This window comes from Ursus maritimus, unplaced genomic scaffold (assembly GCF_017311325.1).
Source record: "Ursus maritimus isolate PB19 unplaced genomic scaffold, ASM1731132v1 scaffold_21, whole genome shotgun sequence".
NCBI lineage: Eukaryota > Metazoa > Chordata > Mammalia > Carnivora > Ursidae > Ursus > Ursus maritimus.
The window spans coordinates 7,070,425-7,142,513 of NW_024424564.1; the positions used below are offsets into that span (position 1 = coordinate 7,070,425).

The following is a 72,089-nucleotide window of genomic DNA, read 5'->3' on the forward strand; positions in this document are numbered from 1 at the left end:
GTAGTTCTCAACTGGGAAGAACTCTTCCTCTTCCTGCTCTAAGTTTAGCCCTGAATCAGCCAGAGTCTTTGGGACCTCTCCATGTTTTGAGAAAGGCTGCACTGCAGTCAGTGGGGCAGAAGCGATCACTCTAGGGAACAGCTGCTGGAGATCTTGGCGGCACGAATATTTCAGGACCTGATTTCAGTCAAGTTCTCCAATATTGCCATTTTCCAAAATACCGTGTAAAGAGGGAATTAAGACAACTTTAATTCCTGACTTCCTCGCTCCACAACGCCAAAAAAAAAAAAAAAAGTAAATAAAAAGGAATTAAATGAGCTTATTTACATTAAGAATTTCACGTCTGGATTATTCTGAGGCGATCACGGGACTCCACTGTAGCCAACATAGCCTTTAAAACAATTACAGATCCCTCCAGACTAGGATTTTCCCCAGTGACAGCCTCGCACGTGTCCAGCATTCTGCGCACCTGTGACTATTACAATGTTTGCAATCAGGAGTTCGATGTCTGTCTTTCCCATTACCGTCGCACGCCGCACTCTGCCATTGGCTCTCGAGGACTGGGCGGGATTTGCAGTTCTGGGAATTCGAAACTGCTCACTGCGCAGGGCTCCCTAGCTTCACCCTTACAGTGAGAGAGGGACAGGCAGAGGGTGTGGACCACGTCGAATTCCAGACAGCTCCCAGCCTCGCCGCCCTCTCGCTAGAGACGACCGGGAAACCAGCCGCCGCACGAACCCTGGCGGTAGGGTAGGCAGCGGAGGCCGAGGCTGGTCAGGCGGGCGTGCGCACGCGCGCCGGCGCGCGCCGGCCGTCGGTCACGTGGCCCCCGGCCAGGGCTTGCGAAGCCGGAAGTGTCCCGAGCCTTAAGGAGGCCGCGGGACCCTGCTGGAGGTGGTGCGACGGAGACTGGGCACGGTAAGTGGGGCGGCGCGGGCGGAGGGGCCGAGCCGCGCGGGGCACGGGCAGCGAAGCCGACAGGGGCCGGCGCGGAGCGCTCCCGCCCTCTGTGGGAAATTGGGATGCTGAGTCAGAGCGGGGGCGGGGCGGGAGACCCGAGAAGCCCAGCACGATCCGAGGCCGAGCCCTGCCGGGACCTTGGCTGTGTGGACGCCGCCCCGCAGGGGTCTGGGGCGTCCGAAACCCGGTGGGAATGGTCGCGCGGGCCCTGTGCCTTCGATCTCCACTCCTCGCCCCCTAGGCGGCCCTCTGACCGGGGCCCTCCCGGGTCAGCGTATAGCGACGTTGGGCACGAAGAAAGAGGACGTGCCCGTTACCGGGTATGGGCCCTGGCTGCCCCGGAGAGACGGATTCCCCCTTTTCCTTAGAGTTTGACCGCTTTCTACCCCTCTTTATGAGCGTTGACACGATCGGCAGTGTTTAAATGGCTTGATTTTTCAGATAATTCAAGAGACGTTTCGTTAGGGTTTAGTGATGATAAACGGCGGGGATTGACTAACCGGAAGCTGGAAGCAGAAGATGTCTATTAGTATACACACATACAATGTGAATTCCCAAACATTTCCTTTGGGAAATGGCTTACGGGTTTACCTTTCATTCCGCTTCCCAGGTGTTTTCAGTAGGTGGCCTCAAAACAAGGTCTACCGAATTGTCCAGTGCATAACCAAAGACCCACTTTTCTCACTCTAGAACGCTGAATTATTAGCATAATGGTAGAGTTTAGAAACCCTTGAACTTCGTCCATATGCCTGTCATCAGCCTGCTTTCATCCATGGACAAATAGTAACTTTCGTTTTGGACAGTATGAGGAAGTAGGCTTAAGGCAGTCACTAGTAACATACTTGTTGAGTGCCTGCCTGTAGTGTATAGTGTATCAAAATTTGGGGAAGATTTATAAAGCAAACACTCTGTGGATGTGCTGAGTCATGTTTTAGCATGCTGTTATTGTTGGGTTTATTGGAAGATAGTTTCAAAAGACATTTCCCCTCATCATTGTGAAACTAGTCTTATCTTCATATAGAGAGCATATATCTTAGCTGATAAATGTGTTTATGTATTAGTCACTAGGTTCGTGTAGGTACCTAATGACACTTTTTACATTTACAGTTATCTCAGCCTACTTACAGTAATTAGGGAAGGTTTTTCATTATTGAAAAGTATTTGAAAATATTGAAAAGACAGTTGAGAATTTTATTATTATTAACCTTAGCTGTCAGATGTGTATTCCTTACTTGTGGAAAAGTGGATCTTATTTTTATTGCTTATTTCCAATAAATTGCTTATATAACATTCTTTATCTAAGTTAGATATGTGGTAAAATTATATATCTTAGTATATATGATTGTTGAAAATTGACCATTCTTTATGTACCTAATCCTTATTGGAATATAATAGTCATTAATTTGTCACTGAATACCTCATCTGTTCTAATGTACTACAAAGGGATATCAAGTATGTTTTGATCTGGTATCACAGCAGGTTTAAGGTGGCATGGTGAGACTACCATTTAATGCTACTGATTTTTATTCCAATGTGGAGCTCAAGTATTTTTAATATCCTTATAGTGATACAACTTTTCAGTATTGAAGGAGAAGGCTAGATAGGGGTGATGCTTTTTTCTTAAATCAACTTTATTTTTCAGAACAGTTTTAGGTTTGCAGCAAAATTGAGCAGAAGGCACAGGGATTTTACTTATTACATCATAGCCTCCACTTGCTTGTTTTTTAAGACTTGGTAATATACACTTAATATGTGTATATTTATATACTTGGAGATTGGACAAATTATCCTTAATTTTGGAAGAGTTATTTACCTTTCAGGAATAAAAAATTGTGCACCTTTCCATTATGATTGTCAGGCACTGTGCAGATGAAATTTTACCTTATGGAAATGCTATGCCACGGCAACAGTTGTTTTCATTAGGGTAGCCCTGCCCTTAAAGAAACAAAGCAATTCTTTTCTATATTTGTTATATTTTACATTACTACTTTAAAACACTTTATAATTCATCATTGACTAATCTTTCAAAACATTTGAAGAAGTGGCCAGTATCACTCTCACTAAGAAAGATAAAATTAGAAGGGAAATAAATATTTCTGTAGCCCTGTGATAAGTGAAAGTGAATATATAAGATGTCATTGGTTAATATTTTTTCAGAGCCCACATGGCATTTTAGTCTTTAATATTGTTGGAAACTTAGATTTTTACATTAGATTGTACACTTCAGTTTAGCAATAACTAAGTGGTGATCTTACTAGGGACTAAATATAGCTAACATTTGTTCCTTAAATGTATTGTTCCCTGAAAACAAACATGCAAATGTTTTCTTCTTTCTTAGTTGAACAGAAAGATCTGACCAAGCCGAGATGCAGAGCACGTCTAATCATCTGTGGCTTTTATCGGATATTTTAGGCCAAGGAGCTACTGCAAATGTCTTTCGTGGAAGGCACAAGGTTGGTTCAGAGAAAACTGTGAAGGCTTTTTTTCACTGTATATGTTCTCTTTTGAGAAGCACACTTGGACTAAAACGTGTGACTTGATGTTTTTGCTTATACTGTCTAAAGAGAGTTCCTGTTTTTGTGGTTCAAGTCTAACTTGTGTCAGAGTTAGTGGTATCTACCCAGTGGTGGCAGAGGTTATGTGTTGGGAGTGGAGGAAAAAAAGGAGATTGGCTTAAAAAAGGGACTAGGAAGGTAAGTGTTGTGACTTTTGATTCTTTCCCCAAGCTTACTCCTCCTATGGTAGCCAGTGATGTCACCAGTAGAGAAGTTCCGTGTGGCAGTGCATTGGGGTGGCCTACAGACGAGGGAGGAGTGTGGGAAGGCAGAGGTATAGTTTGAGGGGAATCCACAGATGATTCTGATATGCTATACTACAGCTTCATGTCCCAGTAAACCGCATCCTGCAAGGTAGATTGGAATAAAATGAGATTATCAGCAAGGAGCCCGCACTTAAAAGGTATGAGGTAAACAGAACTTGTTAGTGGACGTGAGAATAGAATAAAAGGGCTAATCTTGGAGGCACGTCAAGAACCAAAAAGATTTTCTGTCAGATTCTATATTGGAGGATGAAATTAAAGATAATTAAAATAATTTAAAATGAAGAAATTTAAGATCATTTAAGTTTCTATTCTGGGAAGGAAGCTGGAAAAATAGAGAAAAAATTCTTTTATAATGCAAATAATCCACTAATTTTTCAGCCCTGTAAATTTTTTTTTTGAGCGAAATGGTATTCAGAGCCTTTTAAATTCTGATTTTCAGAAACAAGAGCTTTAAATATTTTAGTAAGAAGGCGTTTCATGTTTTCCTTCATGTTTTCCTGTAGCCTTGTGATTGCCAATCAGTTCTGTCAGAAACAATAAGATAAGCATTCAGAGGGGAGGGGCTGTTTCCTCTGGGGAGAGATGATGACTGTAAACAGCCTCTGGTTCCTAGAAAATGAATCAGAAGTGTCATGGAGCTTTTAGCCTTTTTCCCCTCTGATTCCAGAATTGTCCACAGGTTCTGAGCCCTTGATTCAATTTGTTATGGTCTTTGGGTCCTTTATCAAGTCCCTTTGGTCAACTTTGGATATTCCTGTCCTAGAAATTGTTTTTGTTTTGTGCCCTGTGCCAAGAAAGAGAAAATGGTGGTGACACAAGATTTAGCATTGAGACCACATCTGACTCTTCCTGTGACCCAAATTAACAGACGTTAATAATCACTTGGTATGTGACAGGCACAGTGATAGATCTAGTAAACATAATTGCCAATAGTGTGCAGTTCCTTCCCACAAAGAGTGTTGGGTTTAGTCGGTGTTGGAAGGGACGTAAATTGGAAACTGATGGAGTGATAGGTAGTCAGTAGTGACAGAAATTAGGTGAGCCATATTTCATATATTCTGGTCCTCTTTCCTTACTTAGATGCTCGGTGTCCTTCATTTAAGTTCCTACATATAGTAGGCATTCTGCAAATGTTTGTGGAATAAAAGAATGAATGAGGACAGATTAGACCACGCTAAGATAACCTGAAGTTCTTCTTCAAAGGAAACGGAAATGTATTTTATCCAATATAATCAGAAAGCCTAAAATAAGGATTTGAGAGTCATGGGAATTTACTTAAAGGATGATGAAGAGTCAGTTTAGTATTCAGTCCCTAATATTCTTCCCAGGGATATATTTTGAGAAACCATGTTTGTTCTCAGTGATCAATTTCAGAGGTTTAAGACTATATCCAAAAAATCCTGCTTGCCCTTAATAACTGTTTAACGATTTTTTTTTCAAAGATTTTATTTATTTATTTGACAGAGATAGAGACAGCCAGCGAGAGAGGGAACACAAGCAGGGGGAGTGGGAGAGGAAGAAGCAGGCTCATAGCGGAGGAGCCTGATGTGGGGCTCGATCCCAGAACGCCGGGATCACGCCCTGAGCCGAAGGCAGACGCTCAACCGCTGTGCCACCCAGGCGCCCCTGTTTAACGATTTTTAACCATGATATTAGTTAAACCTTTTTCTGTTACTCCCTAGAATGACCAAGTTTCCAAATTTACAATTTGTTATTCAAAGTTTATTACTTTCTTAATCTGTCTCTTTCTCATTGAGTTGTTTTAGTTACTAGTGTATGTGATGAGTGGTATGTGTGTGATAATCATGGTGAAGTTAAAGGGAAGAGAGCTGTAGGAAGGATGTGTTGCTTTGCCTATTTGTATACATTTAACCCTTGAACAACATGGGTTTGAAGTGTGTGGGTCCACTTATATGTGAATTTTGTCTTCAATAAATACAGGATAGTACTGTAAATATATTTTGTCTTCCTTATGGTTTCTTAATAACATTTTCTTTTCTGGCTTACTTTATTGTAAGAATACACATAACATACAAAATATATGTTAATCAATTGTTTATGTTCTCGGTAAGGCTGACAATCAACAATAGGCTATTAGTAGTTAAATTTTTGGAGAGTCAAAGTTAAATGTAGATTTTTGACTTCGCAGAGGGGCGGCACCCCTAACCCTCACATTGTTCAAGGGTCAACTATATATATATACATGTAAATATTACTCATCTATGCTTTGACTTAGGGACAGTGAATGACAGGTGACTGTGCAGTTGAACAAAAGGAAAACAGTATATTCCCACAGATATGCCAGTAATCTCACAGGTATGATGTAGACTACAAAAATTTGGAAAATGCTAGCCTTGATCACGGGCATTTTGCAACATTGTATTATTTTCCCCGGTTATTCCTCTGTTAGAATTCTCCTAATTTTAGATTAAGTTGGAATTACAAGTATTCTCAAGAAAAATCTTGGTGGTATATGTTGGGTGGTATAGATTTAAACAGTGTTCTTACTCTGGTTGAACAAATGGAAAAATGGTGTAATTAAACTGTGGTTTGGTTGTTATTTTATTTTCATATTATCTGAAAATGGGTGGTAGGCAAGAGTGAGGGAGGTGTGATCACGTCACATAGATGGTGGTCTTCAAATGGTGATCTTGAAGAGACGTTGTGAAGCAGTTAAATGGTTTTAAAAAAGATCATGAGATTCAGAAGTGAGAAAAAGATCATGAGATTCTGACTAAGAAAAAAGATCACTGAGGTGATCATGGCTGTATGGAAAGCTACAGAGAGGGCATCAAAGCAGGCACAGCACAGAGATCCTGACAGACAGGCAGCCATGAAATATCTTTAGGCAGGTGGTGCTTGAACCCCAAATGATCTTTCCACTTGCTCCAAGGAAGTTCAACCTTGGGTTGTGGGAAAAGTAAGATTAAACTCAAAGAATCCGGACTGACCACCATGGAGAGGCTTGCCAACTAGAATGACTGGAAGGAGGGGGGAGGGTCTGGAAGCAAGGCTTAAAATAAAGTTAATATGAAGAACATAAGAAGGTAACGTTTACCTGAAATTAAACATATATTTGTAACTCTAAGAGTCCCTCCCAGCTACAGCCGTGCACTGTAATTTTCTGTGCAATCTACTTCAGAATGCCATGAGAGAGTGAGAGTGGGGTGCTGCAGGTACATCCCGAGAGAAAAGGAAGTGTCTTTGATCCTCTAAGAGAAGGCTCTATAAAGAAACAGTCTGGGGCGCCTGGGTGGCGTTAAACATCTGCCTTCGGCTCAGGGCGTGATCCTGGCGTTCCGGGATCGAGCCCCACATCAGGCTCCTCCGCCAGGAGTCTGCTTCTTCCTCTCCCACTCCCCCTGCTTGTGTTCCCTCTCTTGCTGGCTGTCTCTCTCTAATAAATAAATCTTTAAAAATAAATAAATAAATAAAAATTAAAAAATAAAAAAAAAAAGAAACAGTCTGCCCTAGTCATCTAGGTGAAGTCGCAGACAGGTGTCCAAGGCAGCAGTGATGCCGTCCAATGAGGACAGGCTACTTGAACCCAACCGACTTGAGCTCCCACTTCCATATGCACATCTACACACAGTATTGCAGCTTGGGAACGTTTCTTTTTTCTTTCTTTCTTTCTTTTAAGATTTTATTTATTTATTTGACAGAGAGAGTGAGACAGAGTGCACGCACAAGCAGGCAGAAAGGCCAAGGGAGAAGGAGAAGTAAGCTCCCCGCTGAGCACGGAGCCCAACATGGGTCTTGATCCCAGGACCCCGGGATCATGACCCGAGTCAAAGGCAGACACTTAACTGAATGAGCCACCCAGGTGCCCCTTTTCTTTTTTCTTTTTTTTTTTTTTTAAGATTTTATTAATTTGTTTTGAGAGAGAGAGTGTGCACGCACATGTGCAACTGAGGGGAGAGTCAGAGGGAGAGAATCTCTAAGCAGACTCCCCACAGAGCATGGAGCCTGATGTGGGGCTTGATTCCATGACCCATGAGATTGTGACCTGGGCTGAAACCAAGAGTTGGACACTTAACTGACTTCAGCCACCCAGGTGCTCTGGAATGTTTAACAGTTAATTTCATTACTTTGAGCAGCTTTTTTTTAGGATTTTATTTATTTATTTGTCAGAGAGAGAGAGAGCACACAAGTAGGGAGAGATTATAGGCAGAGCAGGCAGAGGGAGAAGCAGGCTCCCTGCAGAGCAAGGAAGCCAAGGCGGGACTCGATCCCAGGACCGCAGGATCATGACCGAGCTGAAGGCAGACGCTTCACCGACTAAGCCACCCAGGTGTCCCTATTTTGAGCTTCTTAATGAAATTTCATACGTGGAGTATAGTTTTCAGTCTCTCTTTTCCTGTTTTGTTTAGTTTTTAAATTATCAGGCCTTGGAGAAACCCTTCTGAATTCCACTTTGTTATCTAAAATATGCTTTTCACATTTGGTATTATTAGAGCTCTTCTTTTTTTTTTCTTTTTTAAGATTTTATTTATTTATTTGACAGAGATAGAGACAGCCAGCAAGAGAGGGAACACAAGCAGGGGGAGTGGGAGAGGAAGAAGCAGGCTCCCAGCGGAGGAGCCCCATGCAGGACTGAGCCACCCAGGCGCCCCTAGAGCTCTTTATATATGTAAATGACTGTCTTTGCCTCATGTATCATAATGGAAGCTTTTTTTTTTTTTTTACCTTTATGTATTTATTTTTAAGTAGGCCATAAGCCCAGTGTGGGGCTTGAATCACGACCCTGAGATCAAGAGTCCCATGCTTTACCGACTAAGCCAGCCAGGCACCCCTGGAAGCTTTTTAATATGAAAGAAAATAGCCTTTTCTTCATTCTGAAGCATGTAACCTGAGAGAAATTTGGAGCAGCTGACTGATTGATTTTAGCTTTAAAAAGAATTCAAGAGTTCTAGTACAGTTACCTATGCTTAAAAATATTTGGGTGTTCTGTAAGAAAGATAAATTGCGGGGCGCCTGGGTGGCTCAGCGGTTAAGCGTTTGCCTTCGGCTCAGGGCGTGATCCCGGCGTTATGGGATCGAGCCCCACATCAGGCTCCTCCCGCTATGAGCCTGCTTCTTCCTCTCCCACTCCCCCTGCTTGTGTTCCCTCTCTAGCTGGCTGTCTCTATCCTGTCGAATAAATAAATAAAATCTTTAGAAAAAAAAAAAAAAAAAAAAGAAAGATAAATTGCTATAGCTTGTTCTAACAGTACCTTTTAATCTTCTTAATAGTATTATAAATGAATAAAACCTTTCTCTCTCTTTTTTTTAGAAAACCGGTGACTTATTTGCTATCAAAGTATTTAATAACATAAGCTTCCTTCGTCCAGTGGATGTTCAAATGAGAGAATTCGAAGTGTTGAAGAAACTCAATCACAAAAATATTGTCAAATTATTTGCTATTGAAGAGGAGGTAAGTAGTCAAGCTTCAGTTGATCTTGTCATGTTTATTGTAATTATTGCAATCCAAGAGAAATGACCTAATACAAAAAATTATTTTATAAACGATGAGGTTTTTTAAATGGTGAAAATTAGAGCTCATATAACCAAATATTCTGTCCTCAAAGATTCTTTCTTTTGTTTTTTGTTTTGTTTTGGTTTTTGTCCTCAAAGATTCTTGAAGAGATAAAACAGTGGAAATAAAGTATTATGGAGTCAGGAGAAGTAGTTTAAGAAATAAGAGTAAAGAATATGATTACCAGTATTTTTACTACAAATAAAAACTAGGTGAAGTTAAATTGACATAATTATTAAAGGAGCAAGTCAAATAATACAAAAAAGACTTTGTAAAAGAATAAAAATTCTCGGAACCCAGAAATTAGTGCAGTATATGAAGCATACCTATGCTTCATACATACATGGTATGTTAATATGGTATGTAGAAGGTATAGTTGACTTTAGGGAGAAACAGTGAAAAGAAGAATGTCATTTGGAAAATTATCTAGAAATAATGGAAGTAGAAATTTAGTTTAAACCCTTTAGACATGAATAACCAAATCACACCTTTTTCTTTTTTTTAAAGATTTTATTTATTTATTTGACAGAGAGAGAGACAGCCAGTGAGAGAGGGAACACAAGCAGGGGGAGTGGGAGAGGAAGAAGCAGGCTCCCAGCGGAGGAGCCTAGGACTCTGGGATCACGCCCTGAGCCGAAGGCAGATGCTTAATGACTGAGCCACCCAGGCCCCTCCAAATCACACCTTTTGAGTAATAATTTGGCAGTTTATATTCCTTATAATAGTGATTTTATTTTTAGTGAGTACTTCTTAGGAACTAATCAGAAATGTAAATTACAGTTCTACGCACAAAGATGTTCATTGCTGCCCTGTTTATAATAAAGAATGGTTAAATAAGTTAGAATATGTGATGGATATACAGTTTGTTACGCTCGAGGTTAAGAGTAGCCCTCCAGACTGCCAACTTTGTTCAAGACTTCTGATGCCTGCTGCAGAAGAGTTTGGCATACAGCACAAAGAGAACAGTCCCCACAAGACTTATTCAGACACTACTGCAAGTTCAGAAGTCCCCTAGGGCTACCATCACATCAGACCAGCTGGCTACAAATTTGGGGCTCCCCATGACTGTCCCCAGATTTAATTTGCTAGAATGTTGAATGACTTGGGACACCTGGGTGGCTCAGTTAAGTGTCCAGCTCTTGATTTCAGCTCAGGTCATGATCTTAGGATCCTGGGACTGAGTCCCACGTTGGCCTTCGCGCTCTGCTTGGGATTCTTTCCCTTTTCCTCTGCCCCTCCCCCCTGCTCACGTGCTCACGCGCTCACTCTCTAAATAAATAAGATCTCAAAAAAAAAAAAAATAGAATGTTGAATGACTTACAGTACTCAGGTAAGCACTATACTTAACAGTTTTATTATAGCAAAAGAATACAGATTAGAACTGGTCAGAGGAAGAAATTCTTGGACAGAATATAGGAGGATTCCAAACATGGATCTTCCTTGTCCTCATAGGTATGTTCCCCTCCTGGCACTGATGTATGACAGTAGCACAGAATATTGCCAGCCTCAGAAACTCACCTGAGCCTTGGTGTCTAGAGTTTGTGTTGGGACTCAATCACATACTGCCTGCATGGTCTTTAGCCCTTTCCAGAGGTTCAGACTAATACCTTTGGTCTTCATTTGCTTTGGGAATTGAGGTGGACATGCACGTCCTAAAACCTCCATCATAAATCACATTATTTGACTGTTACGTGGTCAAAGCTCCCATTCAAAGAAAGACGCTTCTAGCAGACAAGATACTCCGGATGCCTAGTAATCACCCCTTAGTAGCCAAGGGCAGACAAAGGCCTGACCTCTCTTGGGGTAAAATTTATTCTTCACTACACAGTAGTTAAGCAGTCATGAAAAGAGATTTTACCAAAATTTTAATCACCTGAGAACATGCTTATGTATAATGTTATTTGAGAAAAACAGGATTAAAAATATATATGCAGTGTGATCTTAAATATACGGTATTATTATGTGCAAATAATGTTGTGTATCTCTTATGTGATTTGATATATAGGAAAAAAACTGAAAGGAAATGCACCAAAATATTAGCATAATTATCTCTGGGTGATGGAATTATGAGTATTTCCCAAATTTTCAACAATGAACATATGATTTCGTTATTTAAAAACAACAGTCTTTTCTTTTAAAGTTATTTCTCTCTTTTTATAACTACACAATAGCAGAGAAATTTAAAATAGTTTATAAAAGGGGACACCTGGGTGACTCAGTTGGTTAAGTGGCTGCCTTCAACTCGGGTCATAATCTCGGGGGCCTGGGATTGAGCCCTGTGTCGGGCTCCCTGCTCAGTGAGGAGTCTGCTTCTCCCTCTGCCCCTCCCCCCAATTTGTGCTCTTTCCCTCTCTCCCCTCCCCTGTCAAATAAATAAATAAAATCTTTTAAAAAGTAAATAAATAGTTTATAAAAGTGTTTTAGGAGTCACCTGGGTGGCTCAGTTGGTTAAGCTACTGCCTTCGGCTTAGGTCATGATCCCGGAGTCCCAGGCTCAAGTCCCACATTGGGCTCCCTGCTTAGTAGGGAGTCTGCTTCTCCCTCTGACCCTCCCCCCTCTCGTGCTCTCTCTCTCTGCTTCTCCCTCTGACCTTCCCCCCCTCATGCTCTCTGTTTCTCTCTCAAATAAAATCTTTAAAATAAAATAAAAGTGTTTTGGGGATATGCAGAAAAAATTATAAAGGGAAGATGACTACAAAAAAATTGCAGATGAATACTGGATTTTAAGACTCATAATCACATTTTCAAGTTCCTGAAATGGGCTTATATCTTATAATCAGTGTGTATATGTAATTTGGTAGTATTTCTTTTTCCCTATAAAGCTGTTATTAAATTGATGGTGTAGCTTATAATCAATGATATATTAAAAGGTTTAAAACAAATCAGCAGCTCAAATGCAAATCAGCAGACTAGAACTTTGCTATGTGAGGGACCACTCAGCTGTTCTGCCGTCTATTTGTGTTTAAGGCTAGCACTCCATTCCTTGAAGTAAAAGTACTTGTCATGAGAATTTCAAGTGTTTTAAAAGATCCGTTAAAAGATTAATGTCCTAAATGTACTAAAGTAATTTTTAAAGAACCATTATAACAATGTAGCAGTGATTTTCTATTTCAGATTTAGCCAGCTTTCATTGTGGTTTGATCATCTTCAAAAACAAATCCAGTAGGAATTTAGAAGATGTTAATCATTATATAAGTATAGTCAATATATATTTAACAAATCCCAGATAAAGCAATTCACAGTGCGTTCATAATTGTAGTATATTCTACATTTTAAGTGAAATCAGATAAGTACTAGCGTATAATAAAAACTTATTTTTTATATTGAGTCCCAATCAGTGATTTTTTTTTTTTCCAGACAACAACAAGACATAAAGTACTTATTATGGAATTTTGTCCATGTGGAAGTTTATACACTGTTTTAGAAGAGCCATCTAATGCCTATGGACTACCAGAGTCTGAATTTTTAATTGTTTTACGAGATGTGGGTATGTTTGTTTATATGATTTTACAGATTTTATAGATAGTGTATACAGATAGATGTGTGATTTTATAGATATATGTGTATATAATTTAATGACATAAGAATTTTTTTTAAGATTTTATTTTTATTTTTATATTATTTTATTTATTTGAGAGACTGAGTGAGAGCAAGCATGAGTGGAGGAGCAGAGGGAGAGGGGGGAAGCAGACTCCCTGCTGAGCAAGGAGCCCAATGCAGGGCTTGATCCTGGGACCCCGGAATCAAAACCTGATCCAAAGGCAGATGCTTAACTGAGCCACCCAGGTGCCCCAGAAATTTTTCTTTTACACTGGGTGTGGAGCCCAACATGGAGCTCAAACTCACAACCCCAAGATCAAGACCCAAGCCGTGATCAAGAGTCCAACCCTTAACCGACTGAGCTACCCAGGTGCCCTTAATGACATAAGACTTTTAAAAATAATATATTATTTTTATATTCAAAACCAAAGACCTTTATGCAGTACTTTCTTAGATATGACACCAAGAGAATACGTACAAAAAGAAAAAATAGATAAATTGGACTTCATCAACATTAAAAACCATTGTATCCCAGAGGACAGTATCAAGTAAGTGAAAAGACAGCCTATAGCATGAGAGAAGATATTTGATAAGGAATTTTTATCCTGACAACTTAATCAAAAGACAACCCAATTTAAAAGTGGGCAAAAGGAGATAAATAAATAAAAATAGGCAAATGATTTGATAAACATTTCTTCAAAGAAGATGTACATATATGGCCAACAAGTAGCATAAAAAGATAACTCGAGATTACTAGTCTTTAGGGAAATGGAAATCAAAACCACAAAGTGATGCCACTTCCTACCCACTAGCATGGGCAAATCAAAAAGATAAAACAGGGGTGCCTGGGTGGCTCAGTCGGTTGAGTGTCCAACTCTTGGTTTCAGCTCAGGTCACAATCTCAGGGTCATGAGATCCAGCCGGCCTTGGGCTCCTTGCTCAGCAGGGAGTCTGCTTGAGATCCTCTTCCTCTGCCCCCCCTACTTGTACATGTGCTGTCTCTCTCTCTCTCTTTAATTAATTAATTAAAAGACAAAACAGGGGCGCCAGGGTGGCTCAGTCATTAAGCGTCTGCCTTCAACTCAGGGCATGATCCCAGGGTCCTGGGATCAAGCCCCGCATCAGGCTCCCTACTCTGCTGGGAGCCTGATTCTTCCTCTCCCACTCCCCCTGCTTGTGTTCCCTCTCTCACTGGCTATCTCTATCTCTGTTAAATAAATAAATTAAATCTTAAAAAAAATTAAAAAAGACAAAAACAGGTGTAGGCAAGGATGTGAAGAAGTTGGATCCTCATATACAGCTGGTGGGATCATAAAAAGGTACAGCCACTTTCGAAAACAGTCTAGCAGTTCCTCAAAAGATTAAACATAGAATTACCATGTGACTTAGCAATTCCATTGCTAGGTATTTACCTAAAAGAATTAAAAATATATCCACACAAAAACTTCTACACCAGTATTCATATAGCCAAAAATGGAAGTAACCCAAGTGTCTGTCAGCTGATGTATAAGTAAAATGTCCATTATCTGTGCAATGACGTATTACTTGTTCATGAAAAAGAAAGTGGGGCACTTGTCTCACTCAATGGCAGAGCATATGACTCTTGATCCTGGGGTCATGAGTTGGGTCTATAACTTACTTTAAAAAGAGAAGGTAGAGTTACATGCTGTAACATGGATGCACCTTGAAAAATTATGCTAAGTGAAGGAAACCAGACATAAAGGTCAAATATTTATTATTTCATTTACATGAAATGTCCAGAATAGGCAGATCCGTAGAGACAGAAAGCAGATTAGTCATTGCCAATGGTTTGAGGGTTGGCAGAGTTGAGGAATAACTGCTAATGGGTATGGGGTTTCTTTTTGGCATAATGAAAATGTTCTGAAAATAGTGGTGATGGTTGTACACTTTGACTCTTCTAAAAACTACTCAATTGTATACTTTAAAAGGCTGAATCTTATGATACATGAATTTTATCTCAAAGCTATTTAAAAAAAAAGAATATGGCAACCAAAGGGAATAATATCTTCTTGACAAGAAATGAATCAGTATTTGAGGAATGGGAAAAGTCCAGTGATAAAGAAGGCATAAGGTTAGTGGGAATTCTTGAACTTGACACTGGAAGCAGTGTGGAGACCCTTTAACCGAGGATAAGATGAGAGAGAAACAATATATGCTACAGCCTGTTTAACCAAGTAGAAGTTATAATCAGTGACTTCCTAAGTATACCAGTAGCCCTGAATTTTCGTAATTGAATGTGATACCCGTAAGCTTATTTTCATATATTATATTTGGACATTCATCTCTCAACTGTCAAATGTTCCAAACTAGCATTCGGTGGCACTGCTTGTCAATTAGCCAAAACAGTTTAATTTCAGCAGTGTAGCCACCTTTACCCTTAAAAAAAAAAAAAAAAAAAAAAAAGGAAACTGACCTTTGAAGAATAACTTTAAGTACGTAAGAAATATATTCTTATGGAAGCCAATCTGACACTTTGCCTTTATGACTTTTTTACTATTTTATGTGTTGAGTCCAGTTTACTTTTTTATGAAATTTTTTCCCAAGCTAAAGAAATATGAAACTGTGGTGAAAGATTGGTAATTTCTCAGGAATCATAATTCTTAAGTTTAGGCAGATTACCAACATATATATAACCAAAAGTAATTCAGGAAGTCATATGCTTAAGACCATTTTGTTCCATTTCCTAATAGGATTTAATTAAGAGAGATTGGACTCTTCTCCAGACCATGTTGATCCTTATTCTTAAACTCCATTACTCAGACATGAGATATAAAATGTAAATGCCATCTATTACGTCTTTGGTAAAAATGATCTTAGACCAACTTATGGAAAAACATTGAGTGAATACACATGCGCATAGATGCCTACATTATGATTTCCTTTGTTTTATTTTATTAAGTCGGTGGAATGAATCATCTCCGAGAGAATGGCATTGTGCACCGTGATATCAAGCCAGGAAATATCATGCGTGTTATAGGGGAGGATGGACAGTCTGTGTACAAACTCACAGATTTTGGCGCAGCTAGAGAATTAGAAGATGATGAGCAGTTTGTTTCTCTGTATGGCACAGAAGAATATTTGGTAAGTCATGTATCACTAATTTATTTAAAGCTGAATATATTGTAAATATGGGTAACTGGTCAACTAGTTCACTATAAAATGTCTTAGTAACATTTATGACAAAAATTAAACTTTTATTCTCATGTATATGGTGTGTAATGAGGGAATTAGATGTTGGTATCTAAGGATGCTGTTATTTTTCTGTTAAAAATTCTTATAAATGTTATAACACTAAAGTTCTTTAATTTTACTAATGCTATGGATCTATTTTAAAAGGAAAAGCTATATATATGTTTCAGAAGCATGTAGCTAGTAAATGGTCCCATTTTTGGATCAGAGCCGTTAATATATTACGAGCTTGTTGTAGTGATAGCCCCTGTAGAGCAAAATTCATTATAATTCTGAAACAGAAGATTCTATTCAAGGAGATTGGTTACTGAAAGACAGAAAGGAACATTATTAGAAACACAAAAAATGAAATGCTTTTGAAAAGATCTAATTTGAAATGCTAGAAAGCTAGAAAAGCTCTGTGTTTGAAACTGTGTTGGTGTGTTTGTGTGAAGTTAGTAAGCATTTGAAGCACTTAAGAAAATAAAATAAGTGTATTTAATTTTTCAAGGAACCACCATACTATTTTCCACAATGGGTACACCAGTTTACATTCCTACCAACAGTGCCTGCCAGCCAGCCAAGCGCCTCCTTAGAATTATTGAATCACTATGTTGTACACTTGAAACTAATATAACATTGTATGTCAACTATATTTCATTAATAAAAATTTAAAATAAGAAGTAGGTACATTTAACATGTTATCAGGAAGTTTATAATATAAAGGTATCACTAATTGCTCGTGGCTCTGGACTTTAGTCTTTGATTCTGAGGGCACCTCACTGGCTGAGTCGGTACAGCATCTGACTCTTGATCTTGGGGTCATGAGTTTGAGCCCCATGTTCGGTGCAGAGACTACTTAAAAAAAAAAGTGTTAGATTCTGTGACTTTTTCCAATTGGATTTTCTGCCATTATAATCTTATAAAGAATAAAGTCTAGCTGTCCTTGTAGCTTTATTCAGATTATTCTGAGTCTAGCATGAATGAAGGTGTCTTAAATTGTTCTGTTAACAGTATATAACCCGAAATTAGTCTGTACTTATATTTTGATGATCTTTTAATAAGAATACCCAAAAATGGATTAGATTCATCTGACAAATATGTATGGGGTGCCTACTATGTGCCAGGCACTGTTGGAGGCCCTGGAACTTCTGTGGTGAACCAGATGCACACGATTCCTGCTCTTATGGAACCCACATTCTAGTGGGGAAAATAGTTAATAAATAAATAAGATAAATTCAGATCATTGAAGTGTTGGGAAGACAATAAGGTAATAAGATAAAGAATGACTAGCAGGAGAAAGATAGCTAGGGAAAGCCTCCTTTCAATCCTCAGTGACACTTAAATGTTTAAAAAGAAGCAAGCCGTACAAAGATTTGGGGGAGGAGCATTACAAACAGAGGGAACCAAGAACTGCAAAGGCCTTAAAACGAGAATGACCTTGGAAGTTTGAGAAACAGAAAGGATGGCAGTTTGGTAGAATTTAGCGAGTGAAGGGTCAGGTGCTAGGGGTCGGAGATGGAGATATAAGCAGAGGCTAGCCAGAACATACAGCCTAGTGCTTTCAACTCTGTATGATCACTCCCTTTTTATAATAAATGTTTTGCAGTGTTCCCTTCAGTATCTTGAAATGAAATTCTGAGGTATAATCAACGTGTATGCCTAATTAAGAGAATAGCATAATATCTTAATAATATTATAAAAGAAAATATAATAAAATAATAGACATTTAATATGTAAAAGTTTAGCAACAGATTCACCGGCAAACAGATTAAAGAATCTGATGCTTGCACCTATATGCATTAGCACTTCCAGTGCAAGTACAGCTGTGTTCTATTTTTGAGTCACACATCACAAGTGGTGGTGCTGTCACTGGCATGATTTTCCAAAGCAGTGAGTAACTCATAGTAGTTTCTAACTGAATAAAGTAGATTCTCATAGAGCTGCGTTCCTGTAGCTACCAAAATACTCTGTGTACAAAAATATTTTATGTTTATATATTAAATGGAGTGGTAGACTTCTCACCTGCACAAATGCCTGGCAGGATATGAGGAAGTCATGCTAGAGGGACACCTGGCTAGCTCAGTCAGTGGAACACGTGACTCTTCTTGATCTCGGAGTTGTGAGTTTGAGCCCCACGTTGGGCATAGAGATTACAAAAGTAGTGCTGGGTATCACAAACTTATTTTTCAGAACTGTTCCCTATTCAACAGGATGTCTTTCATCTCTGACCTCTGCCCACTAAATACCAGTAGCACTTCCCAGTTACTGTGTTGAGCAGAACAAACGGCCATTCTGTACTAGCCTTTATGAGGTTGATCTCCCATTACCAACTTCTAATCTTTCACGTATCCTTCTAGGACCAGAGTTTAGCTTTCACTTCTTAACAAATTTTTTAAATGGAAAGAACAAAACATTAAATCAACTGCAAGAGTTCATGTTGTACTCCAAGCTGAAATTTTACTCTGATCTATTTCCTATTTCAGATTATGCCCAGCCCAGTTTTCAAATACAGTATACCAGAAGTTATAAAAAGAGTTAAATAATAGCCTGAAGCTCAGCAATCTAGAAGTATTTATATTTAAATGAAAATTTTTCTCATTTTGAAATTCCCAGGTCAGATGTTTAATCTCCCCCCCCCATTTGTGAAAGTCCAAAGAAAACTTCAACATTCTTTCTTCTGCCATTTTTAATATTATGGGTATCTTAATAATATAAACTGAGAGCTTTACAGTAGCTTTATCCTTATTTTCCAAGTATGGAAACCCAGGCCCAGTAATACCAAACCCTACAGAAAAACAAGTAGCACGTTCAGGAGAGAGCCAAAGAACACAGATGTGTCTAACCAGCATGTGTTAAGCCAGTATCAGTCACTCTGTGGGGAATTACACTGGTCAGGCAGTGTATTATTGTACCTTTTGAGGAGACTCCCCCTTTGTCTCCTTCTAGAATCCCTGTATCTTCTCATGTGCTAGAGGATATCAGGCATATCCAGGTACTCTGTTCACAGCACTGTTCATTACACTAAGTACCATCTACTGAGTCAAAGATCTGGCTAGTGCTTCTAAGGACAATAGTTTATGTGCTATGCCATAAAACCAGCAAAACCACTTAGACCCCATATGTCTGGTAGGCATATGTTTGGACACTCACTTCAAACCCCTCATGCTTATCATCTCTTTTGATTTTTCTTAAAAACGTATTTCCCGGGTGCCTGGGTGGCTCAGTGGGTTAAACGTCTGCCAGGTCATGGCTCAGGCTGTTGGTTAAGCATCTCGCTCAGGTCACGATCTTGGGATCTTTAGATTGAGGCTTGTGTTGGGCTCCCTGCTTGGCGGGGAGTCTGCTGCTCCCTCTGATCCTCCCCCCTCTCGTGCTTTCTCTCTCTCTCTCTCTCATTCTCTCTCAAATAAATAAAATCTTTAAAACATAAAATAATTTCCCAAAAGAGCATCCCCCATCCCTACCTCTGACACCCCCCCACACACACACACACAAAATCCAGGGATTGTGACCCTTTGAGAGTCAGATTCATAGATTGCATCATTTAGAAATACCCGCCCAGTAGTGTTATCTGCATTGGCTCTCGGGCCCTTGGGCCACGGGCACGTGGCCACGTATCACAATGTCATAAGATATTTGTTTTGACTTGGATGATCAAATCTTTGGTTATCTTTACTCTGCTTTGGTCTGTAGTACACTCCTGTAGCTTTATCTTGCAAGAACCTTAAAGTTCTAATGCATAGCTTCTATAAAGGCAAATATCAGGAGGCTAAGTATATATGACTGACTCCTGGTTGTACTCTGCAGAGCTAAATGTCCAGCAGAATGTCCGTCTGGACCTGTAAGCTCCTAAGCCATGTCCTGTAAGATTTATCTCTGCTCCACAACTCTAGTATAGTGTCTCGTGGGCTTAAAGTCATGTGTTTAACATCAGACCAGCTACTTGTCTAGGTTTCTACATCCCCAGTCAACCCAGTCAGTCTAGTCCTCTGAAATCATTTTAGAAAATTTGATTTTTATCTCAGAGTCCATCTGACTTGCTCTGATGGATTGCATGTCAGGATTGAGGAAAAGGGGTCAAGGCTGCCCGAAAGGTTTGGGGTATAAGCAACTGGACAGATGGTGGCACTGCTTTCTTAGGGGATAAAGATTAGAAGGAAACCAATTTGAGAGTGAAGACCAAGAGTCTATTTTAGGTGTGAAGTTTGAGCTACTTTTTAGATATTAAAGAAAATAGTAGGGGCACCTGGGTGGCTTAGTCAGTTGGGCGTCTGCCTTTGGCTCAGGTCATGATCCCAGCGCCCTGGGATCGAGCCCCACATCGGGCTCTCTGCTCGGTGGGGAGCCTGCTTCTCCCTCTGTCTACTACTCTGCCTACTTGTGCTCTCTCTCTGTCAAATAAACATATAAAATATTTTTTAAAAATAGTAGAATGTATGAATCTGGAGCTCAGGGCAGGAGATAGTTTTGGGAGTTAAAGCATATAGATAAGGGGCACCTGGGTGGCTCAGTCGGTTAAGTGTCTGCGTTTGGCTCAGGTCATGATTCCTGGGTCCTGGGATCGAGTCCCCATATTGGGCTCCCTGCTCAGCACAGAGTCTGCTTCTCCCTCTGCCCCTCCCTGTGCCTGCCACTCTGCCTGCTTGTGTTCTCTCTGTCTGTCAAATAAATAGATAAAATCTTCAAAATAAATAAAGTATATGGATAATATTTAATGCCATAGGCCTAAAAAGGAGATGAGGAAATAAGGCAGTTATAAGTGTGAACAGTTATTTTGGGAAGTTTTTTGCTATGGTGGGAAGCAGAGAATTGGGTCATAGCTAGAAAAGGGTGGTGGGGTCAATTTAGGGTTTTTTTTAAAAAATGGGAGATCTTAGAGGCACGTGGGTGGCTCATTCAGATAAGTGTCCGACTCTTGATTTCACCTCAGGTTGTGATCTCAGGATCGCAAGATCGAGCCTTGCATGGGGCTCTGCACTGGGTGTGGAGCCTGCTTAAGATTCTCTCCCACTCCCTCTCCCTGTCCCGCCCCCTCCCAAAAAAGAGAAAGAAAATGGGAGATCTTTTTAATGATTTTTTATTATATTATGTTAGTCACCATACAGTACATCCCTGGTTTCCGATGTAAGGCTCGATGATTCATTAGTTGTGTATAACACCCAGTGCACCACGCAATACGTGCCCTCCTTACTACCCATCACCGGTCTATCCCATTCCCCCACCCCCCTCCCCTCTGAAGTCCTCAGTTTGTTTCTCATAGTCCATAGTCTCTCATGTTTCATTCCCCCTTCTGATTACCCCCCCTTTTTTTATCCCTTTCTTCCCCTACCGATCATCCTAGTTCTTATGTTCCATAGATGAGAGGAATCATATGATAGTTGTCTTTCTCTGCTTGACTTATTTCACTTAGCATTATCTCCTCCAGTGCTGTCCATGTTGTAGCAAATGTTGAGAACTCGTTCTTTCTGATAGCTGAGTAATATTCCATTGTATATATGGACCACAACTTCTTAATCCAGTCATCTGTTGAAGGGCATCTCGGCTCCTTCCACGATTTAGCTATTGTGGACATTGCTGCTATGAACATTGGGGTGCATATGGCCCTTCTCTTCACTACGTCTGTATCTTTGGGGTAGATACGAAAATGGGAGATCTTAAAGCATGTATGTAAGCTGAAAGGAATTATCCAGTAGGTGGAAACTGATACATAAAATAAAAGGGGTAATTGCAGGAACTGATTTCTGGAATTGATGGGACAATAGGGTGGGTTCCACAGCACAGATGGAAAAGTTCGCCCTTGATAGGAGCAGTTCCATCATAACTGGAAAGTAGGCCTGGATTCTGGACACAGATTCAGGTAGGTTAGCGTTTGCTAAAAGGCATAGGGAGAATTGATCTCAGATTGCTTCCATTTCCTCACTGAAGTATGAAGTGAGGTTTCAAAATTGAGAGTCAAGGGAAGCGTGGTGTTGGAGGTTTGAGGAGGGAAAAGAAAACATGAACTAGTCTTTTCAAATTGGGAAAGTGAAATTATTTGGAAAATATGACGGAATTTGTAGGTGTTATTAATACCCATTTGTGTGTAATGTATTACTATAGAACACAAGTTAGTTTCTTCATCCTTTTTTTAAGCATCCTGATATGTATGAGAGAGCAGTACTGAGAAAAGATCATCAGAAGAAATATGGAGCAACAGTTGATCTTTGGAGCATTGGGGTAACATTTTACCACGCGGCTACCGGGTCACTGCCATTTAGACCATTTGAAGGGCCACGTAGGAATAAGGAAGTGATGTAAGTGGTTTCTCTATCTAAAATTTGAAATAACTTTAAAAATGTATTTCTGTCTTTGTTTCATCACACATTTTTTTAAGCGTGTATACTAATGAAAATCGATTTTAGCCATCATTTCTGATATTTTAAGCTATTTTGTTTTGAATAAGAATATAGCCTTATAAAGTATATGGGCCTCATTTTTCATATTGTGTTTAAGTATCTTATATACAAAGTGTAAATGGCATCAGTCTTTGGTCCATTATTAAAAATATTCTGCTTTCTGGATTCTATTTCAACACCGTTTATTTCTCTTTATTCTCTTATTTTCCTTTATATAACTGAATAATACAGTATTTCTGTGGCATGCTAGAACCATTACCAGATCTAAAAGAAATAAAATTTTAAAAAAAGAAATAAAATTGTTACCCTGAACTGATCTGATTTCTTTTACCATTTCAAAAGTAACAGTTAATATGTATATATATAACATTTAATAAATTTTTTTCTAGCGTTGTGGTTTCGGTCCAAAGACTGAATGTATTTTACTAGTGCATTATACCTTTATGTACTGCCATAATTATTGGGAAATACTACTGTGTATAAAATCACTGTTGTAAACCAAATAAAGGAGGAAAGAGGGGTGCCTGAGTAGCTCAGTGGGTGAAGCGTCTGCCTTCAGCTCAGGTCATGATCCTGAGGTCCTGGGATATAGCCCTGTATCAGGCTCCCTGCCCAGTGGGGAGCTTGCTTCTGCCTCTTCCTCTGCCCCTCCCTCCGCCCTCTCCTGCGTGCCCTCTCTCTCTCTCTATCTCTATCTCTGTCTCGCTTTCTCAAATAAATAAAATGTAAAAAAAAAACAAAAAGGAGGAAAGAGATGGAATTCTAGATGTGAAATTTTTTATAAACATCTCTACACCAACCACATGTCTTTTTATTGTAAGAGAAATCAGTGAATGACCCTGCTTCATGATAAATAGCCAATCCACGTTCACGTAAAACTATAAGGTTATAAATGTTGTTTAGAGCATGTTCTGGGACAGTAACTGACAGCCCAGTGTATCCAATCATTCTTTAGATCTTAACATTTCTCTCAGACCTTTATATTTAACCCTGCCTTTTGTAAGCAAACATGACGTAAATAATCACGACTATAAAAATACAGTCTTTCATCTAATCTCACGTCAGGAAATTGAGGGAGAAGGATATTTTTCTGTTTGTTGATTTGAGGAGGTAAAACCAGCTGATAACAATGACTTTTGCTAAAACCTGAGTATCAGGCACCTGGGTGGCTCAGTAGGCTAAGCGTCTGCCTTTGGCTTAGGTCATGGGTTCTGGAATCCAGCCCTACATCAGGCTCCAGGAGCTCAGCAGGGAGTCTGCTTCTCCCTCCATCTCTCCCCCTGGCTTGTGCTCTCTCTCACTTGCTCACTGTCTCTCTTTCTCAAATAAATAAATAAAATCTTTTTTAAAAAATAAATAAATAAAACCTGGATATCTGAATGTTTTCAGCAAGAACAGTCTGTATATTCATGGGGAGAAGACATCCACTACTGGACTGATGACTTTGGTATAACGGCATTTTGAGCCTGCATTACAGCAGTGCCCATTTTATAAAATCTCGTCATTAATGAAGGCTGAGAGTCAATTTATGTTTTTCTCATTAAACATTAATTGTGCCTAACAGTTCATCAGGTTTTTATTGTCACACATATACTTTAAAGCTTTTGCACACTTCTTGCTGCCCTAAAAATGGTTTAAATAAAAGCGTGGTGCTCCCTAATAAAGGAAACACGTGACTCATCAGCGGCTAGGAATACCTGATGGTAATTTTGTCATCATGTGCACAGATACGTCATTAGAAGAATTTATTTCTTTATATGCACAGCTTTTCATGAACACTGATAATGTTCAGGAGGTGGTTGAAAGAGTCATAAAGACTGTTTCACTATGGAAGGATGTGTTCGTCTCACATTATGGCGGTGGTGTTTTCTCAGCATCTCGTATACATGTTATCACTGTATTTATATACGGATCTTATCAAAATTAGTAAAGCTTTTCTAAAAATTTTAAGGATTCTGCCATCATTCTATTCACTTCTTCTTTCTTGCATTAATCTCACATATCTCTACTTGCTCCTCCACAGTCAGATCTTTCTCTTGTGAATGCAACTCATTTTTCACATTAAATTCCTTCTTCTGTGAAAAATATGTTAAGGCAGCACTCCTGGCTGCCTCTCCTGAGAAAGCAGCAAATGGTCCAAATCAGTGGTAGTGGTGTCTTCTGCTTTTTAGAGAATATATTGATTTGGTCAGAGCACATTTATGTAGACATTAAACAAATGAACAAAAAATTACGCCAGAAACAATATCTATAAACTTACGATGTAAGACTGCTGTATTATGTTTTGCGGTTTCATCTGGAGGAAAGTATTTTTGAAGGCATGGAACCCTTATTTCTCTCCCACTCTCCGGTTTTGTTTAGGAAAGTGCTGAAACCTGCCAGGCTGCTCTCATCGACTCACTACATTTTTATGGTATTCTTTTGCTTCCCCCTCCAGCTCTTCTCCAGGTCACCTTTATTTTTATCACCTACCTCAAGGATCCAGTTAAATTTGGCTTTTAATTCTGGTACACACACCTATTCTTGTATGTGTTATGTATTTTTTCAGTTTGCAAAGTCTTTCTTTTTTTTTTTTTTTAAGTTTTTTTTTTTTTTTTTTTAAGATTTTATTTATTCAACAGAGATAGAGACAGCCAGCGAGAGAGGGAACACAAGCAGGGGGAGTGGGAGAGGAAGAAGCAGGCTACTAGCGGAGGAGCCTGATGTGGGGCTCGATCCCATAACGCCGGGATCACGCCCTGAGCCGAAGGCAGACTGCTTAACCGCTGTGCCACCCAGGCGCCCCGCAAAGTCTTTCTGATACTGTGCTGTGTATAGTGTTGTCTTCTTTTTTAAAAAAAAAAGTGCTGTTGTTCATTCCGTGGTAATTTCATAGTCCAGTTGACTGCCTTTGGATAATATGGGTAAAAGGAATTTTATGGCCTAGAAACATTCTGTAACATAACTTTTTTTGTGTTTGCTCGATTTTTTCAGATGGAAAAATTAATATTTTTGTTGTGAACATCAAGATGCTGTTATATGGCACTCTGAGATCCCAATGAAAATTAATTATGGCATATATAAAATAATCGTACAACCACTATTCTACTTCAGTCAGTCAGATTCAAAGTATTTTGATTGTTTTATGGATCCTGTGAACATCAATCACAAAGTTTCGTCTAGTAGATAATTGTAGGTGCAACTGAGGAAATATTTTTGCAAAGCCCATTGATACGCTATGTAATAATGAACTACTTATTTTATTCTGCATTTATTCCTCCCAAGGTATAAAATAATTACTGGAAAGCCTTCTGGTGCAATATCTGGAGTACAGAAAGCAGAAAATGGACCAATCGACTGGAGTGGAGACATGCCTATTTCTTGTAGTCTTTCTCGGTCAGTATGGTGTATCCAGTTCTCTTTTGCACTTTGGTGTTTGAAATCTTTGTTGACTAAAATCACAAATACTTAGTGTAGTTTGGTTTGAGGTGTGCTTTTTTTTTTAAGATGTTACTATATTTCAGATGTGCTGTGACATGTGATTTTTATCTCTGTGGCAATGTAAAGATTGACTCTGATCTATGTAAATAGTTTTGCCAGATCTCTATTAGGACAGAGGGCATACATTTTTGAGATTGGTAATTACTGGTCTTAGAATTCTGTCCAATGTAGAGATTCAGCTTAGGACCTTGGTATCTTTTGTACTGACCATCCATATGGACAGACCACAAATAGTGGTACAAATGGGAATAACTAGAGTTCTAAAAAACAAACACTCAAGAAGTTTAGTATTCCTTTATTTTAAAAAGCATTCATATTATTGAAAAAATGAGAATTAATAATTTTCTATTACTTTTTTCACCATTTCAAATGTTCAGATGGGTCTTATTTAACTTAATAACCAGAACTCAAAAAAATTATATTATCAGACATGAATTCTATTACCACAAAGAAATATTTAAGGAGAAAGAAATTTAGAGAGTAAATTATTTTAGATTTTCCTCTGGAAATAAAGCCATTTAGAAACTTATCAATATTTAGAATTTCTGATAATTGATTTAGCTTCCATTTTTCCTGAGCCTGGCAGTTGTGTAATCTACACATAAGATAGGTTATCATTTAGCTTAACATCTATTATAATTTGTGGGTGCTTTTTGTATGACTTTCTATAAATAAATAAATAAATAAATTTAAATATTTAATATTTTAAATATTAGCTATTATTCATTTAAACCATATATATCATAAGCTAATAAAATATCTATTTTATACTTTTGATGTTTGAAACTCATTTAAGAGTTCTTCTAAAATCTTTTTTGTTTTGGGGGTTTGTTTTTTTTCTTTACTTAAAAAAATTTTTTTATTTGAGTATAGTTTACACACAGTGTTACATTAGTTTCATGTGTACAACATGGTATAAAATCATTTTTGAGAACCACTGTTCTGACAGTTTCATTTCTGTGTGTTGTTTAAAAAAAGTCTCCAAAATGAAATTGGGTCATGCAGCCAGAATTATCAAGAGAAATTCATTTTATTGGAGAGCAGAAATTGAATGTTTTAATAGTGGTTTGTGTTAAATTTTGATTTAGAAAATACTCATGTTTGGAATTTCAGGCAAAACTGATAAAATGTAAAGGGGTTAGGAAGTGAGCACTGGCTAATAGTTATATTTCTGGAATTCAGAATCAGTACTTTGATCTGCACTACAGAGTGTATATTTCAGGAGGGTAGCAGGTCTTACCTATCAGTCTTTAGCACACCAAGTTCTAAATTCTTTGATAAAAATTGCTTAGGTACCAGAAAGTACATTATGTAATCCTGTTGGCTTTTTTTTTTTTAATAGTAAGGACTTTAAGTACTACAAATCAGCAATGAAAGCAATTATCAAAAATATAACAACTGTAAAAAAATAAATAACCATCATTATATGTACTAGCCAAGACTGGGTAGCAAATGAGAAAGACCTAACTCAGCTGGTTTAAGTGAAAAAGGATATAGATTGACCTTGTAATTAAAAGTTCATATGTGTATGTGACTCAAAGCCCAGCTGAATCCTTGGACTTAGACTGTGACGTCAAGACTTGGTCTCTTCAAATCATTCAGATTTCCTTTTTTCTGATTTGTGTTTATTGTAGGTCAGGCTCTTTGCTGGCAGCCACAAGGTGGCTGCTGCCATTCGCAGACTCACATTCTCAAAGCTAAGCTCAGTGGGAAGACAGACTGATAGCAAAGATTTCTGGGTTGATTCTCATTTAAGTAACTTGCATGCTACCACCTGTCCACCTCTTATTGTAGTAACCACACCAAGGAATTATTACAGTGTCTGTTACATAGTCAAGAATATATTTTAGGGGCATCTGGGTGGCTCAGTCAGTTAAGTGCCCGACTCCTGATTTCAGCTCAGGTCATGACCTCAGGGTTGTGATTTCATGCCCCACATTGAGCTCCACACTGGACATGGAGTCTACATTTTTAAAAAAGAATATGTTTTAAAAGCAGCTTGAAATTCCATAGTTGAGAGTCTATTTGAGTATATTGTATAATTCATTGAAAGCATGAGAAAAAAATAAAGGTCTTTATTCTTTTTTTTTCTTTCATTTTTTAAAAATTAAAGCTTATTAGTCAAAGATTATCCCTAGTTGAATTGGCACTAATTGATTGCTGGATGATTGTATTCATTTTACTCCTCAAGAAGTATACTACCAAAGAAGTATACTACAAAAGGATATAAATTCAACATTAAAAATTATGTATTGGAGAGCCATATTAAAAGGACATTAAAGACCATGAAATTAAACCGTTGTCTTATCGTCATGACTGCCTGGTTCTAATCCACTGATCTCAGCTCAGGTCATGATCCTGGAGTCGCAGGATCAAGCCCCGCATCAGGTTCCCTGCTCAGCGGAGAGCCTGCTTCTCCCTCTCCCTCTGCCCCTCACCCCGCTCATGCTTTCTCTCTTACTCTCTCTCAAATAAATAAGATCTTTAAAAAAATTTTTTTAGATTAATCTAAGTAATAGGAGCTACTTTGATTTGTTCATAAATATTATGATTTTGTACCTAGATAAAATACAACATTCACTCTTCAAGTAACTTTTTTATTACTATTTTAGGGGTCTTCAGGTTCTACTTACCCCTGTTCTTGCAAACATCCTGGAGGCAGATCAGGAAAAGTGTTGGGGTTTTGACCAGTTTTTTGCAGAAACTAGTGATATACTTCATCGAATGACCATTCATGTTTTTTCGCTGCAACAAATGACAGCTCATAAGATTTATATTCATAGCTATAATACGTAAGTACCTCTTTATGTTTTCATCCTATATCATAATGTTGTGTTTTATAATTATCTTCCTAAATTAGTAGAGGAAGTGGAAAAGATGTCTCAGCTTCCCCAAATGTACCCACTTCCCACTTAGGAAATTATGTTTGAGCGCTTAGTAAATTATGTTTGAGTGCTTAGTAAATTCTTCACTTATTTTTGGAGTGAAAGGATTAATTTTTTACTTTTAAAAAATTTACAGACAACTTAGTTCTTAAACTGCAAGTTTTACAAGACTATTTTTGTTTCTATGCCTTCTCTCTTACATAATCACATAACCACAAATAACATCTACCAGTAAATGGGCTGGGTTTTATTAAGAGTACTGCCCTGTCAGGGTTGCCTGGCTGGCTCAATTGGTAGAACATGTGACTCTTGATCTCTGAGTCCTGAGTTCAAGCCCCATGTTGAGCATAGAACCTACTTTAAAAGAAAAAAAAAAAGACAAAAAAACTGCCCTGTCATTTAAAAAACATTAAAGCATAAGTCTTAAATACAGTTAGTGTAGTTATTATTTGCATATGTGGCATAAGCCCCTTATTAGGTGCTGGAGAGTAAGCATTTGTTTTACCTAAACAAAAACATTACACCTATGTTATTTTTAAAAATCTACCTATATGCTAGAACCGCATATAAGTAAATGCACACACACTTACATGTAAAACGAGGGAAATCTGAATATCATAGGTGGATTGTATCAGTATCAATATCCTGGTTGTAATATTATATTATATTATATTATATTATATTATATTATATTATATGCAAGATGTTACCATTGGGGGAAACTGGGCAAAGGGTATATAGCATCAGTGTGTATTTTTCTTACAACTGCATGAATCTACAGTGACTCAAAATGTTTTTTAAAATGAAGGGGGAAAAACATTACACCCATTCTGTGTGCCTTAGTGTCTGTTTTGACAAGATTCAAATAGCAGTTTTGGTGTCTCATAAAACCCAAAAAGAGACCTTTTCTGGCAATTAATTTATTAAGGAGTAAAATCAGATAAAATAATATTTTAGATTTTAATATGTAATATTTATATACTGATAATATTATAAACATTAAATATACCATCAGTAAATAAAATAATATTAATACAACATTAGGTTAAATATATATTATTCATCTTTGTTTTGGTATGTAATAGCCTGAATAAATGTGTATCATAGGGGTGCCTGGGGTGGCTCAGTCAGTTAAGCAGCCGTCTCTTGATTTTGGCTCAGGTCATGACCTCAGGGCCCTGGGATGGAGCCCTGAGTCCAGCTCTGAGCTCAGCAGGGAGTCTGCTTGTCCCTTTCCCTCTGCTCCTCCCCCTGCTCATGCTCTCTCTCCCTCTCTCTGTCTCTTGCTCAAATAAATAAAATCTTTAAAAAAAGAAAAACCAAAATGTATCATAGGTGCTGGCCACTATTTCATTTTAAGAGTACATTTGAACATAAAAAGCCCACCCACGCCTGAGCCAAATCACAGCATTGCTACTGAAATGTTTCTTCGTTTGCATGGGTCTGTTCAAGGAGAATCTGCCTTTTTCCTCAAAACGTCATTTTGAAAAAAATCTGGTTTTATTTATTCATTTAACAGATATTTTACAGTCATATCGCAGGGACTGTTCTCAGCTGTTTAAGGCATTTAATCCTCACCACGGTTCTGTGAGGTGGGTGATACTGCTTGTGTTTTATAGATGAGGAAACTTGGCACAGAGGAGTCAAGTAACTTAAGGTAACTAAGCAAGTAAGTAGAGCTGGAATTTGAACTCAGGTAGTCTGATCCAGAGTCCATGCTCCGAAGTGCTCTGCTGTATCGGCTCCCCATTATTAAACATTAAGAATCCTGTATCTTACACGTATCCAACATGGGTATTCAGACAAAGTATTTTGAAACTGATTGCTATCTAGACAGGCTGTGTGGGATTTTCAGTTTAATAGACATCATAGTACCCACATCAGCAAGCAGTGTTTTTATAGACTGGCCATGGTCTGAAGTATCACACAGAAATGAATGTTGTTGTACTCACCACACACACACACACACACACACACACACACACACAGATTTTTACCTCTTACTCCATCCCAGTTATGTTGTCCTTTTGAATTTTTCTCACACAGTGCTACTGTATTTCATGAACTGGTGTATAAACAAACCAAAATTATTTCTTCAAATCAAGAACTTATCTATGAGGGACGACGTTTAGTCATAGAACCTGGAAGACTGGCACAGCATTTCCCTAAAACTACGGAGGAAGATCCCATCTTTGTAGTAAGCCGGGAACCTCTGAGTACCATAGGATTGATATATGAAAAAAGTAAGTTGAGATTTTCCTAGTGATCTTGCTAGCCATTAAAGTAAAGGTGACCTGTAAAAAAAATTGGCATCTTCATAAAGTTAATTGATGATGACAGTAATGTAGAATTTTCATAAACATTAAAATTTTGTAAATTAGTTGAACGAAACTAGTAATAAAATTGAAAAGCCTTTGTAGACTACATAATTTGACCTTAAATACTTTGTTTCAAAAAAAGGTAAAATAGTTTGTCATGTATGTTTTACCGTAGCTCTCTGCTTTTAGTATTTTACTAACACTCAGAATAACCTTTTGTATCATAAATATGAGCAGATGTTTATTGTGTCCAGTGTGAATAGGACACTTTGCCAGGCTTCGGGGTCTAAGGAAAATTAGATCTACATTTTGGGATCTTAAATTATTAATCCTACTGGTGAAAAAAAATAAATTACCCAGATTTTTATTTTCTATTTGGATCTTTGTGATTTGGTTCAGATTTAAAGAGAAGTGTTGAGCTTATTGTGTGGGAATATATTTAAGAAAAAACTGAACTCCTTAGAAATACTTCAGGTAATTTCTTCATTGCTAAGGAATGAGCATTCATTGTTTCAAGTGATTTTTTTTCAACTTGGAAAAGAACTTTAAAGAGTTTTGCTACTAATGTTTAATTTAGAGGTGATTTAGAGGTTAATGTTTAATTTTTAAAATTGCTATATAAAGGATATAATAATTTATTCAAAATACTTTCTGATTTTTATTATTTTACTTCATATTTCAGTTTCCCTCCCTAAAGTACATCCACGTTACGATTTAGATGGGGACGCTAGCATGGCTAAGGTTAGTATTTAATTAAATTACTATGAAAAAAGATTGCTATGTAAACATCTGAATTAAAATTATCAATAGTGGAAGTAATAAAATGTATTATCTTTACATATGCCTATATGATCTAGGAAATTATTCATGTAAATTATTACCTTTGCAAATTATTTTGTGTTCTTTATTCTTTATCTTTTCTTGAACTCCTAAGAAAATTTTCTCTGTAGAGGCAGTACGTGTTTAACATTATCATGTTAAGAATGAAATATTTATTGTATCTGTCCTTAGCTTTTAGAACTTGGTAGTTTGTGTTTTTAATCTGATAAAAATATATAAGCTTGAGAATTGTTTGTTGAAGTTTTTTCTTACCCTGTACCACAATTAGCACCAAATATTGTGCTTCTTCATTAGGCAATAACAGGAGTTGTGTGTTATGCCTGTAAAATTGCCAGTACCTTGCTGCTTTATCAGGAATTAATGCGAAAGGGGATACGATGGTTGATGTAAGTAATAGCTTGAAATTTGAAAATTAAGTGGTAACCACCCCGTTGTTTATACTTTACCTCTTCAGACTAGGAAGGGTCAAGTGTTTGGGGTTTTTTTGTTGTTTTGTTTTGTTTAGTTTTTAAAGGTTTTGTTTTTAAGTAATTGCTGCACCCAAGTGGTGGGGCTCCAACTCAAAATCTAGAGTCACATGCTCCACCACCAAAGCCAGCCCAGGTGTCCCTTGGGTTTCATTATAATACATTTGTTTCACATTTAGTTTACCACATTTAGCAGCTGTTTTTTCATTTGATTCCTACAGCCTTGTGAGACAGATAGGACAGATAGTATCTGAAGTTTAAAAACTTATGCCACACTGTACAGTGTGATGGTAAATGAACTCTTTCTCCAACGACCTTGACTGGGGCTGTCATTTCACTGTCTTGGTAGGCTTTGTCATTTTTTGTTTTTTGGGTTTTTTTTAAGATTTTATTTATTTAGTTGAGAGAGAAAGAGGGGAAGAGGCAGAGGGAGAGGTAGAAGCAGACTCCCTGCTGAGTGGGGAGCCCAACATGGGTTTGATCCCCGGACCCCAGGACCATGACCTGAGCCGAAGGCAGACACTCTGACTGACTGAGCCGCCTGGGTGCCCCGGCGTTGGCGTTGTTATAATGCGGTACAGTCTGTATTGTTCTAGAGTTCATGTCCTCGGAATCTTCCTTTCTTTCTTGCCTTTTTCCCCAAATGACGTATACAGTCAACTTTATTCTTCTTCTTCTTCTTCTTTTTTTTTTTTTAAGATTTTATTTATTTATTTGACAGAGATAGAGACAGCCAGCGAGAGAGGGAACACAAGCAGGGGGAGTGGGAGAGGAAGAAGCAGGCTCCCAGCAGAAGAGCCTAATGTGGGGCTCGATCCCATAACGCCGGGATCACGCCCTGAGCCGAAGGCAGACGCTTAACCACTGTGCCACCCAGGCACCCCAGTCAACTTTATTCTTCTAACAGCATCATTGAGCTATAATTCACATACTGTTTAATTCACCCATTTTTAAGTATAATTCAGTGGTTTTTAGTACATTCACAGAATTGCGTAGCCACCACCACTCATTGTAGAATATTTTTGCCACCCCAAAAAGAAATCCTGTATCCATTAGCAGTCACTCCCCATTTCCCCCGTAACCTCCTAGCCCCAGGCAACCACAAATATGCTTTCTATCTATAGAGATTTGCCTAGTCTAGACTTTTCATGTAAGTGAAATTATACAGGGAAGAACACACTCACCTTGACAAGCAATAAATTTTTTTTAACTAAATCACTTAATATAGTTATTCTAGGTCAGAATATTGATCATCTAGTTAAGTATTCTCTTCCATGAAAGTAATCCTAAGAAATGTTCTGTGGGTGACTATGATTTGCTCTTTTTTCATGATTTGTAGATGCTGTCTTTCATCTGCTAGAAGCAGAGAATAAATGGTCTCGCTTGAACATCATGTCTCCAGTTTCTATATATCATTTGAGGCTTTTGAACTTTATATAAACATAGTAATGGCCTCGTGTTCCCTGGGCTCATAATGCTCTTTGGCTTTAATGCTTGTGACAGTGCCTCACACCTGTTCTTCCCTTCCTGCAAAAACATGTATGAAGCCTTTTATCATTCTCGTTCTGCTGGTGCTTTAAGAAGAAAGACAAATGACACTTTTTTTTGCCTGTCAGCTTTATGTTGAATCCATAAATTGATAGGGTTTTTTTAGGTGTTCACATATCCAGCTTGTAACCCTATGCTTTTCTCTTTCCATTAAGAAGTCTCTTCATTTTTACTAAATAATTTCTAGAAAACTCTTAAGTGTTGACTCTGTTTGGTTTTGTGGTATTGTTCCTAACAGCTCTCGAGTTCTCTTGCTCTTGTTATCCACCACAGTCACTGCTCCGTAAAGCTTTTATTCCTCTTACCTATTAACTTTTAGTTTAATAAGTCATGGGGAAAGTTTTTTGCTTTCTTTTTTAGTTTTGGGGTTTTTTTTTTTTTAATAGTTTTTAATGTAGATCACTGTTGGTAAACTTTTTCACTTAGACTCTGTGGGCCACATAAGTTCTCTTCTTTGTTTTTACAACCTTTGAAAATATAAATGTCATTTTTAGCAAAAACAAGTTCAGTTTGTTGACCCTTAATGTAGACCAAATGCCCTCCAGCTTTCTTATTTACTACATCTTATTTACTATTTCTGCTTCTTCAGAGATCATAGTCTATGAATAACAAAAATTTAATTCTGGTGATATAAAGCATAGTGCTATTTAGCTTATTCACGTGATTATAGATTAGTTTTTATTCCTTAATATAATTTTAATGCCTTAGATTTCCAAACTCTTAACCTAATAAGTAGTAATTAATGGTTTGTGCCCTAGATAAGTATAGGGGTCACAGTGATGCTTTCAGTAATAAAAAGTGAATCGGCAAGACTCAGCCCAAGGGGGAAAAAATGAATTGGCTTTCATAATATAACAAGATTGTTAGTAAATTCGTCTGAACAGTAGTAACAGCAGTGTAATTAGTGGTAAACAAGAGAAAACAAATCATTCTTTAAAAAAAAAAGAAAGAAAAATCATTCCTTAGATAAACTAATGAGAACATTATTATTTTTTAGAGAATTAGTAAAAGATGATTATAATGAAACTGTTCACAAAAAGACAGAAGTTGTGATCACCTTGGATTTCTGCATCAGAAACATTGAAAAAACTGTGAAAGTGTGAGTAGATTACTTCCTTACTAATAGTGGCTAAAATGTTAAATATTGTCCCATTTTTCTTTCATTTATTTAGTTATCCTTAGCATAATACAGTGTGTTATGCAAGTGTTTGTATTAAGGTACAGCCTTAGATTAAATTACTTCCTCACAAAGACAAAAAGTTTAGTCCTCTCAGTAAGAAATGAATTTGGTGGCATTTTCTCCCACCCTTTGCAAAGGAAAAGGTAATCTGACATAGAAACATCTCATTTTTTAACCTTGCAAAGCAGACACTCTGAATAGGAAAATATAAAAACTGCAGTCAACAAAGGAAGTAGGAAGGGGTATTCTAGAATTGTATTTTGGTAGTATTTATAGAATTTGGGGATTACTTTTAGTTTACTATTACTTATTAATTAATCTTATCCCTGAGACTGTTTTATGAAACAGAAGGATATTTTAGACTTCCCTATTCCTGGGCTGTATTATTTATACTGCAGAGGAAATGTAATAAATGAAATCAGTATGTGCTATTGACCACCATTCTGCTCTAGTATTTTGACTATTATCCTGGCATAAGACTGTTGGAAGTTGTGTTTTTTATTTTATCTTGTATAAAAATTTATTAGTACAAGTATATAAAATTCTTTGTTTACAGAGATATCAAGTTTTCTTGGAATCTGCTGCTTGTAGGCTTTGCATTCAGTATGTTATTCCTCAATAGTTATGATAAAAACTCAGATACAGTTTATAAAATACCTTTTAAAATCTACATATTCATTATGCACATTTAATTTTTCCATACTTGTTTTTCATACAGATATGAAAAGTTGATGAAGATCAATCTAGAAGCAGCAGAGTTAGGTGAAATTTCAGACATACACACCAAATTGTTGAGAGTAAGTATTTACAGAATTATGGCAGTAATTGGGACTATGCTAATGGTTCTTCTATTTGACCTTCACAACAACTCTGTGAGATAGAGTATTAACCATATTTTACAGGTAAAGAAGCAAGCTTAATTGAATGATTGAAAGTATTTTGTATGTTTTTTAAGAAAGGAAATGTAATGTAAGAAATGTTTTATAAAATGTACTAATACTAATTAATCTCTTATTCTATTATCATATGATACTCTTTGTGGAAAATCAAACCAAGAAACTGTCCTTGCATTTAAAAATCAAAATAGTTTTTCTGACTTTGAATTGACGTAATCTACAAAAGAAGTATGATTCAGACTTTAGACTCCCATTGGCGGTGTATCATTTCTGTATTTTGCTCATCTGAATCTGAACCCACTGGTTTTATTTAGCTTTCCAGTTCTCAGGGAACAATAGAAACCAGTCTTCAGGATATCGAAAGCAAATTATCTCCAGGTGGATTGCTGGCAGATACCTGGGCCCATCAAGAAGGCACTCATCCAAAAGATAGACAGTAGGTTATGTAATTGTATTGGTAGTTTCTGCTCTTACTATTAAATGTTCTTTTTCACATTGACTCAATTAATTTATTTGGATTTTTTTTCCTCATATAGTGTAGAAAAGCTACAAGTCCTGCTAAATTGCATCACAGAGATTTACTATCAGTTCAAAAAAGACAAAGCAGAACGTCGTAAGTAAAATTTGCCATTTGTTAATCTAATGAGTTGGCTCTACTAGTTGTAATTCAGTTGAATTAATTTGGTATATTTGCAAGGGTGGCTCCTTAAGTTATTTATTTCAGAGACTTGATTTTGTTGGGAAAGAGGTTGAATATACTAAAAATTATTCTTAAAACCAACCTTTTGAATATTTTAGATTAAGGGTCCTGAACTCTCAAATCTCTAGAGACCAGTCATGTAACAGAAAGGAATGAGATTGGCCAGTGGAGACTGAGGACGATAGGAGAGGAGATACCCATCTGAAGGGGGGAGTCACTACTGATTCTCCGAATTCGCTGCCCAAAAATCTTCCTATTCTCAAGAGAAGCTGGAAATACAGACTTTATTAGAAGTACTCCACGGCACCTGGTTGGCTCAGTCGGTGGAGCACACGACTCTTGATCCTCGGAGTCATGGGTTTGAGCCCCACATTGGGGGTAGAGATTACTTAAATAGATAAATAAATCTTTAAAAGAAAGAAAGAAATATCCTGATTTTTAAATGTTGGCAGTTAATTTTTTTTTTTATGTTAACACTGTACAGATCGATTAAAAGCACTTAGGAGCTATATATCTGACCCATGGGTCAAGCTTTGTGTCATCTACTCTAAACTCTTAGTCTTTTCGGAGTCATAATCTCAAAAGAAAAAGAAGTATGCATGATTTTGTGATTTTATATTTACAGAAGTAATATTTCTTATTTTTAGGATTAGCTTATAATGAAGAACAGATCCACAAATTTGATAAGTAAGTATCCCTATTGTGTTTAATAATTATTTTTGGTTATGTCATTAATACAGTTCCTCTTAAAGTTGAAATTAATTATAATAAAAAATACATTTTAATCTTGGCTTTATGGAATTGTTACTGTGTGTGCACATAGTTGAGGCCCACTTGTCCCTGGTTGAGAGGTTAAGGAGACGGGAGAATGAGGGGGCTGCTTCTACGTCGTGTGCTTTGACTGCAGAAGGATAGATTATAGAGAACATAAGCAAGGACAGGCTTAACCACTTTCTTCACCTTAACTTCATTAAATATTTCCTGACCATTTTCCATCATGAACCTTCTCTTTCGCTTCTTGCTGCTATGTCTATCTTAGAAACCTTTGGCTTTCTACTATAAATATTCTAAAGCCAGAACAGTCATTATTAAGAAACATAAATTTTTTATGTATTTGAAAAGTTTTTAATATTGGAAATAGAAACCATCACATTGGTTTAAGCCTGTGATTATTTCTAAATTATAGGCAAAAACTGTATTACCATGCAACAAAAGCTATGACCCACTTTACAGAGGAATGTGTTAAGAAATATGAGGCATTTTTGGATAAGTCAGAAGAATGGATGAGGTAAGTAACCTTAGTGGTTGACTGCACAATGTACAATTCAGTGGACATTGCATATTGTAAGTAAGATTAATATTTCATTAGACTGCTTATTAATTGGTTCTTTTTGGTTTTCAGAAAGATGCTTCATCTTAGGAAACAGTTATTATCCCTAACTAGTCAGTGTTTTGATATCGAAGAAGAAGTATCAAAGTATCAAGACTACACAAATGAGGTATAACTGTCGAAAGTATTTAGAAAAAGATATTTTTCCTATTAGGAAAAAATACATTTCTTCTCAGTTTATATTTGAAATGATTGAAAACAGAGAAATAGGACATAATACACCTTATATTCAGTTCTCTTTGCCCATTTGTAATATGTGTTTTGAGCCAGCTTTTCAGAACTTAGATGTTTTACAATTAAAAACATCTGAAAAAATAAAATTTTTACACTCTTTAAAACATCTGACCGTTCTTTAATCATCTATAAAAGAGCCTTTTTAAAGTGTTGATTTAAGTACTGTATCATTCACAGTTTTGAAATTAAATTTAAAGCTATAAAGGGCTTATTAAAATGTGTAACATTTGGGGCACTTAGGTGGCTCACTTGCTTACGTATCTGCCTTCAGCTCAGGTCATGATTCCAGGGTCTTGGGATTGAGCTCCACATTGGGCTCCCTGCTCAACGGGGAGTCTGCTTTTCCCTCTCCCTTTGCCTCTGCCTGCCACTCCCCCTGCTTTTGCTCTCTCTCTCTGTCAAATAAATAAATCTCTAAAAAAACAAACAAAAAACAAGTGTAACATTTAATGTAAGATCTCTGGTTTGTACTTTGTTCAGTGATTGATGGAGGTTCTTCTGATGTTTCAGTTACAAGAAACTTTGCCCCAGAAAATGTTTGCAGCCTCCAGTGGAATCAAGCATACCATGACCCCAATTTATCCATGTTCTAATACATTAGTGGAAATGACTCTTGGGTAAGAAATTTATTATTTGGTAACTATGATGTTTCCATTCATTTTTTATTTCAGTTTGTGATCTTGGTCTTTATTTTGAAATTTTTGGTATTTGTTGTGAATATATTTGCTAATGTTTTATTTAATGACTTAGTCCAATCTAGAAACTAAAACATAATATTAATAGAATTCTAAAACATTTGCGTACTTTTTGGATCAGAGACATTGATAACTTGTTTTGTTTGTATAGTATGAAGAAATTAAAGGAAGAAATGGAAGGGGTAGTTAAAGAACTTGCTGAAAATAATCATATCTTAGAAAGGTAAGTAGTGCAAATATTATTCTGCTCTGTGATTTTAGATGCAGTGGAGTACGTATAGATCTGTAGTTGTACCTGTCTGTCTTCCTGTATCCGTAGGTTAAAGTAGTGGGAAAAGGATATAAAGTCAGAACCCTGTGGTTTTGTGATTTCCATGGTGCCTTTTAATGTGTTTGGGGTTGCTCGGATAAAGACAAGTCACTGTGATTGATCCATTTTATACTAGCGCTGGTTAATACAGTTACTGCTTATTTGAATCAGTTCGTGAAAGTGAAAATCTTTTGCACGTGATTTTTCATACATCTTCTCATTAGAATCATTATTTATTGGGGCGCCTGGGTGGCTCAGTCAGTTAAGTGTACGACTCGATTTGGGCTCAGGTCACGATCTCAGGTTCAGGGGATTGTGCCCTGCCTCAGGTTCCGCACTGGGCGGGGAATCTGCTTGAGGATTTCTCTCCCTCTCCTTCTGCCCCTCCCATGCTTGTTTGCCCTCTCTGAGTTTATTTCTATCTACAATCATTATTTTTTAAATATTTATTTGAGAGAGAGTGCACATGCGCAAGTGGAGGGGGGCAAAAGGAGAGAGAGAAAGAGAATCTCAAGCAGATGCCCCGCTGAGCTCGGAGCCTGAGGCTGGACTCAGTCTCCCAAACTTGAGATCATGACCTGAGCTGAAATCAAGAGTCAGGCTTAACGGATTAAGCCACCCAGGCGCCCTGAATGTTACCATTTTTAATGTTTGCTGATTAGTAAAAACTGGTGTCTTGTTTTAATTTGCATTTCTTTGGTTAATAGTGATACAAAGCATCTTACTATGTTTATTCATATTTGTATGTGTGTGTGAATTACCTTTTGGTTTTAAGATCTTTTTTTCTATTGGTTTATAGCAATTACATAGTAATTATCTAACTTTTTTATAGTACCCAATTTAGTTTCTTCACAACTTGAGCTAAATATCAGCAAGAAGAGACTATTAAGATATGCTTTAACAAACTTATATTGAACCTCTTCTGCCTTGTGACATAAAATCCCCACTTCTTAAAACATGTCCCATAAGTCATTTTCCCGTTTTATTTGCAAATTTATTTGACGGTATATGGGTGATATAACATGGCATAATCACAGCTTAAATGTTAAATGACTGCTTAAGGATTTGTGCCGGAACTAATAATGAACTCCAGATCTTGAGCACTGTCTTCACGTGGCTGTCTCATTATCACTTCATTTCTTTTGTATCCAAAATCACATCATATCACCCTTCCCAACTCAGTTTCCCCTCCGATTTCCTCATTCTCTTCAGTGGAACCACCTTTTTCCCCGCTCCCTTGAACATAGGTTATTTTAGATACTTACTCTCTTTTTATTGCCTTTCATGGAGTTTGGTAATCTTCCTTAACAATGTTGCCATATTCCCCCTCTTGGCCTCATCAGATCTTCCTCCTCAAATGGGAGCTGTGGTGATAACCTACCACCGATCTTCCTAATAAGCCCAGGCTTTTCCCATCTGTCATGGCTGTTACAGCCAAAACAATCTTCCCAAACACTGATCTACTGGCATACTCCTTTGGCTCAAAAATTTCTAAACTCCTGTTACCTGAAAGTTCAAGTCTAAATTCACACTTGAATTCAAAGAACAGAATACTCTGGCCCAGCCCATTCAGTCAACTTTACTGCCTCTAGTCCCCAAAATAACATTCTGTTCTAGCAAGTTTGCCTTCCTTACTGTCCGTTGAGTATGTCACACTCCCAACTCCTTATCTTTGCTTTTCTAAATCCCACCCCATCAAAAAGAAGTTACCCAGTTTTTCCTAATGCTTTCTAGATCACATCCCTCACCCTTTCCTCTTCAGTCCTCCCAAGGGGTGCCGGGGTGGCTCAGTCGGTTAAGCGTCTGCCTTTGGCTGAGGTCGTGATCCCAGAGTCCTGGGATCAAGCCCCGCATCAGGCTCTCTGCTGAGTGGGGAGCCTGTTTTTCCTTCTCCCTCTGCTGTTCCCCCACTTGGGCTCTCTGTCATGCGCACTCTCTCTCTTCTCTCTCTCTCTGTCAAATAAATAAAAATCTTTAAAAAAAAAAAAAAAAGGTAGTCCTCCCAAGCCACTGATTGGTATTTTTTCACTTATTTACAATAATACCCCTGTGTTTCAGTAAGAAAGAGAGCAAATCATAGTTGCTTAAACTCTTTAATAGCTTATTCATCTGAAAAGTCTCCTGTATTCTTCTTTAAAATGTTGCGGGCCAAAAAATGAATCATCTGAGATTTCCTTTTTTCTTTTGTATTTTAGGTTTGGCTCTTTAACCATGGATGGCGGCCTTCGCAATGTTGACTGTCTTTAGCTTTCTGGGAAGTTTGAGAACAATTTTAGTTTGCACAAGAAAATAATGCTGGGGCATTAAATGAATGCCTCTATAAGTGGTCTCTTATTTCTACAATTCAGTATTTGATGTGGTCATGTAAATATGTACAATATTGTAAATACGTAAAAAAATATATAAATTTTTGGCTGCTGTTAAGATGTAATTTTACCTTTTAACATTTATAATTAAATGAGGACATTTGACCTCAGTGAGCACTAGAAGAAAGCCATGACCGTTATGTTGAAATACTGATCCTCTGCTCTTCTGAGTGAGGCTGAGTTCTACGTCTCTGACTGCCTACTGGAAACATTTTTTAAATGGAACCAAAATTGTCATCCTTACAAATCAAAAAAGACTGATAGTTGACATGTTTATAAGGGATAGAATGGAGAAGTGGCTTCTTTGGGTAAGGAGCCAAACCGAACCACTGTTTTACTAGGATCACAATTTTGGGGGAAGGATAAAGTGACATTTCATTTTACAAGATGTCCAGAACCCAGTTATTGTCATATGTGTTTAATTTCAGATAAATTATTGAGCAGAATTTTTTTAAGTGATTTAATTATTAAAAACTGTTGGTTTTATTTTGGCCATAAGTGTATAATTGTCATCAAAATTTTAGGATGATTTTCACTATTTCAAGCTGTATATTTTTTTTTAATTTAGTTCCGCTTTCTCCATCATGAAAAAAATAACAATAAATTTCTCAATTTTAATGTAAAAGTTTGTATTTTTGTGTGTACAACAGTTTGAGAAACAAAAGTTGTCTTTTGAAAAATAATATCAGTAGTGATGGCAAATCATTCTCAGACTACTGGATATTAAGGATAGTTTTACTTCTCTTCTAAATCTGATTCTAATTTTTTTTTAAAGATTTTATTTATTTATTTGACAGAGAGAGAGAGACAGCCAGTTAGAGGGAACACAAGCAGGGGGAGTGGGAGAGGAAGAAGCAGGTTCATAGCGGAGCAGGGAGCCCAATGCAGGCACGATCCCAGCACCCTGGGATCAGCCCTGAGCCGAAGGCAGATGCTTAATGACTGAGCCCCCCAGGCGCCACCTTAACTACTGAGCCACCCAGGCACCCCGATTCTAATTTAGTATAAGTTCTCCAATAAATGTACGCTGTCCAAAGCCAAAGGGAACATTCTCTTTGAAACATCTACCCAGAGTCCTGTACTAAAGGATATACTCAGCAAGAAATTATTTCATCCAACAAGGATGTGGTTTTGATTTTGGTTTTGGTTTCTGACCTATCAGCTTTTCGAAGTGTGATTGTATACAACCTGCATATCATAAAGATAACATGTCCCAAAGAGTAAATAAATTGGACTACCATGAACATTGGGAAACTGAAAATGGATTAGGTTTTAATTTGAAATCTCAAATCAATGCATTATTGGATGGAGAATTTTAAGTATCACTTGTACACATTATAGAAATAAATGCATGGGGCACCTGGGTGGCTCAGTCGGTTAAGCATCTGCCTTCAGCTCAGGTCACGATCCTGGAGTCCCAGGATCGAGTCCCGCATCAGGCTCCCCGTTCAGCAGGGAGTCTGCAGCTCCCTCTGATCCTCCCCCGCCTTGTGCTTTCTCTCACTCTCTTCCTCTCAAATAAATAAATCTTAAAAAAAAAGAAAAGAAAAGAAAGAAATGCATGGGTGGATGGTCCGTGTCAAATACCTATTTAGGGGCGCCTGGGTGGCACAGCAGTTAGGCGTCTGCCTTCGGCTCAGGGCGTGATCTCGGCGTTACGGGATCGAGCCCCACATCAGGCTCCTCCGCTGGGAGCCTGCTTCTTCCTCTCCCACTCCCCCTGCTTGTGTCCCCTCTCTCGCTGGCTGTCTCTATCTCTGTCGAATAAATAAATAAAATCTTTAAAAAAAAAACAAAAAAACAAATACCTATTTAGTCTGAGAGTTTCTGGGGCGAGGGGGTGTTTGTTTAATCCCTCTTGATTTTAATTTTCCATTTGACTATCTAACATGTATGTATTTAATTGTATAGTTTAAATGTTTATGTCACTGAACATTAGGTAAAATTTTACTTACATTATGTGATCAGTTAATATATTTGCAGAATTAGCTTTCAGCACCTTTAGAAAAGATGACCAATAAATAAACCCATGCTGTGGGGATTGAATTTTTATGAATTGTACTGACAAGAACAAATCCATTCCACGTTAATATTGGTTAAGACTTAATGTTTTTTTTCCCGATTACAGCAACATGGAAACCAAGCATCCTTGCTTTTTTAAAAGATTTTTATTTATTTATTTATTTATTTGACAGAGAGAACACAAGCAGGGGGAACAGTAGGAAGAGGGAGAAGCAAGGCTCCCTGCTGAGCAACAAGCCTGATGCAGGACTCGATCCCAGGACCCTGGGATCATGACCTGAGACAAAGGCAGATACTTAACAGACTGAGCCACCCAGGCACCTCTGGGTATTCTTGCTTTTAGTATTTTACCTTCAAAAATACAATTGTCATTCAGAACATTTAAGTTAATGAATACATGATGATATACTAGTCTGCTAACCTAATTATAACCTAACAAGTTACATCACCGGTTTAGTAGCCTTTTTTCCAATATTGGGATATATTTTCAAAAGGTAGGGATTAATGATATAAGAATAGTATGTAGTTAGTGGATTTAACTCTTTACATAAACTATAATTCTAACAGCAAAGAAATAAATAAGTGAACATAAAGCATATGGGAAAGAAGGGATATTTTTGAGTAAATAAAAAAGGAATTGGAGGTTAGGGAAGAAATGTGAAAAATAATCCCATAATATCTTCTGAAGTTCCAGATTCTGTTGTTTTGGAAATTACCAAATACTATATAATTGGCTTATAGACCTCATTACACTACGCCAAGCAGGGTGCCTCTTCTTAGATATAAAAGATCTTCTCAAAATATTTATTTCAAAATATAATCCATTTATCAATAAATTATCCAGAAAGGAATTATAATAATCTTCAATTTATCTTGCTTTCCTGTTACTTTTTTAAGCAGTAATTTCACTTTTGTGGTGTTCTGTGCTAAAAATAAGAGGTAAATTGTTTGGAATTAAGAAAGGCAGTATCAGTAGGAATAAGTAGTCTCAACTGATACATCAAAAATTTATTCTCCCTTCAGAATCATAGTCACAACCAGTTTTAGTTTACTATTTCCGATTTCACCCCACTCAGAAATGGCTATTACGCATTGTCCTTTGTCTTTCAGAAGTGCTGTAGATAATTTACTCTAATGTTTAAAACTCAGAAGTGCTGAAAATACAGTGTTGAAAATATAAAGGAGTTGTAACACTATTGTTTTAGCTCGATCCATCATCCACATCCCATTTTTTAAAAAGATTTTCTTTATTTGAGAGAGAGCACAAGCCAGGGGGAAGGAGCAGAAGGAGAGGGAGAAGCAGACTCCCTGACTCGATCCCAGGGTCCTGGGATCATGACCTGAACCAAAGGCAGACACTTAACTGACTGAGCCACCCAGGCACCCCCACATCCCATTTTTTAGACTAAAGTTGGGGCTCCCAGCTGGCTCAATCAAAAGGGCATGGAACTCTGATCTCGGGGTTGTGAGTTCAAGCCCTACATTGTGGGTAGAGATTACTAAAAAAATAAACTTAAAAAGAAATTGTCTTCAAAAGCCTTACACTGTTGTTTTATTTGGACTTCCTCCCCAATTGTCACTTACAGGAAGACTCAAAGTCCAAATCCTAAGGGATACCAAAAATGGAATAGAAAACAAAGACTCTGACATGGAAATAAAAACTGGTAATAGGGGCGCCTGGGTGGCACAGCGGTTGGGCGTCTGCCTTCGGCTCAGGGCGTTATGGGATCGAGCCCCACATCAGGCTCCTCTGCTATGAGCCTGCTTCTTCCTCTCCCACTCCCCTGCTGTGTTCCCTCTCTCGCTGGCTGTCTCTATCTCTGTCGAATAAATAAATAAAATCTTTTTAAAAAAAAAAAAACTGGTAATAATATTTGTGGTTTTTAGCATATAAATCACCAAAAATTTAGTGTGGTGTATAAAAAGCACAACCCAAATATTGCATCAGGATGTTTAGGGACTAAGCAAGCTATCCTAAGTTTCTTTGGACGTAAACAGAATGCGCAAGGACTAGTAGTTAAACATAGCTTCAGGTGGGATGACCAAAACCTCAGTCCCAGTTGCTTAGTACAGACCTAGACATTGGTGTCTGCTGAAATAATACACAATAATGTTAAAGGTCTAGAAAAATATTCAACAAAGGGTCAAATTCCAAACAGGAACCTAGAAAAAATCTTGTTCTTTTACACATTTCTTGGCTTGTAAGAATCTTTTTTTTTTCTGGGATAAATTCCTGCCAGAGTTTAAAATACATATAATATTTTCACTGGAAAAATTTTCTGTCTGTACAAAATAAAACATTTTTAATTTGTACAAAACCAATGCGATCAGGGCTATGGCTTTGGGCGGTAGCTTGTTAATCACCAAGTCCTATAAATTGCATTGAAATTCTGCTGGATGCTGAACTTAAGATACTGGTTACTTTGCTCCTCTATGAAAGTAATTCTGTTTTTATGAGGGGAGGGGGGAGTTCTATGCTTAAAAATTATCAAGTGTTATAATAGGTTAGAGTTTCTGAAGCTTAAAACTCTTTCTTTAGAAAGAACATCTATTAATACCAGTTTCTAGTTATGAGGGCTAAGGTCTAAAGGACAAAGCAAAGGAATGACAGGGGAAGGGGATTTAGGGCTAACAGGTGGTCCCCAGACATATTGGCTGGAAGAGTTCACAGCTAAAGTGTCATGTGGGTGTTACTCTGTTTTCCTCATCTATATTCTCTGTAGGGAGTCATTCTGGAACGTTCATAGTTCTAGCAATGGCCATAAGGAGTGACTTCAACAAGACCTTCAGAAGAATAGCCCGGCTCTTTTACTGGTTCCCCAAATCACTGACGTGCTCAAAGAATCGGAAATCCAAGTTGGTCTGGAGTCAAGGTAGAGGTAAGTTATCTCAAGCTAATGCTTCATTTCAAATACTTTTTTTTTTTCTGTTACTAAAATGGAACCTCCCTCAAGTATGGAGAAAAAAGTAAAGCTCTTAAGGTATTATTTAACATGGTTGAGTAAAAATTGAGAGAAAATGAAACCAATTTGAAGGTGAGGTACTAAAAGCTATGAACATTTCTGTAATTCCAACTTTATGCTTCATAGGCATTTAGGTTCAGAGAAGTTTTCTAGAGAAAGATGGAGAATCTTTAGCTTTAAAAAAAATAACAAAATAGCTTTTATTTTCAATGAACCTTAATTTGCTTATACAAGTAAAATACCTCAGAACACACAGAAAAGAATAAATTAATGACAGTAAGTTTCTCCTCCTTTTCCCAGAAAACTAAAAAGGTCAATGGACCTCATATAGCTGTGGTTGGGGTCAGTTTAGGTTTTTGTTTTGTTTAGGGGGGGTGTAAGTCAGGTATTCACGTGCGATTTTGAAGTATCTTAAATACACTCCCACATAAAGCTCTGCCTGACGGGAGTGTGGAAGGGTCAGAAGACGGGAGTGAAGGGGGTAAATGAGCTCTCCGGGTCTCGGTCTGAAGCACGTCCTGCAGAGCCGGCTTTCACCTTCATGCTCCGCGGCAGGAGCAGGGCTGGGCACGGCACCCAGAGCAAGGTGAACAAATTCTCTTCACAGCGTTTCAGCCTGCGGCGGGATTCAAAGTCCTGTGTTCTTTGACACCCACGTAGGTCTGCATCTTATGTGAGTGCCTGACGTTTTCCCCTCGCCTGGTAGATTCTCAAACGTCATCTGATGTTATGATAGATGATCCGAAACCAGATCCTGTTGTTGTTGTTGTTGTTGTTTTCCGCAAGTCAGCTCTATGCCCAGCGTGGGGCCTGAACTCACAACCCCTAAATCGAGTCACGTGCTCTACCCATTGAACCAGCCAGGTGCCCCCAGATCCTCTTTTAATTAAAACAGAAATGACTGTGATCTATAATCACTAAGGAAGGTATCTGATTAAGGAGTCTACAAAGTGTGAGGTCTAGTATATTTTAAGCATCTATTTTTCCTTTATTTTTTTTTAAGATTGATTTATTTATTTATTTTAGAGAAAGAGAGCATGAGTGGGAGGGGCAGAGGGAGAGGGAGAGAGAAACTCAAGCAGATACTGTGCTGAGTGTGGAGCCGTACATGGGGCTCGATCCCAGGACCCTGAGAACATGACCTGAGCAGAGGTCAAGAGTCGGTTGCTTAGCCGACTGTGCCAACCGGGTGCCCCCTATTTTTCCTTGAATTAGTATTTTATTCTTTTTCACTGTCAAAATATAGGGAATGTAAATAGTTTCAAAGTCCCTCTGTTTATCGTTCAGATATGGAATAGCATAATTTGGATGTCAGAGCCTCAAGAGAACTTAGAAAAATCATCTTCTCTAATCCCTTCATTTTATTTTATTTTTTAAATTTTCTTTATTTATTTTAAGTAATCTCTACACCCAACGTGAGGCTCAAACTCATAACCCTGAGATTAAGAGTCACATGCTCTTCTGACTGAGCCAGCCAGGCTCTCCTCCAATCCTTTCATTTTATAGATGAGTAAATTGCCTCCAAAAGGTTAAATAACTTAACCTTCCAAAACTATTACATGGGAAGAAACAGAAGTTTATCCTACATTATAATTACCAATCCAGCACCCTTGTTACGGCACCACAGTGGTACGTATGTGTGTGCCCATCAGAGAGTGTGAACATATAAGCCCTCACAGAATATTTCACACACAGCCTTCATCAGTGGGTAATCCATCCCTAGAAATTTTGCTGCTTTATTCTTCCAAAGCAGAGCTTGCCAGTATTCCCTTTAGTTTGGAGATTAATTGCTGGTTTCCAGAAATCTTTTTATTTACAGTCTGATGAAATAACGTCTTTTAATGAGATATTACCCCATTCTAGGGAGATTATTTAAATATAAGCCTTCCAGGGGCTCCTGGCTGGCTCAGTCAATTGAGGGCCTGCTCTTGATTTTGGCTCAGGTCATGATCTCAGGGTCCTCGGATGGAGCCCCACGTCGGGCTCCCGCACTCTATGGGGAGTCTGCTTGAGGATACTCTCCCTCTCTCTCTGCCCCTCCCCTGCTCATGCGTGTGCACTCACTTTCTCTCAAATGAATAACTAAATCTTTTTTTAAAATAAATAAGTATATGCCTTTTAGAATCTTATCCTCTCAGAAGCAAGAACCGTCTGTCATCCTTTCTCCAAGGCTTAACACAGTATTTTGTATAGTGGGCAGTTGGTAACTATTTTTCTTACCAAGTGACTTATGAAGACAGCCATATCGGATCTGAATTCTTAATTCATAAGAATGAATTGACTCTTAGAAATCAGCTAATGCCTTGCTCCAGCCTTTTGTGTAGAGTGATGGATTGTGGCCACCTACAAAAGATAGGTCAACATCAGGTCACCTCTTCAGGATTAAACTCTTTCTGTCACTCATCAATATCTTATGGTCTAAAGGTACCACAGAAATTTGTCAAGGGTTCCTTACGTACCTCTGTCCCAACCAACGCCACATGAAAACTTAAATGGTCTCAAGGTAGGACCAGTGATTGATATTTTAATACTAATTAAGTGTAGGTAACTTCTGCTCCCTTTCCTGTATTTCTTCTTCTCTATCTCACCACCTTAGAAAGCAGTAAGTTATATACCAAAGCATAAACTAGGAAGAAATATAGAAAGACAGTCACAAATCTGAATTCAGTATGTATTTTAAGCACCTCATTAATCTGTGGTCTTGAAGGGAAAGAATGGGGAGAGGTGTATGAGAAAATCCACATTCAGTGGCCTGGAGCCCTTTCTAAAACCTCAGCTATGTGTGAAAACCACAGAGCTCAGAAGCCTGGGTGTCCGATGGGGAGAGCACAGGACTGTGGCATCAGACCTTGCTTCTGCTGTTGAGAGCTCCGTGGCTCCGAGCAGGCCACTTGGGATTTCTCATCTGTAAAATGTAAGGATTGGACTTGATCTTAAAGATTCCTTCCAGATTCGTAAATGCCGTGACCGTAAGATACAGTAATATAGATAAAGCAGCTGCTCAGGAAAAGGGGAAGGTTTCTGGAAGTCAGACAGTATGTCACCGTGTTACTCATCTACAGAAACAGGACTGCGTCATGAGTCATCCATATATCTGAAAGCTTATGTGAAATCCTGCTTAAGGAAATCCCGCTTACGTATCGAATGCATACATGCTCTTTTTTTAAACAAATGTGAGATCTAGACTCTCCGTACATAAGGATGAGCCCTAACCTATAGGCTCCTACATGTTGAAATTGGCCTTGTTTTGAGATGAGGCTCAGGGAAGGAAGGGTACCAGGGGGCCCTTTTATACCAAAGATCTCCTCTGGTCCTCCCTCTCACCTTTTTGCCCCAGTTTTTAGCAGTTAGCTCAGTGAAATTTGGTGGCTGAATGAAAGTCTGTTGCTTCGTATAAGGAGGCAGATGTGAGCACTTCTGGAGTACACAGAAAACCACCTCCCTCCCATGGGGAAGAAGATGAAGGGGAGAGCTGCTCACCAGATGGCGTGTCCTTTGTCCCAGTGCTGCATGGCTTCCCCTGGGCGGCTCTGTAGAACAGGAATCCTGATGAGGCACTCCCCCCTTGCAAACGAAGAATAGAGAGTAGCATTCATTCTCTCCCATCAGCGAGGCAGCCGGTGGGCTAAGGGACAGGACGACATCACAAAATCTATAAGGCCTGTCCTGTACTTAGTGGTCTATGAGAAGCAAACTCTCGGACTCTGAGAGGAAGCAAGCTTGACACAAATAGGACACTATAACCATCAAAGGCTGATTATCTTCCCTCTGCAAGGACAAATGAGAAAGTTTAGATGCAGAAAAAAGTGTATTTTCTCTCTCTCTCACACACACACACACACACACACACACACACACAAGGAGAGTTCTTACAGATGATTTAAACAATAACTCAGGCCCTTAACAATATGACCAAGCCAGGGGCTCTTGGGTGGCTCAGTTGGTTAAGCATCTGACTCTTGATCTCAGCTCAGGTCTTGATCTCAGAGGGGACCTTGAGTTCAAGCCCCGTGCTGGGCTGCACGCTGGGTGTGGAGCCTACATACAAAATACATATATATTACCAAACCATACTAGTAAAACACCAATGCTTATTAATCTCTGAAATGTGGAGGCTAAGGATAGGAGCCTCCTACATTCAATGAAGTTCTCTCTCCTTTAGACAGATGAGACTGTCTCCTCCATTGTTCTGAGGCACCTCTCAAAGGAACAATCTTATGCATGTCCAGGTTCCCCAGAGCGGCCACCACCATTCCAGGTGGTCCTTAGTGAAGTTACCTCAGGAAGTAGTGTAAGTTTATTGGAAGATAAACCCATGAGAAATTGGCTGATGGTCGATCAAAAGCAAAGATGCTGCTTCTGAGTATCTCAGGCCTTGACCCTAAGGAAGCTGTCCCAACTGCTGACCCAAGAACCGGGAGCCTTCTGCCAGCTGGAATATGTGAAGAGAAGCTCTCTCCCAAAACAAATTTCTCATCCACAGACAAGGCTGAGGAATGTTCTTAGAATTACACAATATATAAGGTATTGGATAAGGGGCGCCTGAGTGGCTCAGTTGGTTAAGCATCTGCCTTCGGCTCAGGTCATGATCCCAGGGTCCTGGGATTGAGCCCCGCATCGGGCTCCCCTGCTCAGTGAGGAGCCTGCTTCTCCTCTACCTCTGCCACTTCCCCTGCTTGTGTTCTCTCTCTCTCTCTCTGATGAATAAATAAAATCTTTTTAAAAAGTAATAATAATAATAATATTTGGGGTGCCTGGGTGGCGCAGTCAGTTAAGCATCCAACCCTTGGTTTGGGCCGGGGTTGTGATCTCAGGGTCGTGAGATTACGCCCAAGTTTGGCCTTGAGCTCATGCAGAGTCTGCTTGGGACTCTCTCTCCCACTCCCTCTCTTCCCCATGCACACGAGCGCTCTCTCTCTCTCTCTCTCCCTCCCTCTCTCTCAAATAAATAAATCTTTAAGATTATTTAACTAGACACAGGGCCCTTTCAAACTGGAACATATGTCTCTCAGTTCTGGGAAATTTTCTTGCATTATTTCTTTGAGAATTCCCTACCCTCTGAGTTTTTATTCTCTTTAAGGTTATCAGATCTCTTAGATTGATCCTCTAGCAATTTCTCTCCCGGACCACCTCTTTGACTGTTCATCCTGCATTATCATTCACCGGGCTAGCCCATCCCCCCACCCCCTCCCCTCTAAAACCCTCAGTTTGTTTCCCAGATAGAGATTAATTTTTACTCTCTCGTTTTGTTTTTTTAAATAAGGTGTTTTTTTTTTTTTTTTTAAGATTATTTGAGAGAGTGAGCGAAGGGGGGCAGTGGAGAGGGAGACAAACAGACTCCCCACTAAGTGGGGAGCCCTGCTCAGGGCTCCATCCCACAACCCTGAGATCATGACCTGAGCCAAAATCAAGAGTTGGATGCTTAACCAACTGAGTCACTCAGATGCCCCTACTCTCTATAGTTTTTATGGCTTAACTTTAAAGATTAATTATCCATAACTAATGAGAACAAAAAACTAATTAGGAAGTCAAAATCTTTTGCAGGATGGATCTCAATTCAGCACATTCTATGGTTGGGAGCATACTCACTGGCCTTTGATGTACTCCAACATAAAAGATGCTGTGGCCAGTGAGTGTGAGAAACACTACATACCAAATCTCCTTGGGGACACCCAACATAAATTAGCACATTCAAGTTCTGCAATAAAGAAAATTATTTAACTTTATTGAACCATTGTTTCAAAACTCATTTGCATTTAATTTTGGCTTCAGTGTATTTACTTTTATTGTCTTTTTCTCTCTTTTTCTCTTTCTTCCTTTCTTTTCTTTCTTCCTCTTTCTTTCTTTCTTTCTTTCTTTCTTTCTTTCTTTCTTTCTTTCTTTCTTTTTCTTCCTTCCTTCCTTCCTTCCTTCCTTCCTTCCTTCCTTCCTTCCTCTTTCTCTCTTTTTCTTTCTCTCTTTTTCTTTCTTTCTTCCTTCCTTCCTTCCTTCCTTCCTTCCTTCCTTCCTTCCTTCCTCTTTCTTTTTCTTTCTTTCTTTCTTTCTTTCTTTCTTTCTTTCTTTCTCTCTTAAGTTTTATTTTTATTTAAGTAATCTCTGCACGCAACATGGGGCTCAAACTCATGACTCTGAGATCAAGAGTTGCATGCTCTTCTGACTGAACCAGCCAGGTGCCCCTATTGTCTTTTTCTTAATAGTATACCCAGTAGGCACCAAGAACATATTCAAGAGGAGATGTGGTTCAGGGTAGGGGTGGTGAAAGATAACAGAAATGCCATAGCATGACCCAGACACTTTTATCACCAAACATCATCTAGAGGGAACACACGTTGGAAAATACTTGCAGGTTCATGACTTTTCTTCCATAACTAGAAGCTTGAAACTCCTATAAGATTGGTTGTACATGGGTACATGATTGGAAGACCTCTCTCTTGCCTTCCTCACATTATCTTCAAAAATATATTAGCTCTTAGGGCAATAGCAATCAGACCAGCATTCACCTGGCAAGAAGTGAGGAAGATTGACTGGAAAGGAGCACGAGAGTTGATGGAAATGTGTTAGATCTTTACCGGGCTGGTGGTTACATAGCTGGGTACCTCATAACTTGGCCAACTGAAAACCTGGGCATTTCCTTGTATGTAAACTCTGCCACAAGGAAGTTAACCAAGGTATATATGTAATCTGAGGGGATTTAAGATCAGAGCAGCATTGTGATGAAGAGCAGCAATGTAAGAACCAAACCGCCTAGGTTCATAGTCCCACCACCTTCCACATGTGACCTTGGTCAAGTTCCTCAGTCTTTCTCTAAAATGGGCGTAATAATAGTACCTCCCTTGTAGGATTATTGGTGAGGACTGAGTGAGTTGATAGAAATAATGTATTTACATCAGAAACTGGCACAAAAGTACTCAATAGATGTTAGCTTCCATTTCTTTTTTTTAATTAATTTTTTTTATTATGATATGTTAGTCACCATACAGTACATCCTTAGTTTTTGATGTAGTGTTCCATGATTCATTGTTTGTGTATAACACCCAGTGCTCCATGCAATACGTGCCCTCCTTAATACCCATCACCGGGCTAGCCCATCCCCCCACCCCCTCCCCTCTAAAACCCTCAGTTTGTTTCCCAGAGTCCATAGTTTCTCGGGGTTCATTTCCCCTTCCGTTTACCCCCCCCTTCATTATTCTTAGTTATTAATCAGATAACTTCAAAATTAAAATCTTCTCTCTGAACTGTTTATAAAGCTGGAACACATACCCTGGGGTCCATCACATTTTCACTCCAGTCAAAAAGCTTCCCAAAGAGAGTCAAGATATATAGCTTATCTTTCGAAATAAGTTTACATTTTTCTTGTTTGCTATTTTCTCTCCCCAGGTCTTTCCTCTGTCCTTTGCTCTGTCCTCTTTTTCCTTAAAAAAGTGATCCAGAGGCAACTTCAGATCTACCTCTATCATTTGAATACTTTGAAAGTACTGTCTAATAATCCTTCGACAACAGGAGATAGCTTACCTGGCAGATATGATGCCTGACCTGCTATAAAGAATCCAAATTCCAGAGTGTTACTGACGTAACTCCAATAGGAGTTAAAACACATACAACTGATATATGTAAGCATATACACAATGATAATTCAAAATACTAAACTATTATAGAAAACATATAAGCAAGTTAGAACCCCAGCGACCGCTGCTGCAGCCTGATCAAGCAAGCAGAAGGGCATACCAAGATATGTTGCCAAGCGGTCTGAGTGTCATTTGCAAATATCTTCTCCCATTCCGTGGGTTGCCTTTTTGTTTTGTTTTGTTGACTGTTTCCTTTGCTGTGCAGAAGCGTTTTATCTTGATGAAGTCCCAAAAGTTCATTTTTTCTTTTGTTTCTCTTGCCTTTGGAGACATGTCATGAAAGAATTTGCCGTGGCCAATGTCGAAGAGGTTACAGCCTATGCTCTCCTCTATGATTTTGATGGATTCCTATCTCACATCGAGGTTCTTCATCCATTTGGAGTTTATCTTTGTGTATTGTGTGAGAGAGTGGTCAGGTTTCATTCTTTTGCATATAGCTGTCCAATTTTCCTAGCACCATTTATTGAAGAGACTGTCTTTTTTCCACTGGATTTTTTTTCCTCCTTTGTCAAAGATTAGTTGACCATAGAGTCGAAGGTCCATTTCTGGAGTCTGTATTCTGTTCTATTGGTCTGTGTGTCTGTTTTTGTGCCAGTACCATGCTGTCTTGTTGATCACAGCTTCCACTTCTGGTTATAATGCTGCATTCAGAAAAGCTGCTAATTTTTGATCCCTAAAGAAAAAAAAAAAGTATATTGTAGGTTTCCGGGATGGAAGCCTAGATGTATGTGTTAAATATGAATGTGGCATTTCAGTTCTCTAGTCTTCTGTTACTATTCCTGGCAACTAAAAGAATATTGAGGTCATTACTGAAAAGAGGACACTGGAAAAAGAGAAACCAAATGACTGTTGAAATAGGGGGTGTTATATAGTCTCTGGAGAGTCTACATTAAAATCTTGAAATAGGTGGATTTGAAATGTCTATAAGCCCAGCAACAAAAGCAAAAATAGACAAGTGGACTACATCAAAGTAAAAAGTCCCTGCACAGCAAACAATCAATAGACTAAAAGGCAATCTGTGGAATGGGAGAAAACATTAGCAAAGCATATACCCCATAAGGAGAAAATTCCAAAATATGTAAAGAACTCCTATGACTCAATAGAAAAAAAAAAAAACTAATAACCCAATTTTTTTTTTGAAGATTTTATTTATTTATTTGACAGAGAGAGAGACAGCCAGCGAGAGAGGGGACACAAGCAGGGGGAGTGGGAGAGGAAGAAGCAGGCTCATAGCGGAAGAGCCTGATGTGGGACTCGATCCCATAACGCCGGGATCATGCCCTGAGCCGAAGGCAGACGCTTAACCACTGTGCCACCCAGGCGCCCCTAATAACCCAATTTTTGAATGGGCAAAGGACTTGCATAGACATTTCTCCAAAGAAAACATACAGATGGCCAACAGGTACATGTAAGGGAACTTGATATCACTCATCATCAGGGAAAGGCAAATCAAAACCACAATGAGATACCACCTCCCATATGTTAGGATGGGCATTATCAAAGAGACAAAAAACAAGTGTTGGTGAGAGTGTGGAGAAATTGGAACCCTTATACTCCGTTGGGAATGCAACATGTGCAACCCTATAGAAAATAGTATGGAAGGGTGCCTGGGTCACTCAGTCAGTTGAGCATCCATCTGACTCTTGGTTTCGGTTCAGGTCGTGATCTCAGGGTCCTGGGATTGAGCCCCACATCAGGCTCCACAGTCAGCAGGGAATCTGCTTGAGATACTCTCTCTCTGCCCTTCCTCCCTGCCCTCCACACTCTCTCTCTCTCAAATAAATAAATAAATCCTCACCAAAAAGAAAGAAAAAAGAAAGAAAATGTAAAATAGAAAATAGTATGGAGGTTTCTCAAAAAATTAAAATAGAACTACCATATGTTGCAGCATCCCAAGTCTCAGTATTTATCCTCTCCAAAAGTGAAATCAGGATCTCAGAGAGATGTTAGCACTCCCACAGTCATTGCAGCACTATTCACAATAGCCAAGATGTGGAAACAACCTAAGTGTCCATTGACAGATGAATGGATAAAAAAACGTGGTACATACATATCATGGGATATTATTTAGCCTTTAAAAAGAAGGAAATCCTGCGATATGTGACGATATGGATGAACCTTGAATATATTGTCCCAAGTGAAATAAACCAGTCACAGAAGGATAACTAATTCATGATTCCACTTCTGTGAGGTATCTAAAATAGTAAAATTCGTAGAAGCAATAGCAGAATGGTGGTTGCCAGGGGCTTCAGAGAGAGAGGGGGAGGAATTGCTAGTCGGGCATAAAATTTCAGTTATGCAAGATGAATAAATTCTAGAGATCTGCTCTACATTGTCCCTGTAGATAACAATACTGTATTGTACACTTAAAAACCTATTAAGAGGATAAATCTCATGTTAAATGTTTTTACCGCAATAAAAAAATTTTGGGGGGGTTTACTTATTTAAGTAATTGACCCCAACATGGGGCTTAAACTCACAATCCCAAGATCAAGAGTCACATGCTCTACTGACTGAGCCAGCCAGGCACCCCTCAAATTAAAAAAAAAATTTTTAAGTTTTATTTATTTATTTGAGAGAGAGCACGAGTGATGGGAGGAGTAGAGGGGGAGAGAGAGTGACAAGCAGCTCTATGCTGAGCACGGTGCCTGACACGGGGCTTGATCTCGGGACCGTGAGATCATGACCTGAGCCGAAACCAAGAATCAGATGCTCAACTGATAGAGCCACCCAGGCACCCCCCAAAAAATTTTTTTTTAAGATTTATTTATTGGGACGCCTGGATGGCTCAGTTGGTTAAGCATCTGGCTTCAGCTCAGGTCATGATCCCAGGGTCCTGAGGTCCAGCTCCACGTAAGGTTCCTTGCTCAGAGGGGAGCCTGGTTCTGCTCTCTCTGCTGGTTCTGTCTCTCTCTCTTGCTCATTTGCTCTCCCTCTCTCAAATAAAATCTTTTTTAAAAAAGATATTTATTTATTTATTTATTTATTTATTTATTTATTTATTTAAGAGGGCGAGCTGGGGATGAGGCGGGGATGGAAGGGACAGACGGAGAGAGAAAATCTTCAAGCAGACTCCGTGCTGAGCACAGAGCCTGACTGGGGGCTCAATCCCATGACCCCAAGTTTATAAGCTGAGCCGAAACCAAGGGTCTGGTGCCCAACTGACTGTACCACCCAGGTGCCTCATAAAAAAATTTTTTTTAATGTTTTAAGAGCCCAAAGGAGCTACAGTCAGTCATTCTTTAGAATAAGTGGAGGTGGTGTCAACTGACTAAATTTAGGGCTCCCAGTTATAACCTGCCGATGAAAAAAGTCTACAAATGGGGAGCAGGTGAGTGGACCTAGCCACATTTATGGCACTTGGCTAGAAATAGTTTGCAGGATCACCTGCAGAAGTGTGTGCAGAGGGGCGCCTGGGTGGCTCAGTCAGTTAAGCGTCTGCCTTTGGCTCAGGTCATGATCCTGGGGGTCTCAGGATCGAGTCCCACATCAGGCTCCCACTCAGCGGGGAGTCTGCTTCTCCTTCTGACCCTCCCCCTCTCATGCTGTCTCTCTCTCTCACACCCTCTCTCAAATAAATAAATAAAATCAAGAAAAAAAAAGTGTGTGGAGAATGGGTACCTCACCAGTGCAGGAGTTCCCCAGTCACGGCCTGAAATGCCTCCTGCCTCACCCAAGAACTGGACCCAGTAGCACTTCCTTGTTGCCTCCAATGTTAGGGACCAGCCCCCACCATCCGTTCCCTGCAGTCATGCTCGACCATGCCTGTGCCAGCTGGGCCACTCACATAGGCAGGAGATGGGGGTTAGAGCAACGGGGAGCTGAGGAATGCTCTTTGATGGAGAAATCCATCCTCCACTCTTTGGACTGGCGAAACGAACATCCCTCCCCTGAAGCTGAGACTGGGATCCTGAACAGAGGATGACATTTCTGACTTTCTCTCACCTCCCCACTGGCCCACATCCGCCTTGATCCGTCCTCAGTGTCGGAGGATTGTACTAGTAAGACAGACTCTAAAGATGGGTAAATCTGCTTAGGCTGAAAATCAAGTCAGAGAAGTCTTTTAATTTCGAAAGTCCTCACCTGGTGATGCAGACGGATTACGTGTGAGTCCTATAACCTGCACAAAGGAAGAAAGAATCGTGTCCACGGGTATCGGGATGGCGGGTGATATTTCTGTCCCTTCCATGTGCCTTATGGTTTTGTTTGCCAAAGTTTCTTCACCGTCATTACCATTTTTTGGATGACGGCTCTGTGTCCGTGGCCTGTACTGCAACGCTGCGGGTCTCCTATTCTCCACCTCATTTTATTTTGACCAAAGAAGGAATCAGAGACGCTGAAAGGCTCAGAGAGGCTTACTAGCTGGCGCAGATCCCGCAGCGGGGAAAGGAAAGGTTAGTGTCAGGAGTGCTCCACCCACCTTCTCGGGTCCCCCACCCCAAGGAGTGGGGACACAGCCATTCTACTTGCTGGTTTGACTGCTCTCCAGAAGAGAGGAGGAGACGGTGAAATTATACAAAGTTCAACTTGTGAAGCTGCAAAATTTTAATTTCACACTTGGAAGTTCTGTGGAAACAGCAAGCTCTTTTGGTGCACCAAGAGGCTTGAAAGCAAATGCCTTTGGCAATGCTCAGTGTTTCCGGTGATGCGGTTTTCCAGATGGATCCGGGAGGTGCAGTCAAAGTCGAGTACCTTTGAAAATACCAAAAAAGCCTATGTGACAGGATGGATCTTCTCCATGCTCGAAACTATTCTTTTTTCTTTCTTTTTCTTTCTTTTTCTTTCTTTTTCTTTCTTTTTCTTTCTTTCTTTCTTTCTTTCTTTCTTTCTTTTCTTCCTTTCTTTTTCTTTCTTTCTCTCTCTTTTTCTCTTTTTCTCTTTTTCTCTTTCTTTCTTTCTTTCTTTCTTTCAAAAGCATATAAAATGAAAACAGAAATTGCAAAAGAACTTCTGTTCTCCAGATGTCAAGTCTATTATTTTCATCTCAGCCTCTGCGGGGGGTGGGGGGGAGCGCAGGAAGAAATTGGCAGCGACCCGTCTTCAGCTTCTTTTAGCCACCGTGGTAGGCCCGTGGCAGGATGTGCTCAGTGCTGCTGGTGAAATATGCGGTTAACATCCTTTTTTAGGATTTTACGTATTTATCTGAGAGAGAGAGAAAGTGAGCACAAGCCGGGGGAGGGGCAAAGGGAAAGGGAGAAGCAGACTCCCCACTGAGCAGGCAGCCTGACAGCAGGGCTGGATCCCAGGACCCTGAGATCATGACGCTTAACTGACTGAGCCTCCCAGGTGCCCCTGCAGGGAACATTTTTTAATCCCTCGCCCTACCTCCTCCTCCTCCCACTGAGCCCAGCATGCACACATACAGCATTTAATTCAGTCTCTTGTCAAGAGCACTTTTAGGATTGGCCACCGTCCGATGGTTGGATGACCCGCCTTCCTAGACTTTGTGCCAAGAGAACTGAGATTGCGCTGCTGAGAAGGCTGTGCAAGGTGGGTTCCAGGAGTGCCAACCCAAGGCATTAAGAGACTGGAAGTTTCCCCCATCCCACCCCCAAAGTTATCCTCCTGGCTGTGATCTCCAGAGCCATCCACCTACTCAGTTTCAGCGAAAGAGGCCAGGGATACAAAAGTTTTTCTGTCCTGGCAGGGGTTAAAGATGTAGCAAAGCATGCCACCTGATAATCTGATTCCCTGGTAAAGTGGGGAAAGGATATCGTCCCCTCCGTTCCCTCCCTCCCACTACTCTGAGCCACTGAGCCCCTCTGGGAATCCAGGAATAGAGTGTTGCTTCTAGACCCACTACATTCCCCAAATCCAGGGTGCTAGGGTTGGCGGTGGGGTATGATGCTGATTGATTTCTGCGCAAAGGAAGATGCCCATATTGTTAAGACTTCTGAAATTCCATTCTCTTTTCATTTGCTCCAAAGAATGGGCTTCCTTATACAAGTATTGCATCATGGATAAAGATGTTCCCTAAGGTTCCAAAGAGCTCCCTCCTTGCCCCACAAATCCACCAGCCTGTGGCAGGAGCTTTCTGTGAGGACCCGCTCCCAAATTTACAAATGATCAGAGTTACTTGTAGACTAAGACCAAAGCCCTGAACTCTGGATGGCTTCAGGAGGGAGAAGACAAACCAGCTTCAACAAGGACACGTGTATGTAACAAAGCGGCCTTCACCGCCTCGGGCTGAACACCTGCGCCATACCCCGGTTCCTGCAGATGACCAGTCCAGGGAGGACTGGAGGGCTGGTGGTGGGGAAGAAGGTCCCAAGCCCCACCAGATGTTGAAAGAGACACAACGCTGTCATTTGCTAACTGGTCTTCTTGCTCTTAATCATCCTTCCTTCCTTCCTTCCTTCCTTCAGGCCCCAAGCTTCCCCCAGAGTGATGTGCCTAAAATACAGGTGGGCTCACCTCGTCCTCAAGCTACACTCCGTTCCTTACAGCTTTGGTTCCCAACTGTTGTTCTACTTCCAGACCATTCTTTTAGCAGGTCTGACTAGCAAAGCTATGCCTGGGGCACAAGCATCTCTTCCCCTTATTACCTGTTTGGAAAAACCACACACATTCTTCCACTTTTTTTCAGCCTTTGTAAGCGCCATAGACTCAGCCGACTTGTGGTCCTAATGAGCCAGGCTGCGGGATGGGGAAGGGGCTGGCAGGTGGCAGTGGTGAGCGTGGGTGAGATTCTGCAGCTCCAGCATATGTTGGCTCCACACGGAATTTTTTCAAAGTCTACTTTCCTCCTGTTCTCCGCTTTGGATCTTCTTTTTTTACCAGTAGGTGACCAGGAACAGAGAGATCTGCTGTCAGAACAGCCTTGAGAATAAAGATCACTTGGTCCTTCATGGCTGCTGTGATGTGTGCGAAAGGAACAGTTGAAAGAGACAGGACGTCCGGTCATTACTTCTGTCCCTCAGGCTGAGAAAAGCCTCAAGTGTGAGTGGAGAGCCAAGTGAGCTCACGTCCCAACAGTGACTCATTCTTCTAATTGTTCCTCGGGCTGCCGCCGTTTGTCAACATGAGACCCTAGGTCCACCTCCCCCAGAACTACCTGGGCTGAGTGTTAAAGCCTGGCATTCCCACACCCCTGCAATCTGATGCCCAGGACTTCTGAAGGGGGTGCTGAGAATCTGCGGTTTTAACAAGCTCCCCAGATGGTGCTCTTGCTGGCCTTGGTGGAGACAGGCCGAGCCACTGAATCCCATCTGTGTCTCGGAGAGTCCTTTGCACTCCACCAAGATTGCCCGCAGAGCACAGGGACTAGGAACATGGCTTGAGGTCAGACCCTGGCTCTGCCACATACTGACAAGTGACAGTAAGAAAGCAATTTACCCTCTCTGTGCCCCAGTGTCCTCTTGTATAAAAAAAGGTGATAATGACAGCACTTATCACGTAGGATTGTTGGGTTGGGGGGGGGGGCGAGCTAGCTGGCTCAATCGGTAAAGCATGTGACTCTTGATCTTAGGGTTGTGAGTTCAAGCCCCATGCTGGGTATAGAGATTACTTAAAAAATTTTTTTAAATGTTTAAAAAAATAAAAGAATTTAAATTAATGCAAGGGTGCCTGGCAGGCTTGGTCTGTGGACCATGCAACTCTCTCTCTCTCTCTCTTTTTTGAGCATGCAACTCTTAATCTCAGCATCGAGAGTTCAAGCTCTATGTTGGGCCTGGAGCCTACTTAAAAAAAAAAATGAATGAATGAATATAAAGTGCAAGACTCCTGGCACGTAGTAAATGTTCAATAAACAGCAGGTCTTGTTTTCCAGTCCAGCACTTCCCAAACATCAGGCATTCACAGGCTACTGTCACAATTTTTGTCATGCCTGCGTAACCCTCTACTAGACTTTATATAATAGTTGTTACTAAGTAACTTGCCCTTTGTATTTAGCATCCTCCTGAAAAAGCAATACCTGGGAAATAATTGATTTGATGTACTATTATATTTTTTACACATTAAAATTAGTACATAACTACCGAGAATCTAACCCATTTGTCTTAGGTACCGCCGTGGTATGTTTACTTCCAGTGGGAAACACTGGTCTAATCCAACTTCAGTTCAGGAAACTGAGACTCAGAGAGGCTAAGTGGATTTTCCAAGGTCACACAGGGAATTGTTGGAAAAGCCAGAAATAGAGGAATTCAGGTCTCCTAACTAGGGCAGTACTCTTTACTCCACATCAAACTGCTGGTTTTATAGGGTTCTTAAAAGACACATTGAGGGGGTGCCTGGCTGGCTCCGTCGGTAGAGCATATAACTCTTGATCTCAGGGTTGTGAGATCAAGCCCCATGTTGGGCGTCTAGCTTATTGAAATAAAAAAAAAATTGAAATGTACTGAAAACGGAACATTCTTTTGTTAGTCTGATGTTAGCAAATCGGAAATAACTTTTATATATTAAGTTGGCTGCAAGGATAACCTCCATTCGGCATGAGGCAGAAGAGGAAGTTGCAAGCACAGGTTCACCTCATTTCATCCCCGTCTGCCCCCGAGCTGGCGCTCAGCACACAAGACAGGGGAGGCTGAGGAGCTGAGCCCTGGAGGTGCCGTGTGACACCCTGTGCAACTGTGACTCCTGGCCACTCCTAATGCTGCAGACGGGAGTCCACCTGTGGCAAGGGGAGCTAAGGGCACAAACTTTAGTGACAGATGGGCTGGGTTCTAATGCCCCTCTCCACTCCCACAAATCACTTTACCTTTGTGAACCTCAGTCCCCTCGTGTGTAACGCTCCCATAGGGTTGCTGGGAAAATTAAGTACTCTCTAGAGAAAGTGCCTAGTGCAGCAGGGGTGACTTTTTTTTTTTTTAATCGAGGGAGGGAGAGAGAGGTTGGTGGAGGGGCAGAGGGAGAGGGAGAGAGAGAATCTTAAGCAGGCTCCACACCCAGCACGGGCTTGATCTCACAACCCTAAGATCATGACCTGAGCTGAAATTAAGAGTCAGACATTTACCCGACTAAGCCACCGAGGCGCCCCAGGGGTGACTTTTATTTGTACTTTGTTGTGCATTTTTCTAGACTGAATAATCATATGCGATGAAATACAAGTAGTTTTTAAGCCACAGGTTTAAAAGAGTAGGATGTAGAAAACCTGTTACACTGAGTGATTAGACCTTAAATACCCCTTCTCATCATGTGAGTCTGTTCTGTGTATATTTAACATAAAATACAATTAACTTCCCAAAAGCCAAATATTTAGGAAATAAAATTAAACACCGCCTTAAGCTAATTGTTAGTTCTTCGCAGGGGTTAATGTTTTGAGTTGTTGGGGTTTTTTAAGATTTTAGTTTTAAGTAATCTCTACGCTCCACATGGTGCTTGAACTCATGATTCCAAGATGGGGAGTCACATGCTCCTCTGACTGAGCCAGCCGGGCACCCCGCAGGGGTTAATGTTAAAGTGGATATATGATTTTCTTTGAGAAGCCTCTCCCTGTGTGCAGTTGATCTATGGGTAGACTTCATGACTCAAACCTGGCCAATCAGCATTTTCTAACATCTAGACATAGACATATGATATGAGTCCACCCAACCAGAGTGAATCCTGAATCTTTTGGTGGAACTCTTAGAAAAAGGAGGCAGTGTGTCTGCTAGATGTAGGCCAGGACTTGCTGACAGTCCTCTTGCCACCATGAGAGAAGACCTTCCTAAAGAGGGAGCCATCACACAGGGAAGGAGAGAAGAAAGATGGAGATAGATCAAGAGCCAATGATCTTGTTTGAGCTCCTGGATCAAACCATACCTGAATCTAGTATATTCCTGCATTTATCAGTATGTGAGCCAATAAATTCCTTTATTGGCTTAAGTCATTTTGAGATAGGTTTTTAAAAAAGAGACAGGTTTCTTACTACTTGTAATCAAAATATTCTCACCCATAAAATAGGCAATATCATTTGCTTGCAAAAATGCAGGGAAACCTAATCAACAGATTGTTCACTCAAATTATTCCTGTGAGAAGCAAAGAGAAGAGACAGATCTCAAGAGAGGCAATCTCAGATTTAGTGGAGATCCAGCTTGATTAGATGTTCACCCTCGAATACTATGTATTTACCATTACCTTAGACCCTATACACTTTGCTACCAAGCTACTCCCATCTCAGAAAACCTCCACCCCATAACCTTAGGAGTCATGATAGTCAAGTTGTTGAACAATTCCATCACTCCCCAAAACTTCCTCATGCCCCTTTATGATCCTTCCTTTTCACCCTTCTTGCCCCTCTCACCCCCATGTAACCAACCCCTGATCTGCTTTCTGTGCTATAGATGAGTTTGCATTTCTGGACAATTATATAAATGGAATCACAGAATGTGTACTCTTTTTTGTCTGGCTTCTTTCACTCACTATAGTTATTTTGAAATTCATCCACATTGTTGTATATTATATCAAATTAGTTCATTTTTTTAAAGATTTTATTTATTTATTTATTTTTTTGAGAGACAGAGTACAAGAGAGGAGGGGGCAGAGGGAGAGGGAGAAGCAGATTCCCTGCTCAGTGAGGAGCTCAACATGGGGCTCAATCCCAGGACCCTGAGATCATGACCTGAGACAAAGGCAAACGCCCAACCGACTGATCCACCCAGGCACCCTCAAATTAGTTCATTTTTTAAAATGGCTAAATAGTGTTTCATTGTTCTACAATTTGAATTATCCATTCACTTGTTTATAAACATTTGAATTGTTTCCAGTTTGGATTACTAGAAATAGAGCTACTTGGGGTGCCTGCCGGGCTCAGTGGGTAGAACATGTGACTCTTGATGTCAGGGTTATGAGTTCAAGCCCCATGCTGGGCAAAGAGCCTACTTTAAAAAAATAGGGGTGCCTGGGTGGTTCAGGCAGTTAAGCATCTGACTCTTGATTACAGCTCAGGTCATGATCTTAGAGTAGTGAGATCAAGCCCTGCATCAGGCTCTGTGCTCAGCACGGAGTCTGCTTGAGAGTCTCTCTCTCTCCCTCTCCCTCTGTCCCTTCCACCCACGCTCATGCACTCTCTCTCTCTAAAAAAAATAAATAATAAAATAAATGAAAAAATAAAATAGAGCTGCTGTGAATATTTGTGTACAAGTCTTTGTATAAACATATGCTTTCCCTTCTCTTGGGTAAATACATAGGAGTGGAATGGCTGGGTCATACAGTAGATGTATACCAACCTATGAAGAAACTGCAGGCTACCCAGCAGCAGCGCACCAAAGGAGTTCTGTTTGCTCTTCTCCAGCACTTGCCATGGTCCCTTCCATCCTAGACATTCTTTTTTTTTTTTTTTTAAGATTTTATTTATTCATTCGACAGAGAGAGAGACAGCCAGCGAGAGAGGGAACACAAGCAGGGGGAGTGGGAGAGGAAGAAGCAGGCTCATAGCAGAGGAGCCTGATGTGGGGCTCGATCCCACAACACCGGGATCACGCCCTGAGCCGAAGGCAGACGCTTAACCGCTGTGCCACCCAGGCGCCCCCCCATCTTAGCCATTCTAATAGGTGTGTAGCAGTATTGCATTGGGGCTTTAATTTGCATTTCTCTAATGACTAATAATGTTGAGCATCTTTTCGTCTACTTACTTGCCATCCATATATCTTTTTTTGATAAAGTCTATTCAAATCTCTTGCCTATTTTTTAATTGATTGTTTACTTTCTAGTTATATGTTTTGAGATTCGTTATATTGTTCTATCAGATATGTGATTTGCAAATCTTTCAGCCTGTGATTTGTCTTTTCATTCTCTCAACAGTCTTTTGAAGAGAAGTTCTTAATTTTGATGAAATCTGACTCATCAGTTTTTTCTTTTATTAATTACACTTTTGGCATCTTCTCTAAGAAATTTTTGCCTAACTCGGTTTCACAAAGATTTCCTCCTGTTTTCTCCAAGAATATTTATAGCTTTAGGTGTTGGATTTATTTTTTTTTTTTTAAGATTTAGTTATTTGTTTGAGAGAGAGACTGCAGGGGGGAGGAGCAGAGGGAGAAGGAGAGAGAAACTCAAGCAGACTCCACACTGAGCATGGAGCCTGATGTGGGACTCAGTCTCATGACCGTGAGATCACAACCTGAGCCAAAACCAAGAGTCAGATGCTTAACCAACTGTGCCATCCAGGCGCCCTGCTTTAGCTTTTGCATTTAGATCTATGATCCATTTTGAATTAATTCTTGTATATGGCAAGGGGTACGAATTGCAGTTTATTTTAAAATATGCAAAAGCATATGAATATCCAATTGTCCCATCACCATTTGTTAAAAAGAGCATCCTTTCTCCACTGAATTGCCTTTGTACCTTCGTTGAAAATTCATTGACCAAGTATGTGTGGGTTATATTTGGACTCTCTAATCTACCTGAACATTGTTTTTTTTTAATTTGTTTTATTGTGGTAAAAATATATATAAGTGAAAATTTGCTATTTTAGCCACATTTAATTATACAATTCAGTGGCATTAATGATATTCACACTGCTGTTCAATCCTCATCACGATTTTTTTCCAAAATGAACATTCTTTTAATCTCGCTTTTTTCATTAAAAAAAAAAAAAACTGAGAATTTGGTATAGCATTCCATCACACCCCTAGTTTTGTTTTAATATGAAAAAATAATGTCAATGCTCCTGAAAGATGAACCCTATTTAGCCTCTAGCCTTATGTGGATTCCAAGACATCCCTCTGTCCCTAGGTTGTTCACACTTCCATTTCAGAACCTCAGAGCAAAGTAGAACTTACAGAAGTCTTAGAGGTGACCTTGAAGCCCCTTAGTTTTACAGACATGAAAGCTGAGAATGCAGATTCCGTACTGGTGAGTGACAGAGCCAGCTGAAAAAAATAAGAAACTCTATTTTTGTGCCACGAGGGTTTGCACCAAATCCTGGAGCCCCCCTCCATGAGACCCGGCTGTGGTGAGATCCCTGCTCTCCGCCTCAGGACAGCAGAGAAGTGAAGCTGCACAGCCGCCTCGGAGGGCTGTCTTGAGAGTTCACCCAAGGGGCAAAATCGCCCCAAAGTCAACAAAAGGCGAGCGGCTGTCAGGAACAGAAAAGCACTGCGACCTGTGGGATTTCTGACCACGAGGAAGTGGCCACTGAGGACAGAGCGCTTAGAAAGCGTTCTCGCAAGAGGCAAGGACGACAGCGGGCAGCAGTTCCTGCTCTCACGCTGGACTGTGGATTGTTGGGGCAAATAGAAAAGAGTCCCGTTTATGGACCTGATTGAAAATGCTAACGAGCAGCCTGCTTCTTCTCCTCCTTGGCTATTATTACCGTGGTTCCTTCCCCCCAAACACTGAGAACTGTGATCTGATTTATCATAGGAAGTGGGGTTTCTTGAAAGTAGCTAGAAACCGTTACTGCATTTAGTCACTAATCCTGCTCGCAAATTCAAACGTTCTTTTTTTAAGTTTATTTCTTTAGTAATCTCTCTACGCAACATGGGGCTCGAACTCACGACCCCGAGATCAAGCGTCACATGCTCTGACAGAGCCAGCCAGGCGCCGCCCACTGCAAATTGTCTTAATAAGAGAAGCACAGGGTTTCTTGCAACCGCACAGTATCAGTGGCCAACCCCGTGGAGGAGAGTTTACCATGACGGCGCCATCGCCGTAAGCACTTTTCACACTTCTCAGAGCTCAGTGACGGGGACAGTTAGAGTCCTCATTTTATAGACGAAATGAAGGCACAGAGAGCTTCGATAGCGGGCCAAAGGTCACCCAGCTCGCCTCCACTGTGCCCAGAGGCGTTAACAACCACAGTGCAGGCATCTCCAGTCACCCCTGAGGTCTGGAGGTGCGCCCTTGACCTCTGTCACGTGGGTTACGGCTATGGCGGTGAGCCTTGCACCGCGCGGTGAGCGAACCGCCGAGCAGGCCGGTGGCCGGTTGGAAAATACATGAAGCCCGGGAGAGGAGGGAGGCCCAGCCTCTGGTGGGCTCTGAGTCACACAGGTCAGCCCTCAGCTGTCTGTCTCTCCCGTGCTGCACGGCCGAGCCGGGGCCCCCAGATGGGAACTGCCATTTATAAGCTCTCTGGCAAAATCAACTTCCAGGTGAAGAAAACCCGCAGACCCGGTAGGTTACCTTTGCTTCTGAGCCCACGGCACCTGGGCTGCTGGGAGGGCGAGGAGCCTCCACGTTGGTTCGGTTGTCTCTGCCTTTGATGTGCTAGAAAGACCCAGGTGGCCTTCAGGGCTGGGGAGGAATGCTTCCGTGGGGTCGGCTGTTCGGCTTCTCATCATGAGTGCGTTTATAAGCCGGTTCACAAGTGAGCTCTGGGTCTTGGGGGCAAGCGCGCTTTCGGATTGCGCGTGGGTCGCAAGAAGGATGGAGACTCCGGAGGCATGCGGCGGCTACCGCAGGACCGCTCGGTAGGTTTACTTTTCCGTAGCAGATGGAACATGAACTCCGGCATTATTGTGACCAGTTATAAATACCAAAGACATGTGTTTGCGGTTCACATTCTTCCTAAAAGCACTCAAGGCCTTCTGCGCCTTAGTCGGCAGCTCCCAAATCTTTCTTGAGGCGCGCTGGGAAACCGCGTTCGGGCTGCGGCGCCGGAAGGAGAACGGTGGGGGCTGGGCAGGTAGAGAGGCGCGCCTGCGAGTGCGCGGGAAAGCCTGGGGCTCTGCTGGGCTCAAAAAGCGGGGGGATACCGCTTCTGTGTCCCCACCATAATGTGCCACACTGTATCGGGAGGGTTGCTTTTCGTACCCTTTCCTCCCTCTGAGGACAGAGAGGGAGTCCTCCGGTAACTGTCTAACAAGCCCTGGGTTGAAGGAGGCACTAGCGTTTTTTTGCACGGGGAATAAGTCTCTGCAACTAGCTGAGTTTGACCCTAGAGGCTCTGGCTTCCAGGTCACCTTTGGATGCTATTTTGTAAGCCAGGTCCGTTTACCCTCATAGGTTTGATGAGGGCATCAACACACAAACATTTTGATGACGATGATAATATAGAGTGCTTTATCCTTGGCTAGAATAAAAACTATGAGTAGATCCCCACTCTAAATTTTCCAGCGGGATCTTTCTTACCTGGATAATATTACTTTAATCGGTGAAGTTATTTCATAATAAGTTCCCTTAAATACTTCATAATGTAACCGATTCCATTACTAGACTAGTATTGTGAGAATTCTGTTTGCTGGTGAACAGAGTTGTTCTTAGCTATGTGTTGTAATGGGGATGAAAGGGCTCTTTTAAAGACATTTACATTGGAAAACAGTTCGGCAGTTCCACAAAAAATTAAACAGAGTTACCATATGACCCAGCAATTCTATTCCTAGGAATGGAAACAATCCAATGTCTATCAACCGATAAGTGAATAAACAAAATGTGGCCCTTCCAGGCAATGAAATATCATTCAACAATAAAAAAGAATGAAATTCTGATACATGCCACCCCCTGCTGGGTGAAAGAAGCCAGACATAAAAGCCACAGATTGTATGATTCCATTCATGGGAAACAGCCAGAAAAGGCAAATCCACAGAAAGTAGATTCGTGGTTGCCAGGGGCTAGAGGAAGAAGGAAATGGGGAGTGACTGCTAACAGGTATGGGATTTATTCTTGGGGTGAATGGAATGTTCTGCAATTAGATCATGGTTGCACAACGTTCTGAATATACTAAAAAAAGACAATTTTACTCTTTAACATGGTGAATTTTACATTATGTAAACTTTATCTCAATTGAAAAATTGCAAAAAAAAAAAAAAGTAGCCTAATCCCCTGTCTTTGTGAAATATATTCACTGATATATTATGTTTAGATTTCAGTGAAGGCCAAGACGGTCCGGGTTTAAATGGCCCCGCATACTGTTGTGAACAACTGGGCCTCACACAAACATATGTTCGTTACTCCAGGTCAAATGCTGGCTTTTGGTTTGAGGACTTCACCTTCCCTCCTCCACATGTACCTAACCAGGAACCTCACGTGCTCTCTCTTTCAGAGGGTCAATATATATGTCATTCTTACTGCCGAGACCTGGTACACCTGGATTATCCACAAAATGGGAAATCACCAAGCTGCATGCCAGCTCGCAAAGTAAGACATTCAAGCAAAAAGAACACTCAGGTAGGCACTGTTGGCTGACATTCTGGGTTTGGCAGTACCGTCTCTCATGTGCCAGGGAATGGTCTTTTTACACCACCCCCCACCCCGGGGCTTACCCGAGTATCTCCACAGGCTCCCATGTCCATTCTCTGCCATTTCTCCTGTCCTCAGGGCCCATCCAATCAGAACCTTGACCATGGGTTGTGATATTAGAAATACCCCGACAGAATGGTTTGATGGTTCATCCAACAGATTTGGGATAAGGTCGGAGGCTTCCATGTACACAATTGCTTGTCCAGTCTCTGAATGTGGTCTTGTTGGCAAGCGCCCTCACTGCCACCGGAAGCAGGACGTGAAATGGGAATGTGTGTGTCAGTCGTGTCTACATCTGATGAAGAACCTCAGCATGCACGCCCTGCTGGGGAATCCATCAGCTGTCACGGGTCCATCCAAGCTAGGATCTCTAGCTAGTAAGTAGTGATCTACTTCCCCACGAGATCCTCAACCTCCCCCTCACTGTTCTCCCTGCCTGGCCGAGATTTTCCAAAGGAACAGGGGTGCCTGCTCCTCTGCAAACTCGACTATTTCTAGCATCTTCTCTCCTGACACATCAAGACTTTTTGGGTTGCTTGTTCATTTGTGTTTTTTTGTCATAAGGTTGAGGACACTGGCATTAAATGATCTCTGCTTGGCTCATCAGATCCCATTGGATCTGAATGGGATTCCTGAAAGCAGGCAGCAATATTCTTTCTTTCGTATGTGAATAACACTATTATTCAATTTGGGGCCACGAGGCTGATTCATCATTGCCCCCCTGACCAGTGCTGAGTACAAAAGACCAGATCTGTGGTTTTGCTGCTTGTTTTTCCCCTTAAAAGTTAACTCTTGATCAGAACAGGAATCGCTGTTGTGAGGAGTTTGCTCAGCGCGTGTGGTTCCCATCTGCTGACTTCCCATTCAACTTAATGATACTTGGCAGGGGCACAGGACACGAATAGGGAATCTGCAAAGGGCACAAGTACTAGCTTTTCTGGCAAACTGACGGCTTCAGCTTAAGTAATGACTGATGTGAGTTTTACAGCTGGAGCCTCCCGGAGTCCCTGCAAAGTTGTGTCAGCCTTAAAGCTAACTTCAGAACATGCCTTCATCTCAGGAAGAAAAGCTTGGATTGGGGATGCAGTTTGTAATTTAATAGGATGCCTTTGGAGCCAGCAGAGAGGATAATAGAGGTTTTATGAGAAGCTCTAGGGAGAACAAATATATGCTTGTTCGGCTTGAAAAAAAAAATGCAGAGTTCAAGTGCAAGGTTTAAACAAATGCTTTAAGAAGTTTCTCAGAGGGACCTGAACCACCAGAGCTTGAATCATTTACAGTCTTTTCTTGTATGGATCTTTTTTTCTTGTATAGATTTTTTAAAAAGTATACTGAGCTCTCTAAAAATCTTAGAAAATGATCATTTGATACTTATTTTCATTCAGTAATTTCAAAACTGTAGAACGTAAGATTTAGAGGTTGACATTTCGGGGAGTCCCAGATTTGGTTTATAAGATAGAACCACACAGAACATTGTGAAAACAGTTTTCCCAGCAGACTGAGTATAAAATTCTTCCATAGTAGAGTAAGAATAACCCCCGACTGGGAATGCCACTCTAGCAGATCATTCTGTATGTACATCTGCAGGATAATGACATGTGCCTGTCCTGTGGTGACGAGAGTCATATTAGAGCTTGAATATTTTTTTTTCT

General features: G+C 39.9%; 1 protein-coding gene across 4 annotated transcripts; it reads left to right on the top strand.

Annotated features, from left to right (window-relative positions):
• Positions 1–763: 763 nt before the first annotated feature.
• Positions 764–42,352, top strand: TBK1 (TANK binding kinase 1). 4 transcript variants are annotated; one of them, XM_040637221.1, is made up of 21 exons: positions 764–918; positions 3,299–3,413; positions 9,054–9,194; positions 12,654–12,783; positions 15,757–15,938; positions 22,161–22,321; positions 25,688–25,798; positions 28,516–28,695; positions 30,835–31,031; positions 31,789–31,847; positions 32,241–32,332; positions 34,959–35,060; positions 35,860–35,938; positions 36,352–36,473; positions 36,574–36,650; positions 37,385–37,424; positions 37,924–38,025; positions 38,140–38,236; positions 38,872–38,978; positions 39,208–39,279; positions 41,562–42,352. In XM_040637221.1, the coding sequence occupies exons 2-21, from the start codon at positions 3,327–3,329 to the stop codon at positions 41,611–41,613; spliced, it is 2,190 nt and encodes a 729-aa protein (XP_040493155.1). In that variant the 5' UTR covers positions 764–918; positions 3,299–3,326; the 3' UTR covers positions 41,614–42,352. The 4 variants fall into 4 exon arrangements, with proteins under 4 accessions (XP_040493155.1, XP_040493156.1, XP_040493157.1 ...); XM_040637222.1 differs by lacking the exons at positions 764–918; positions 3,299–3,413 and adding an exon at positions 3,637–3,653; XM_040637223.1 differs by lacking the exons at positions 764–918; positions 3,299–3,413; positions 12,654–12,783 and having other exon boundaries at positions 9,058–9,194.
• Positions 42,353–72,089: the final 29,737 nt, after the last annotated feature.

What these genes read in the sequence shown, in the direction of transcription:
- TBK1 (XM_040637221.1), top strand. Translation starts at nt 3,327, where the DNA reads ATGCAGAGCACGTCTAATCATCTGTGGCTTTTATCGGATATTTTAGGC. An exon ending in AATTGTTTTACGAGATGTGG is followed by an intron (nt 12,784 to 15,756) that starts GTATGTTTGTTT and finishes TATTTTATTAAG; the next exon opens with TCGGTGGAATGAATCATCTC. An exon ending in CAGATCCACAAATTTGATAA is followed by an intron (nt 37,425 to 37,923) that starts GTAAGTATCCCT and finishes TCTAAATTATAG; the next exon opens with GCAAAAACTGTATTACCATG.